The sequence below is a fragment of the Anabrus simplex genome, chromosome 6 (assembly GCF_040414725.1).
Source record: "Anabrus simplex isolate iqAnaSimp1 chromosome 6, ASM4041472v1, whole genome shotgun sequence".
Taxonomy (NCBI): Eukaryota; Metazoa; Arthropoda; class Insecta; order Orthoptera; family Tettigoniidae; genus Anabrus; species Anabrus simplex.
This window is the reverse complement of record NC_090270.1, coordinates 89,222,689-89,294,777: the sequence shown is the minus strand read 5'-3', so window position 1 is coordinate 89,294,777 and position 72,089 is coordinate 89,222,689. Positions and strand designations below refer to the sequence as shown.

At 40.3% G+C, this 72,089-nt stretch overlaps 1 protein-coding gene across 1 annotated transcript; it reads left to right on the top strand.

The window, feature by feature from the left end:
• Positions 1-20,150: 20,150 nt before the first annotated feature.
• On the top strand, positions 20,151-64,562 carry frc (fringe connection). Its single transcript, XM_067149031.2, has 4 exons — positions 20,151-20,460; positions 20,687-20,732; positions 38,239-38,329; positions 61,775-64,562. The coding sequence occupies exon 4, from the start codon at positions 61,776-61,778 to the stop codon at positions 62,754-62,756; it is 981 nt and encodes a 326-aa protein (XP_067005132.2). The 5' UTR covers positions 20,151-20,460; positions 20,687-20,732; positions 38,239-38,329; position 61,775; the 3' UTR covers positions 62,757-64,562.
• Positions 64,563-72,089: the final 7,527 nt, after the last annotated feature.

The following is a 72,089-nucleotide window of genomic DNA, read 5'->3' as shown; positions in this document are numbered from 1 at the left end:
AAAGAGCGATGCAGCGGCTCTCACCAGCGCCTTCGTTCAAATTCGAAAGAATCGTTGGTAGAAGCTAGTTACCGGCTGGTCTCTTACATTAGCGTGGCTCAGTATCCAACCGTCTTCTATCGGACTCCCTCACCATGCTATGCTATGAAATAAGCCCACAGTGTTGTGCATTATCAAAAGTATATACTTGAAGCGTATAACGATATGGTTCAGTACATGTCACACAAGAACATGCATAAAATCATAATGAAAATAAATCACTCAAAATTCGCATTCATGGCATTGAATATTATGGTTTACTCATTCTTCATTCCTTGAAGGTCTGCTGGCTGCGGTACAAATGTTTCATTTGAAATAATTTCAGAAAGAACGGATCTGTGTACTCTAAACACACACAAGTTCGGACGGTGGGAGGACTCTAAATTGTTCGTAAGTATTTCTGAAACACCGCTGTATACACGAAGTGAATATGTATCAGGATTAATGTCTTTGTTCTCCAATTTCCAATCGCTACGGTTCTACTGTGCCACCGGCCGCGCGCGTTTGGAAAGACCTTGCGCGCTACTTTCACTCTCACTTTCTTCAATACTCTTCGCACTCGAATAACTTTCACTGTTACTATCACAACCCTGAACTCGAATTCGTTTTCCAAAACATAATTATTGCCATAATCGCCGTCTATTATAAAACAATGTCTACAAGCGCCTTCGAACTCTCGTCATTATCGCGATGCCAGTTCTACTGCATGATGGATACTGAATGAAAATCCACAGCCTGTTTTCAATAATCTGATCGGGTTACGAATGGAATGAATGCAGCCCCCTCTAGCGACGATGATGAAGCCCCATCTAGCGGCGAGGATACGAAATGTACCTACCGGCTGCCGAAGCCTGTCGCACTCCTTTGGGGCAATGATAAATGACTGGCAGTTGAAATGTTAATGGAGAATGTTGCTGGAATGAAAGATGACAGGGAAAACATGAGTACCCGGAGAAAAACCTGTCCCGCCTCCGCTTTGTCCAGCACAAATCTCACATGGAGTAACCGGGATTTGAACCACGGTATTCAGCGGTGAGAGGCCGCCTGAGCCACGGAGGCTATGATGGATACTGAATACAGATGAAAATTAACTGTTGTTCAACAACCCAAGTGTCACACAGAAATACAAACAGCATTGTTTACCAACAGTACAGTTATGTCTCTAGTTTCTTAAAGTCTGTATTGTGGGAATTTATATTGAAAAGAGGATCTACCAGGTGTATGCATACGTTTTTGCCGGTTTTTGTGGTAAAGTAAACACGTAATTTTCGAGGGAAATTCATTTTTTGTTTATTCAAAATATTGGCCATCAGCTTCTACACACTTCGCCTATCTTTCAGGTAAGTTATGAATACCATGCCTGAAAGACGGCTTGTCTTTTGCGGCAAGCCATTTTCCAACCTCCTCAAAATTGCTGAAGTGCTGTTCTGCGAGCGCGTGTCCCATTGATGCGAAGAGGTGATAGATCGATCCAGGTCGTGGTAGTACGGCGGGTGCGGAAGGATGTCTCAACCAAGCGATTTCAAGGTATTTTTCACTGGTTTTGCTGTGTGATATGGCGCATTGTCGTGTAACAAAATCTCTTCACCATGTCTTCTGGCCCATTCCGATCGTCTTTCGATCAATGCCTGATTTAAATTAATCATTTGTTGGCGATAGCATTGTGCATTAACGGTTTCGTCGGGCTTCAAGAGTTCATAGAGTCTTCGCACTTTTATGGTCTACCAGAGCGCGCACTGTCTTTCACGCTGAAATCATCACGTTTATATTGTCGAAACCATGTCTCATATGGTCTTATCAATGGAGCGTGTTCACCATATGTATTCTACCAGCAAACGACGACTTTCCACAGCCTTTTCCTTTTGATTAAATAAGAAAAGCAATGCGTGCCGCAAATGTTCATTTTTCGGGCACACACGTCGACATGATCACAGACGCTAGTGTTTGGCGGACTCAACTTGTGTGTGTTGGTAGCTTAATAGCTTAATGTCAGACGAACTGACGTATGTGTCAAATTCGTACCCTGCGTACTGTTCGCTGGCGCCAATTCTTAGTAAAACCGGAAAAGACTTACGCATACACCTGGTAATATACGAAGATAAGCGAGACAATGCGTCATTGCGAGCTGAGCTCTTCATTTGATTCATGCGCCACGACCACAGCTCGTCAAATGATGTGAATGGGTTCATAGCCTGTACGGAGATTAATTTTCTTTCTTAGGCCATTCTAATGTTTTCTGGCTATGCTAGAACTCCATTCAGACATGATTCATCATCATCATCATCATCATCATCATCATCATCATCATCTGTTTACCCTCCAGGGTCGGCTTTTCCCTCGGACACAGCGAGGGATCTCACCTCTACCGACTCAAGGGCAGTGTCCTGGAGCTTCAGACTCTTGGTCGGGATACAACTGGGGAGAATGACCAGTACCTCGCCCAGGCGGTCTCACCTGCTATGCTGAACAGGGGCCTTGTGGAGGGATGGGAAGATTGGAAGGGATAGGCAAGGAAGAGGGAAGGAAGCGGCCGAGGCCTTATGTTAGGTACCATCCCGGCATTTGCCTGGAGGATAAGTGGGAAACCACGGAAAACCACTTCCAGGATGGCTGAGGTGGGAATCGAACCTACCTCTACTCAGTTGACCTCCCGAGGCTGAGTGGACCCCGTTCCAGCCCTCATACCACTTTTCAAATTTCGTGGCAAAGCCGGGAATCGAACCCGGGCCTCCGGGGGTGGCAGCTAATCACGCTAACCACTACACCACAGAGGCGGACGACATGATTCTTAAATAGGTATTTATCAAGTTTCAGTGCCTCTATAAAATTCCACTCTGTTTCCTTAGCTGGATTATCTGCGTAGGGGAGGGTGGAACAGGTGAGTCACACGGGGCAAGAGAGTCCACCCCATCAAATTTTGAGAACTGTAGGATTTTGGATCCTGTGCGAAGTTAGATGTTGTGAACTTGGTTTGTGAGAAGTGCAGGTTGAGTTACGAAACGCTCCGCCGCGAAACTTCGAAGTTAGTAGTGTTTCTTTATTTGAGTCGTTTTTCTCTAAAAAATACGATTTATGTATTACCAGTCAGGCATATTCATAAAAATGTGGAGCTAATTTTAAGATAACATTTCGTAAACGCATTATATTAGGACACTCAGGGTGGATTCGTACCAACAGGAGCCAATTTATTTGAAAGTGTAGTGCGGGACAAAAGAGTCCAGAGGAATGCTGAAGTAGACTCACTTGCCCCTCTGGCGTCTGAACTACCAAAACTTTAAAATGATGTAGGTTTACTGATGTCTGAATTACAATGTTCGGGAAATTTTATTCATTTCTTTGCCTATATAACTTTCTTTCTTTCTTTCTTAATCTGCTTACCCTCCAGGGTTGGTTTTTCCCTCGGACTCAGCGAGGAATCCCACCTCTACCGCCTCAAGGGCAATGTCGTAGAGAGTGAGACATTGCGTCGGGGATACAACTGGGGAGGATGACCAGTACCTCTCCCAGGTGGTCTCACCTGCTATGCTGAACAGGGGCCTTGGTGGAGGATGGGAAGGATAAGGAAGAGGGAAGGAAGCGGTCGTGGCCTGAAGTTAGGTAACTATCCCGACATTTGCCTGGAGGAGAAGTGGGAAAGCATGGAAAATCACTTTCAGGATGGCTGGGGTGGAATCGAACCCACCTCTACTCAGTTGACCTCCCGAGTCTGAGTGGATCCCGTTCTAGCCTTCGTACCAGTTTTCAAATTTCGTGGCAGAGCCGGGAATCGAACCCGGGCCTCCGGGGGTGACAGCTAATCCCACTAACCACTACACCACAGAGGCGGACCCTATATAACTTACATAATGAAATGAAATGGTGTATGGCTTTTCGTGCCGGGATGCGTCTTTTGGTTTGACTCCCGTAAGCGACCTGCGTATATGAGTATGAAATGATGATGAAGACCCAGTTTCCGTGCCGGGGGAATTAACCAATTGTAGTTAAAATTCCCTACCCTGTCGGGAATCGAGCCCGGGATCCCTCTGACCAAATGCCAGCACGCTAACCATTTAGCCATTGAGCTGGACATTTACATAATGAAGACAAACAAGGAAGTGGCATGGTGTGAAGATGATTTGGAAAATGCTTGGGAAGATATCAATGCTGGCAGTTCACTCATGATAAAATATGATATTTAATATATTATACCACTAAAAACATTACCTTTCAGAATTGATCGATGCACTCTCTGAGGTTAGCTGAAGCTTCCTCAGATCAACCCATAGCATAGTTTTTCTAAAGAAATCGGATAATTGCCCAACCTCTCCGCACAGCCCCAGCATTTGTCTGGTGTGAAAATGGAAAACCACGGGAAACCATCTTCAGCGCTGCCGACAGTGAAGCTCGAACCCATTATCTCCCGGCTACAAGCTCACACTTGCGCGACCACAAGAACAACGATTCATAACATAATTGGTTGGAAGAATTTATTTTTTAACACCGTGTATTTATGTCGTTATTTGCATTCTTATATTTTTTGTTTTGTGTAAGACCAAAATTAAGTGGACTATTCTTATCAGTAACCAATAATCAATAACTTGCCCCACTCGGGTGGACTCTTTTGCCCCACTAGTAGGGGCGAGTGAGTCCATGTGGTTAATGTTGTTGATTTTATTATTTCAAGCATGCATGTGTTTTATTTACTTCTTTTGAATGTTGTGTGTTATTAAGAAGCTCTAAAGTTATTTATTAATTTCAAATAATTATTCTGGTCATTATGACATATTTTGCCTTGAAGTGACTCACATGCCCCCCTCTTCTCTGTTGTCCTTCAATTCACTGGTTCTCCGGTTCGATTCTCGGTCGCATCGAGACGTAGAAATGCCTCTAACATTGAGTTACTCCCCCGACGTACGTCTTTCATTGTACTTGCATCGTATATCTGATCCTCCTTTTAATATTTCAACATTTAACTATCATATCTACGTCTTATTATGATATAACGTCAAATTATTTTACTTAAATCACTTCACGTCACTCCATTCTCAACTAACTTACATAAATACGTTTGCGAAACACTGCCGCAAAGACTGCTCAGGCATATTTCGCAAGGGCTGTTAAGGAACAAGCGTTGTCTGAGGGAGGAAAAGCAGGAAAGATGAAAAAAAAGAGCCTATTACCAGTAAGAGGAAACAAGACGCAACCGCCAGTCTAAGTAGCTCAGACGGTACAGGTCTAGTCTTCTGAGCCCAACACGGCAGGTTCGATCCTGGCTCAGTCCAGTGGTATTTAAAGGTGCTCAAATACGTCCGTCTAGTGTTGCTAGATTTACCGGCACATAAGAGAACTCCGTGGGACGAAAATCCGACACCTCTGCATCTCCGAAAAGCGTAAAAGTAGTTCGTGGGGAGAAAAATCAATAATATTGTTATAAGACTCAACCCTGATGAGGTACGTTGGGCCTCATAGAGGCCAAGAGAAGTATTGCGGTGATTTGAGGTGTGGATAACAGTGAGGAGGGAACGACCGCGGTCTATAAAAGAACAGTCCCAGAATTCGCCTTGGTAAGGAAAAGGCCCCACGGGCTCTAAACTATGGAGCTCTGCTACTTTAGCATGACCTATGCGAACGAACTTAAAGCACAAAGAATAGCGATCTTTGAAAATATTGCGAACATAGTAGCAGTAAGAATAGCAAGGTTTAAAAGCGTGTACATATCACCTTTTGATAATGCATACATCAACTATCGTACTAAACAACTTCTACGCAAGCGTGCGACCATCGCTTGTACGTGTGCTGCTATCTTAACATAACCTATGTGCACGAACTTAAAGCATAAAAAATAGTTATGAGTAAAAATTTTGTGAACATAGCAGAGTGTTTACTACGTAGGTGTAGACATTGAACTTTGCATGCTGAAGCAGCATACTACGTGACCGTGACGTCACGACCACGTGCTCTTGTTTGGTAAACATAGCCACGTGCTTTTTTGACAGCTGTCTTCTTGACGAACCCTAACCTCACTTTGAAGGACAATAGAGCGTCGCTAACCTCACTGCTGCCATCTTTACGGCAGTAAACCTCAAGGCTGCCACCTTATGCATGTTATAGCGCGGAATTTAAAATCCAACAGCAGAACGTCGCTAACTTCACTCTTGCCATCTTGATGGGCTTAAACCTTACTGTTGCTACCTTGGTTATACGCTTTTGTGTTAGTTTACTGTTAATCGCTAAGCTGTTCGCATCATCGAAGTAGAGAGTAACAAATGTCGAGTAGATTTAAAGAAGATTCTGTTAGCAGAAGATAAAAGTCCGTCATGGAAAAACCTATTTCTAGGTATATTTGCGAAGAGTGTGGAAAAGCATTTTCCCGAAGCTATCACAGGAGACGTCATGAGATATCATGTAGGACAATTTTTCATTGCAAACATTGTAGAAGAGAGTTCAAGAACGCATACAACGCTCAACGTCATGAAGCCGCGTGTAATGTAGCTTCATCGGGAACAAAATACAAAGAGCTCAACCATATTCCAGCGAACACTGATTTATGTTTAAAAAGTACACCTCTGCGAGAGATTTTTAATTCTCCCTTGTTGTCTAGGCCTGCTGCAAGTTCTGTTACTAAGCACAAACTTCAAGATAAAGAGAGGCAAGATCATGATTATGATAATAAGGATAATGATGTTGATCAAAACAGTAGTAAAGCGAAAGTAGAAGAAGAAGAAAATTCATTGCCATTACAGCTTGATGATTTTACTTCATTTCCTAACCCTACTACACGTTCTGTCGAAGTGCAAACATCTCAAGAAGAGATGCAAGGTAAAGAAGAAGGAAATTTCAACGCTTCATCGCTATCGAAACAAGTTAAGTTTGTACCTAGAAACGCTACTGCTGAAGCACGTATTACATCAAAACAAGTCCCTGCACATCAACTGTCTGCATATAGACTCAAAGTTCTCAACAAGCCTCTGTTACCCTATGTAGATATAAGCTACTGTAAAGACCCCAACGTACTCGTAAAACGTTTACAACTGCTAAGAGCCTATCATGATGCTGGTTACACACAGTACAAAGAAGATATTTTTGAAATAGAGTATTCTTTACGTCGTGTAGGTATTATTAAGTAAGCGCTTACCCTCGCCTAAGTCATCCATCTGTAGTATATAGTCGATCGAGTAGCTATATTCGTATAGATTATTTCCCAATATTCTCCCTTCCTTAGGGTGTTAACTCCGCCTCTAGTTGTAGAGCCGGTCTCAAGCCCGGATAAAGAGAGGAGAGGCACCCTAGCCCTTTAGCCCATTAGCCCTTTAGCCATTTAGCCCATTAGCCCTTTAGCCTATTAGCCCTACAAGGAATGTGCGGTAATCTAATCTTCTTAGAACAAAGGTATCCCCTGACATGTTCTAAACACATGTTGTATCGAGTACAGTGTTCTATTATAGTCTTGATCACTTATTTAGTGTTCTAAACACTTCAATCAATGTTCCGATCACATGATAAAGTTAACGGCATAGAGTGCAGTGTTCGATTCTAGTCTTGTTATGCTTCTTTAGTGATTTGCAAGTCTAAACATGCATAATGACGTCATCACCGCAGAACGTGCTTACTCTAGCTATCCCGATGCAGGTTTAAACTTGTTCGATAGAGCTATGCCTTGACATAAGAGGAGGCCTTAACAGCTTATGTATAGCCGCTATTGTTTAAAGATAGCTGCTGTTAAGAAAAAGCACGTAGAATTTTTCAAATTACCCGCCACCACATTTCAAAGGTATGAGGTTTAGTGCTGTAAAGATACCTGCACGATGCAAAGCTAGCTCTAGACCGTATCATAAGGAGCTGTGTATAGTCACCGTCTTGTCGCTGCTACCCTGCGCAAGCACCCCTAGGGCGTCTCATAAGAGTAGCAGCCATCTTGTGCAAGCGCTCTTAAGCTGCCTCATAAGAAGCTATGTATAGCCCCCATCTTGTAGAATTAGATAGCTGCCAATGCCAAAGGGCCTAAGTAGGGATCGAACCGTCGATCTCATCATTAGACTATGTTTTTCTTATGCTATCATGTTCCTGATACTGCAAACCTAGGTATCAGGTTTTGCTCTACGATGCACCGTTTTCGAGATATTTAACATTTTGCATTTAAGCCCCAAATTTAATGAATCGAACCTGCACGGCACGTTATACTCTCTACCATAGCTAAACCTGATCATGTTACGAAGACTTGCTTCAATACAAGCTAAAACAGAGCGAATGCCAAAGGGCCTAAGTAGGAACCGAACCGTTGATCTCATCATTAGACTATGTTTTTCTTGTTCCTCGTACTGCGAACCGAGGTACTGGGCAGAAATTTTTTTGTCCGTTTTGCTCTACGATGCACCGCTTTCGAGATATTTAACATTTTGCATTTAAGCCCCAAATTTAATGAATCGAACTAGCACGACGCGTTAGCCTCTAAGCTAGCTTTCTTCATAAGAGCATCAGCCATCTTACGCAAGCACCCTTAAGGCGTCTCATAAGGAGACGTGTATAGCCGCCATCTTGTGTCCGCCATCTTGCGCAAGCATCCTTAGGGCGTCTCTAGCCATCTTGTGCAAGGACCCTTAAGCCGCCACATAAGAGCAACCGCCATCTTGCGCAAGCATCCCTAGGGCATCTCATAAGGAGCCATGTATAACCGCCATCTTGCGCAAGCATCCCAAGGGAGTCTCATAAGAACCTATGTATAGCGGCCATCTTGCATAAGCACCTTTGAGGAGTCATGTATAGCCACCATCTTGTGCAATTAGCGTCGAGAGATGGCTGCTGTAGAATTTTTCTTTTTAAATTATCCGCCACCATATTTCAAAGGCATGTACCTAAAGAGTGTAGCACTGAGGTTTGCGATGTAAGATGGTGGATGACAGCTGACAAAAAAGCGCGTGAGTTTGTTTACTAAACAGGAGCACGTGGAATTTTTCAATTTGCCGCCACCACATTTCAAAGGTATCTAGCTAAAGATGGCAGCACGGTGCGCTCTTGATTAAAGATGGCGGATGACAGCTAACAGAACTTTTCAAATTGCCCGCTACTACATGTCATAAAGAGGGCAGCACGGTGTTCTGTGGATTAAAGATGGCGGATGACAGCTGATGAAATTTCCCGCATGATAGCAGCACAGTGCTCTATTGATTAAAGATGGCGGATGACAGCTGTCAAAAAGCACGTGGCTTTGTTTCCAAACAAGAGCACATAGAATTTTTCAAATTGCCGCCACCACATTTCCAAGGTATCTAGCTAAAGAGTGCAGCACTGTGCTCTGTTGATTAAAGATGGCGGATGACGGCTGTCAAAAAAGCGCGTGAGTTTGTTTCCAAACAAGAGCATGTAGAATTTTTCAAATTGCCTCCACCACATAGAGGGCAGCACGGTGCTCTCTTGATTAAAGATGGCTGCTGTCATGTGGAATTGCCTGCCACCACATTTCAAAGGTATCTAGCTAAAGAGGGCAGCACGGTGCTCTCTAGATTAAAGATGGCTGCTGTCAAAAAGCATTTTTCAAATTATCCGCCACCACATTTCAAAGGTAAGTAGCTAAAGAGGGCAGCACTGTGCTCTATAGATTAAAGATGGTGGATGACAGCTGTCGAAAAAGCACGTGGATTTGTTTATCTCGCGCTAGTGAGGTTAAGTTGGTAGCACTAAGGTTTAGGCCCGTTAAGATGGCAGCACTGCTGATGACAGGTGACGAATTTGCAGCTACTGCGATAAAGAGGGCAGCACAGTGCTCTGTGCTTTAAAGATGGCGGATGACAGCTGTCAAAAAAGCACGTGGATTTGTTTATCTCACGCTAGTTAGGTTAAGTTGGTACTACTGAGGTTTAGGCCCGTCAAGATGGCAGTACTGAGGTTAGCGATGCGTTGTTGTCTGTCAAAAACACGTGGCTGTCAAAAAACACGTGGATTTGTTTACAAATTCTAATCTCGCGCTAGTTAGGTTAAGTTGGCACTACTGAGGTTTAGGCCCGTCAAGATGGCAGCAGTGAGGTTAGCGATGCGTTGTTGTCGATGCTAGCTGTCAAAAAGCACGTGGCTTTGTTTACAAATTCAAATTTCCCGCGGGTGGTGGAGGAGACCTCTGGGAGGCCTCTGGCTGTGGTGGTGGTGGAGGAGGCATCTTGGAGGCCTCTGGCTGTGGTGGTGGTGGAGGAGGCATCTGGGAGGCCTCTGGCTGTGGTGGTGGTGGAGGTGGCCTCTGGGAGCCGGTGGGGGTGGTGGCCGCCGAACTGTCCAATTATACTAGTCTGAATTACTGAAAGTGGGGTTGAAGTATTTTTATTAGGATCCTGATATCTCAAAAACTGAAGATGTTACAGACGTGAAAATTGGTATTTGGAATCTCCTTTAAAAATAAAGAAATACGTGCTTTTTTATTTTAGGAAATCCACTTAAGGAGGGGGGAATTAAAAATTTGTTGAATTATTTGTATGGAGATACTATTATCTCAAAAGCGAAAGATGTTGCAGACGTGAAAATTGGTATTTGGAATCTGATTTAAAAGTAAAGAAACACGTATTCCTTTGATTTCGAAAAATCCAATGAAGGGTAGGGGGTGAAAAAATTGAAAAATTAATTGAATTAATTGTATGAGGATACTTACATCTAATAAAAACTAAAGTTGTTACAGACGTGAAAATTGGTATTTGGATCTCATTTAAAAACAAAGGAAAAAATGATTTTTTGGGGGAAGATCATCTTGGGGGCTGTGGGTGAAAAGGAGTTGAATTCCTTTTATGAGGGCACATATCTCAAAAACTGAAGATGTCACAGCCGTGATAAGTGGTATTTAGAAGATCCTTTACTAATAAAGAAACAAGTACTTTTTCCGGATAATTCACTTAAGTGGGGTGAGTGTGAAAGGAAGTGAAAAAAGTGAATTATTTTTATGGGGATACTTATATCTCAAAACTGAAGGTAACAGACGTGTGAACATTGGTATTTGGAATCTCCTTTAAACGTAAAGAAACACGCCTTTTTTGGAGGGGGGGGGGGGATCAACTTAACGGTGGTGGGGTGAAAAAGTAGTTGAGACCAATTGATTTTACTGTCCATAATGTACTTGATTCTGATCATAAACAAATAATTTTTAATCTTTCCTGGGTTCGTTTTCAAGAGCCATTTTTTTCCTTTGGAGAATTTAAAGTTAGATTACAGTAGATCCTCCTGGCTTATAAATAAAAATTTGAACACATTTTGAAATAAACGATAGGAATGATATTGACCGTGCAATTGTTCAGCTCTATACTAAGGTCAATAATGCACGGAAGTACGATATATCATTCGTATCGCCAGAAATCCCACGCAGCCTACGCGCGACAATTATGCTGGTCACATTTTCAGCAATGACAATGGCAGCAGATGTAATTTACCGCCAAGTAGTTGTCTTGCATATTGCTGCGGGGTCCACAGCATTAATAATAATAATAATAATAATAATAATAATAATAATAATAATAATAATAATAATAATAATAATAATAATAATAATAATAATAATAATAATAATAATAATAATAATAATAACCCAAACCCCATGGCTCAAAAGCCCTGAAGGGCCATGGTCTACCAAGCGAACGCTGCTCAGCCCGAAGGTCTGCATATTACGAGGTGCCGTGTGGTCAGCACGAGGAATCCTCTCGGCCGTTATTCTTGGCTTTCTAGACCGGGGCCGCCATCTCACGACAGATAACTCCTGAATTGTAATCACGTAGGCTGAGTGGACCTCGAACCAGCCCTCAGGTACAGGTAAAAATCCTTGTCCTGGCCGGGAATCGAACCCGGAGCCTCCAGGTAAGAGACAGGCACGCTAGCCGTACACCGCGGGGCCCGCAATAATAATAATAATAATAATAATAATAATAATAATAATAATAATAATAATAATAATAATAATAATAACCTAAATTCAACTAATATCACCCACCGGGCGAGTTGGCCGTGCGGTTAGGACGAACCCCACTGTCGGCAGCCCTGAAGATGGTTTTCCGTGGTTTCCCATTTTCACACCAGACAAATGCTGGGGCTGTACCTTAATTAAGGCCACTCCCGCTTCTTTCCCATTCCTACGCCTTTCCTGTCCCATCGTCGCCATAAGACCTATCTGTATCGGTGCGACGTAAAGCAACTAGAAAAAAGTATCACCCACCATAATAATAATAATAATAATAATAATAATAATAATAATAATAATAATAATAATAATAATAATAATAATAATAATGTTCTGGACCGTCGTCAAAATGTGCGGACCGCGCTGGAAACGAGTTTGGCCGGGTAATGACTATGAATGCTGTCCGGCCACTGGTTCAGTACCGCCAAGACACCCAAGACGACACCACGCCTGATCTCGTCAAGGATTTGATCCATATTAAAAATCAAGGTAGTTAGAGTAAGAGGTAGGGATCACGCGCAGGTCTCCCCACCATGCTTGGCCGTCGATGACGCCATCGTGAACCCTCAGCGCTCTGTCTTCTGAGGTAGGCTAATACACAGTTGTGAGCTATTCTGTTTTAGCCACAAGTTAGAGATAAGAAAACTTCATTGATATTTTAACATCACCTCAGAAAAGGCATTCCACTTCACTATTACAGTAGAGTAATAATAGGAGATCAAATATAGTGTGAATCAAGCAGCGTTTCTGAAGTATTTCCATCTGTATAACAGGTTGCAGCAATGCTAAGACTGTGATCGCAGTGGAATGGCCATTCCATATGTTCATGTTACCTATGATAACAATAAGAAGATGTACAATATTATAGGGAAGGATCCACCTTTCAATACTCCGTAGTAAAAAGTAGTTACAACCTGTTTAATGGGACCGGTTTCAACACATTTAGAGTGTCATCATCAGCCAATTAGCGAAGATCTTAAAATAAAATATATTTGTTTTCGGCGCAAGATAGTGATGTTCTGTTTACTCTCTTGACTGTGATTATTGTGTTTTGAACATTAACTGAATTGCCACGATGTGATACAATGTTAATATTTTGCCTACCGAGCTCGATAGCTGCAGTCGCTTAACTGCGGTCAGTATCCAGTATTCGGGAGATAGTAGGTTCGAACCCCACTGTCGGCAGCCCTGAAAATGGTTTTCCGTGGTTTCCCATTTTCACACCAGGCAAATGCTGGGGATGAACCTTAATTAAGGCCACGGCCGCTTCCTTCCCACTCCTAGCCCTTTCCTGTCCTGTCGTCGCCATAAGACCTATCTGTGTCGGTGCGACGTAAAGCAACTAGCAAAAAAAAATAAAAAAAAAATAAAAATATTTTGCCTGTGTTCAATATGTTAGTTATTTTAAGATCTTCGCTAATTGGCTGATGATGACACTCTAAATGTGTTGAAACCGGTCCCATTAAACAGGTTGTAACTACTTTTTACTACGGAGTATTGAAAGGTGGATCCTTCCCTATAATATTGTACATCTTCTTATTTTCTCTATTCAATACGGAACTATCATGAAGTTTTTAACTTTATATGATAACAATAACAAAGGGGCTCTAATTATTACAGACTCGGACATTAAAGCTTGATGACTGCAAGAAATATGTCCATTGCTGCAAGTAATATTGGGAAACTATATACACTGTCAACAGCACAAATAGCAAATGTTAGGAAACTGTCCACAACACAAACAGTACAGTAAAGGTTCTCCAAGTGCCAGGAACTGACAAATTCCACGTTAACGTTAAATTATATGAATTAATGAGCCTGTATATTAAGATTCTTAGCACTGGTTTCATATACAACATATTGAATTGCCTTTCATAAAAAATAACAGGTATGTTATACACAACGAATAATGCTGATTTTTTTTTTTAAATATCAAACACACTTATCTATAGCATCAGTGGAATTTCTTTGTTTTCTTCTTTTTTATCGGTATTGTATTAACTGAAACTCGGTCTCTTGAATGTCTTTCTTACTTTTGTTTAAAGCGTCCATTCGAATAAAAGAACGGCTTCTCACGAAACAACTTGTAACCTCATAAATTTCGGAGAATTTCTTCTTCAGGATATCCGTAAGGATTGTGATGATGTTAAAAACCTCTTTCAGTTCTTTCCCGTGGTAAAATTTGAACTCTCTTTCCATCTGCACTACTGTGGTGTACCATCTCTCTGTAGGCTGCATCAAACTCTCTAGACGTTTCTGAAATCTAATTTCCACCCCTTGTATGTTGACCTGTTTTTTATATCGAGGTTCCTCTCCTTTACCCTAAAAGCTATAGAGCCAGTGAAGACTTCAAGCAGCTCATCACGATCCTTGGTTTCGAGACTGTCCTCAAGCTGTTTCACTAGCTCTTCTTAAGTGCGGCCAGTATCCAGTAATCGGGAGATAATGGGTTCGAACCCCACCGTTGGCAGCCCTGAAGATGGTTTTCCGTGGTTTCCCATTTTTCACACCAGGCAAATGCTGGGGCTGTACCTTAATTAAGGCCACGGCCGCTTCCTTCCCATTCCTAGACCTTTCCTGTCCCATCGTCGCCATAAGACATATCTGTGTCGGTGCGACGTAAAGCAACTAGCAGAAAAAAACAAACAAACTAGCTCTTCAAGGGCTTTAACGAACCCTTGCTCATCCTCCAGTAAAGAACAGGATGTTGTGGGCTCAACGCTGGCCTTTTTTTTTTTTTGTTTAATACTTGTTCGTGGCGTCGACCTCTGTAGATCTTTTGCCACTACTCTCACCATATGATAGGAACCTGCGGGTAAGTGTAATTGCGGAAAGGTAGTGTGTTGAATGTGAGGAAAGGAAGGGTAAGGACGACACAAGCACCCAGTCCCCAGGCCAGGGATATTAATCATTTACAATTAAAAACCCCTGATCCGGCCGGGAATCGAACCCGGGGCCGCCGGGTGACAGGCGGACGCGTTGCCCCCCGATATCAGTGTTTTGATCGAGTTCATCAGTAGCATATAACTAATTTGCACGTAATGTTTCATAATCTTCCGGAGAAAGTTGGAATTTCTTATCGCCTCGGAAGCATTGAGGCTAAAAAGCAATGATTTCACCTTTTGCGTCACAGCTGTCGGAAGAGTATGTTCATAAAGTCTTCCGAACTAGTGTTGGCTACTGAATGGATGATTCGAAGCAGTGTATCGATTCATTGAAGTGTCCGAGTGAATCGATTCACAGGAACGGCGAGCTCACGGTACACGATTCAGCTTACTCCCAGCGGACAGTGCTGAGTGGCGCACTCACTGGACGTTGTCGGGGAGCCGAGCTTCCGCTGCAGCGGGACAGTGAATCATGGCACATCGAAAGAATCGTGAACGAACGCGGCTCAGTGAGACACAAGATACACACGGCTCCTTATCGGCTCACTGGACACGCGGAGAGCCGAGCTTCCGCTGCAGCGAGACATTCAGAGAGCCATGGCACACCGAAAGAATCGTGAACGAGCACGGCTCAGTGAGACACAAGATACAGACGGCTCCTTATCGGCTAAACTGGACACGCGGAGAGCCGAGCTTCCGCTGCAGCGAGACATACAGCGAGCCATGATTCACTGAAAGAATCGTAGGCTATAATGGACTCTCGAGCTCGGCTCATTTGAAAATAATACCCATTTGCATTCACTGTCCTCTTCTTTAAATAAATAATAGATGGATTTATTTGCAGTGTTAAAAAGGTAGTCAAAACATAATTCTGAAGTAGCTAGCAAGTAGGTAAGCTATTAGTTTATACTATTTATTAGTTTAATGAATCTTAGTATTATAACTTAGTTGACATTTGACAATTAAACTCAACACTAGACCGCCCTATGACTATGAATCATGCTCATGACCACTCAAAAGTACCTGTTTTATATTGGGAAGAACGGCTCAGTCTTCTCTCAGTTTTTTTGCTATTTTCTTTACGTCGCACCGACACAGATGTCTTATGGCGACGATGGGATAGGAAAGGCCTAGGAATGGGTAGGAAACCGCCGTGGCCTTATTAAAGTACAGCCCCAGCATTTGCCTGGTGTGAAAATGCGAAACCACGGAAAACCATCTTCAGGGCTGCCGACAGTGGGATTCGAACCCACTATCTCCCGATTACTGGATACTGACCGCATTTAAGTGACCGCAGCTATCGAGCTCGGTTTCTCTCAGCTCATATGGCACATCGTTGCACAAGACTTCAATCATATGTGGACAGACGCAATAACTTAACCAACAGTATGCTGAATCAGAAAACCAGTGGGCTACTGTACATCTTGGGTAGCCTATACAAAATATGACGATTTAAAAAAATCCTCAGCTGATAGAAAAATACATATTTTCAAAAATGACTGAGCGAGTTGTCGTGCGGTTAGTATCGCGTAGCTATGCGCTTGCATTCGGGGGATGGTAGGTTCGAATCCCACCGTCGGTCGGCAGCCGTTAAGATGGTTTTCCGTAGTTTCCCCATTTTCACACCAGGAAATGCTGGGACTGTACCTTAATTAAGGACATGGCTGCTACCTTCCTAATCCTAACCTTTCCCACCCTGCGTCGCCGGAAACCTTCGATGTATTAGAGTGACTAGCATTTTTTTCTAAGAAAGGAGTTCATAGTACGAAGACCAGATGGCAGCTGCGAGCACTGAATGCTGTTGCTGCTGTCTTACCAGCACATACTACACAGATGCAGTAGGAGCGGTGACTAATGTGCCGTGAATCGGTTCACTGTATCGATTCAGTAACGTGAACGGAATCAAATGAATCGATTCAGTAAAATGAATCGAATGTCCCATCACTATTCCGAACCCGTGAAGCTGAGAAAGATAGCTTTCGGTAATGTGTTGATTACTTCTGTCACCATTTATTTAGGCCAGTGGCTTTAGGGAATACATGAAAGTGTATGTTTCGTTCCTTCGCGTGCCTGCTATGTTTCTGCAGTCTGCACTCGCATGACAAACCATACTGAAAAGTATACACTAGTACTGATTTTTACGTGTTATCACACGGTCACATTCACTATGACACGGGCTTCGGTGACACGTCCTTTACTCATCTCCACGCTATTTTTTCGGCTGGGTGGCGCTCTTCTCTGCTGCAGCTCAGTCGGCCCAAGAACAATCAAACGGGCAGACGCCTAGTTGGCTGTCGCCTATTCCTCACCATGTACACCTGTCTCATCAAAGGCGTGGACACATCCTTCACGGACTGGTTCATTTGTAATGAAGTTGATGGACACGGCCACTCGATCTGGGAAGTTGCACGGCTACAGGACAGATCTTCTGGGCAGCCTTCGCCAGACGTCCTCGCCTTCTTCCGGGAACAGGCCCAAGTGGAGGACTTCATCACCGCTGGCGCCATCATCTCCGGTCGCCGGCACGAGGTGGTTCCGACTCCCGAGTATATCATCCGTGACCTGCGCTCCATTATGGACCCCCCTCCCACTGTTCCACCACGTTCCTCCCGCCCGACGAGATCCCCTCCTCCCCCAACCTCCATTACGTTTACCAGCACCACTCCCACCTTCACCACTTCTGCCTCCACGCCCATGACTGCATCGCCCGTCTTTACCACGACTAGCCACTCTTCTCCTATCATGTCTACTTCCCCCCTCTCCCTACCTGTCTGTCTCCCGAGTCCAGTTCTACCCCCTGTCACCGTTTCGGCTGCCACCTCTGCGGCTCCGCCTGCTCGCCAAGAATCCACACCCGACGCAGCTACGCTACATCTTCCACCGTCTCTGAGCTGCGTCATCCGTGGCATCGACCCGGCCATCCCAGAACAGGATATCCAGACCGAACTTCAACTGGCTGGTGTGGAGGCCCGTCGAGCGTTCCGGATCTTCAACGATCAAGGCCCAACCTTCATGGTCCGTCTTCAGCTCTCGTCTGCCGCCGCCGTTGACCGCCTGATCACCACTGGCGCCCGTCTTCGCGGAAGAACGTATCGAGTGGAACCTTCCCGCTCCCCACCCCGCCCTGTCCGTTCTTCTTCTCCAAACCCTTCTTCTCGCCCACCACCAGTCCCGCCGCCCACTCCCCCCACCGCCACCACTTAACGTCCCCGCTCCGCCGCCCATTCATTTTCTCCCGCCCCTCCCGATATTGGACCTTCTCCGTTTACTCGCTACTTCCGTCACCAACATGACCACAACCTTGTCCTACCTTCTCTCACAACATTACCCTCCTCCTGTCTCCAACTTTCTACCACACCCGCTCATTACTCCAGCTCAATATTTATAATGTAACTCTCTGTGCTATTCTTTATATTCCTGTCTCTTCATCCATTTGTTATCCTCTTCTGTGCCTATCTGTATAATGGTGTATCCTCATTCGTTCTTCTACTTTTCCCTTAAGTATGTATACACATACCACTAAATATATTGTTTTTTCTTTCATATATGTATTGTACACGGCCTAAGAGCTACTCTGTATAGCTGACGGCCCGCCTACCCATCGGGTAGGAATGAAATAACCTTGTGAAAAAAAAAAAGAAAAAAACGTGTTATCACATAAAATAAACACACACGGTTTCTTATACACCACAGATATGTTACTATCGTGTATTATTAGCACCTAACTTCTGCGTGCACAGCGATTCTTATTCGAACTACCTCTACCTCATTCAGGGCAGATTCATCGCAAGGGTCCTGCGTGGCGTCTCAGCTCTGCTTTGCTACTGCGCATCTTGATTAAAAATGCTTAGGCCTATAGGAAAAGATGGCCAAGATTTAGGGACCCAACTGACGGGCGGAATACCTGGAGCTAGCCCGGGAAGTACGAAAGCGACTGCTGAAAAGAAAGATTGAAAAATCGGAGGAACTTTGCCGTAATCTCTCAGAAAACGAGTCAGATGGCGAATTTTGGTGGATTCCTTCAGTAAAGGAGTCAGATCGCGAATTTCGGCGGATTATGTTTAAAACGTTAAGCATTCAGTTATGAATAAAATAATTAAAGGTGTGGATGTACAAGAGTTGAATTTTAAAGAGACGTTTCCGAATTAAATGACTGTAACATGGGAAGAAGAAGTTGAGAAGGAACAGATACCTAGCGTTCCTTTGATCTGCAGTAAGATTTTTGCTTTTACTGTAACATTCATTGTTTAAGCTTCAGTTATTTTGGAAACATTTGTTTAGATGCGGTAAATTTTATTGGTAGCAATTATTTTCAACGAAATTCCTTGCAAATCTTTAATTCTATGAGCTCATTAATCTTCGTACTACTACAACCACTCGGGAAAGGTGCGTATTCTCATCTTTTCATATTTCTTTAGAGCCTTTCTATTTTTAAAACCAGAGAAATAATATAAAATAGTCAGATGTCTCGTAACCAGTGGTTTCTGGTAACTTAAAAACATCATCATTCCTAGTAGAAATGTTACTTATAAATGTGACAACATTTCTCTGCAACTATTGTCAGTGGTTCCGATTTCATGTTCTGCTGTATACATAGGGTACCGGTACGCAATCCGATAATCTTGAGTGCTTACCTATAACAGCGCTCTTCGAATACGGTACCTTACATTGTATTGTTGTGATGCAGTTTTAAACGTTTCTGAGGCTTATCTCCTCCTGTTTCATATTACAGACAAATACAACTCTACAATCTCCGCTTCTTGTGGAGATTTATTACCGGTACTTCTATTAGCTTCGCTATTCTTTGGCGAATCGCAGATTTTCATTGGATGCTCTTGCGTTATTTTGTTTGTTTTCTTACCAATGTTGTTGACGCTCTAAGCGGCGATTAAAAGATCATACTCTTTGGTAGAGAGCAAGAGAGAGAGGACTTTGCGCTCTTCGAATACGGTACCTTACATTGTATTGTTGTGATGCAGTTTTAAACGTTTCTGAGGCTTATCTCCTCCTGTTTCATATTACAGACAAATACAACTCTACAATCTCCGCTTCTTGTGGAGATTTATTACCGGTACTTCTATTAGCTTCGCTATTCTTTGGCGAATCGCAGATTTTCATTGGATGCTCTTGCGTTATTTTGTTTGTTTTCTTACCAATGTTGTTGACGCTCTAAGCGGCGATTAAAAGATCATACTCTTTGGTAGAGAGCAAGAGAGAGAGGACTTTTTAATGATTTGGTGGTGGGCGTGATGTACACTGATGCTATCCATTGCGCTGATGTACACATACAGTACATATATAATAGCTCATCGGCTCACTTATGTTAACGATGTTGTAAACACTCGGTGTTGTACAATTTAAGAATATGTCTTATAAGCAGAGAAACTAGCATTACTTATCTTATCGACCTTGCGAATGACATAAACCTTGAGTAGTGACAACATAGTACAACTCATCAGTGCGTAAGCGGCTTGTGAGGTTAGGTACTGCTCGTTTTTACTTTGGCACTTTGAATGTTTATGGTATCTTCATTATTATCTTACTAAAGATATGCACGAATACATGTCTTGTGATATCCAGTGGGTACGTGCTTCGAAGTTCGTAGAGTTTCGATGAGTCTTGTAGTGAAGACAGGTAGGCTACTTACTTCATTATGATAGTGTGTGTTTTAGAATGAAGTTTGTTATGTTTAAATGTCATAAATATCATAAATCAAGTTATCAGATCTGATGTATTAGATAATTTACTTTATTATTGGCATATCGTCGTTTTTATCGCTTACATATGTGACTGAATACTTTTTATTGCTTTTCGGAGAACTGTTTCACATTCTATTCCTTGCTTTACTTATTTATTTCAGACATGAGGCAGAAGTTCACCTGAGCCATTCAGTGAGCGAGTATCAGGTATTTTCATATGATAGACCAATAGGGACTGTTTAATAAAGCTTATCACCTGACAACCAGCTTAGGTTTCAGGATTTGTAACCTAGACTTTGAATATTCTGATTGTAGGTCTGTGTTGTGTGGGTAGGCATATAGGTATATACTGTCGGTGATAGTATATCAATGTAAACAAACACAGGGTCACCTGCCTGCTGCAGGGTTACTTGTACTAGGAAGAGTACGCTCTTTGTCATACAGTGACTGTTGACTCTGTAACTATTATGGGTTGAATTGTTGGTAGGCCTATGTGGGAGGCATATAAATTATGCCTCTAGAACAAATTGCACGTGCAGTACCACGTAAAATGTTGCTTTTAGTTTGTACAAGACTTTCAAATTAGGCTATTCAATCAGATGATAAACTGTGCTATTTAAACCACCTTAAATGAAAATGCAATGCTAGTTATGGAATTAGGTTACTCTTTATTAGATAGTTGGCAGTTTTAGAAAGATGAAAATCGTGCAAAAATGATGTGAAACAATAGTTGAAGTGGGTGAAAGAAGAAATCCTTCATTAATGCTTGCCAGAGACCCACCAACCTACCCTTAGTAGTATTCTTACCTATAGGCTTATAGAAACATTAAAACCAACAGTATGTTAGTCTCTGAAATGCAGTCATTTCCTGTGTCCTATGGCTGCATGGCTGTTTTTGTTTTCCATCATGTTCTTGTAACTAGCCAATGTATGGTCTTCACACTAACCAGTGGTCTTGTCACTAGCTAATACTGTCATAGGGATTACTAGAGACCTCTGGGCTGCTTGTTGGCTCTAACCCCCTTTGCTTGCCCCCTGCCCAGTGGTTTTGTCACTAGCCAGATGTATCTCATGTTCTGTCATGTTCTTGTTACTAGCCAGTTCTAAGTTCATAAGTTTCCAGCCTTGTGTTGTGTGCCATGAAATCGTGAGAGTTGCTCCATGTTGTATTCTCCTTGCGAACTAGATAGGATAGTAAAGTTTTACCCGGAACAAGGGGACCCTGCGTCTGTTTACATTGACCTACCATCGCCGACAATGTCTTTATACCATCCTGCTGGTTCTATTCTGTTCTGAAATGTCTCAAACTCTTCTTTGGCTCCAGTTGAGAATGATTCACTGTCCTTGTTTTCTGGTGCAGTCAATAATGCAGTCAGTAATGTCAGACATGTTTTCTTTTCTTAATGGTTTCTTTGGGGAATGAAACGCCACCATGGCACTTTTGTCTATAAACGAAGCAAGTGTCTGCATGGTTTGGGTTGTGAAGTTGTTAGCTTGCATTTGGAGAATGGTGGGTTGAAACCCCACTATCGATAGCCAAGAATTTTTTTTTTTTTGTGGTTTCCTATTTTTACACCAGATTGTACCTGAATTAAAGCCTGAATCACTTCCTTCCCAGTCCTAGCATTTTCCCACCTCTTTATTACCAAGAAGCTGTCTGAATTGGTGCAGCATGAAACCACTAGCAAAACAAATTCTCTATAGGCCTATTCCAAATTAGTAAAAATGTTTGCTACCTGTGCTACTTGGTATGATTGTAGTAATAGTGTATATAACTAGATAAAATGGGCGTGCGGTTAGGGATGCGCAACTGTGAGCTTGCATCCGGGAGATAGTGGGTTCAAACCCTACTGTCGGCAGCCCTGAAGATGGTTTTCCGTGGTTTCCCATTTTCACACCAGGCTAATGCTGAGGCTGTACCTTAATTAAGGCTATGTACGCTTCCTTCCCATTTCTAGGCCTTTCCTGTCCCATCGTCGCCATAAGACCTATCTGTGTCGGTGCAACATAAAGCAAAATAGCAAAAAAATATAACTAGAAAATAGAAAGTTCACTCTAGTGAGTCATATTGGTCATTGTCAATGAAATGTTGTTAGTTCAGCCTTACTTGGTTTGCTTTCCTTTATCATACTTTGTGCCAAACAATTTTCAAGCAGAATTTCGAACTGTACATTTTTGTAGCTTTTAAGTTCCAGCATGATAAATTGCAAGTTTGACAGATTTTGGCTATCTCCCATAGGGATCTTGATCTGTAGAGGTATTGGTGTGGCATACATGGGGCTAATTAGGTCTTGCAATGTATCTGTTTACTATCTCTTCTCTTTCATTTTTCCTATCTAACCTTTCTTAATCAACTCTGTTCTCTTTCAAACTCATTGGTATTATCGTAGGTTATGATCTTCATTTCCATGTTGACGTTTAACTAATAAGATAGAGTTTGAGGGTTGTTCCACCATTCAGTACATTGTAAAATATATTCAGTGGTATTATGTTGAGAGGCCTAAAGTGTCTCCTTTTCCTGTCTTTCTTTGTCCTCTTTTTCTCTAGTCGATCATTACACACATTTAGCACTCTCCAAACTGACTCTCAACTTCTGAGCACGACAGGGGAGTGTCAGGCAACGGACTCTCGTATCTTTGCCCATACCTGTGCAGAATTGTTTCCCTCATGCTTCATTGTCAAGGCTATGGATCCGTCTATCTGCCCCAAGGCATATATTTACTTTTGTAGCAAAATATTATAAATCATGTAACATTTTTCATTCCAACCGAGTTAACAGTCGCTGCCATTGGAAGAATTGTGTTGCTCCCAGAATTCAGTACAGATAGGTGTGATTGGCAACTATGATGAATGAATTGGCCAAGGCTCTTAATCACTCTGTCATTGTGTGGCTCTTTGTTGTAAATTTCTGATAATTTAGACCAGTGAAATGTCACTATGAGCCAAGTCTGAATAGACCAGTGGATTGTCGCTAAGAAGGATCTCTTCAGCATTTGATAGCATGATTGACAGATGTGTAATCTGTTAACTATGCTGCTAGAGCAAAAGAGCATTAAGCTCCAGGTAATCTACAGCACTCTGCAGCAGAGTTGCTTTCAACTCGTTTGCGATGCATATAAGCAAGCTCTTCCTTGCTTGTCTCTCCGGCCTCTATAGGGTGAATATTCGGTTTTGCAGGATGCGCTGATGGCTGAAGTTTTGATTATTAGGATGCCAAAAACAGTGTAAACAAAATATGATGCCCCATAGCACCCAAGTAATGCATAAAAATGTTAAAAAACCAATTTGCTTTACGTCGCACTGACATAGATCGGTCTTGTGGCGATGAAATGCCGAGGAGTGGGAAGGAAGTGGCCGTGGCCTTAATTAAGGTGTGAAAATGGGAAACCATGGAAAACCATCTTCAGGGCTGCCGACAGTGAAGTTTGAACCCACAATCACCCGGATGCAAGCTCACAGCTGTGTACCCCTAAGAACACAACCAACTCGCCCGGTAGCAGTGCATCTCTAGGCATGGGTCCCTGCTTGAAAAACGATAACTTGATGTCTCTCATAACATACATAGCGTTGTTGGTGTTATTTGAATCACCATGTATATAGACATACGTTCTAATCTTCCCCTTCAATGATCCTCTCCTTCAGTCGCTCTTCCTGGCAGAGCTATGATATGGATGGTCGAGCAACATGAAACCACTCCTCTCTTCATTTTATTTCATTTCTAACTTAAATACTGCCTGGTTACTGGTGAGTAAACTCGTGTCCTCATCTCAAGGTGGTGCATCTCTTTTCAGGCACACCCCCAATGGAGGTGAGTTGCATGTGCCATTTCAACCATATACCAGCACTCCCACTATTCTTAAATTTCTGGCAGTACTGGGAATCGAATATGGGCCCACCAAGGACAGCAGCTAATAACACTTAACTGTTACACTATGGAGGCCGACTACTGGTAATTGAACTTGTATGACATTTAAAATTTGAGTTTTGTCATTGTCTTCTTAGTCTTCTTCTTTCTAGCATTTTCCCGCTGTTACAGGGTCCACCTTTTTTATCTTGGCTCGTCATTTTGCATGATCTTTGGGCATCATGTGGTTTTAAGTTAAAAGTCTTCATATGAGCATTTACTGTCATTCTAGCGCTGCTTTGGACGTCCACGCGGACGTTGCCCATTAATTTGAAAGGAGCGGGTGAAATTGGCAACTGTTCAGGTGCAGCATGCAAGACGAGACCACACCATTGGGAATGTTTTTCCCATGCCTTCTCAGTGATGCTCATTTGCTGACTAACAGTGTTGTTTTTGATATGATGCAGGAGTGTGATGCCCATCAACCAATATAATGGAGCATACACATTTCCATGTTGTGTGATTGGCACTTCGTAGCTTTGTCAACTGGCCAACGTTCAGTAGCGTATAAAGCAACAAGACATACTCTCATGCGGTATATTGTGGATTTCAGTGATATCCTTCTGTCACAGCATACACCTGTGACTTCCCTGTATCTCATTTATGTTTCCTTTATCCTACTTCGCACTTCACCACCTATTCCACCATCAGGCGAGATCCTAGATACCTGAAGCTTACAGTCTTTGTTAAGGTGTCATCATCAACTTAGATGAAGCCGTTGCTTGGGATGATTTCCAGGTCTTTGGTCTTCTTTTTGTTGAGTCTAAGACTGTATCGTGAGAGGCGGCTGTTCCTATCTTCAGCTTGACGCTGCAGTGCTCTTCTGGTGGTATCAGCAAGAAACAAGGAGGAGCATTATCTAACAAAGAAAAAATGAGGATATTTTTACGTTCTGTATGTGATCCTGGATTTCTGTCGGGCATGGCTGAAGATGTCAAAGTGAATCGAAGTATTTACAATGTTATGGATGCAGTAGTAATAAATGTGCATATCTGGGTCACATTCCCTAAAACTGTCCATGACCGGGCAAGTTGGCCGTGCGGTTAGGGTCGCACAGCTGTGAGCTTGCATTTGGGAGATAGTGGGTTCGAACCCCACTGTCGGCAGCCCTGAAGATGGTTTTCCGTGGTTTCCCATTTTCACACCAGGCAAATGCTGGGGCTGTTCCTCTCCCATTGTCACCATAAGACTTAGGGCTTATCTGTGTCGGTGCGACGTAAAGCAAAAAGAAAAAAAAAAGAAAAAAAAACTGTCCATGAACTTGAGACTGAAAAACTGAAAAGTAAGAATGATATGCTTTATCTGCCACGATAGGTGCTATTGATTGCACTCATCTTCCAGTAAAGAAAAGCCTAGTATATTAACAGGACAGGAGTTCCCTGTGATAATGTATAGGCAATATGTAATTCGAAAGAAGTATTCACAAGTGTTGACGCTACTTGGCCTCGAAGAGTACATGGTACCTGCATGTGGACAAATTCAGATGTTTGCAGGGTAATGTGTAGAAATTGTGCTAATGTGCTATTTCTTGTTGATACTAGATATGGAATAACCCTGTGGCTCACTGCACCCTGTTGAAATGTTCTTAACCAGAAGAATGATTTTACAATAAGTTCATAAATAAGGAACATATAACAAAAGAAGGGTGTTTTGGCCAGGAGAGAAAATGTTTTGCTAGGCTCCAAAGTAAAATAAGATCAGCAACAGATAAGATTTCTTTAGTTTTTATTTGCTGCTTCATTCTGTATAATGTGGCTAAACATCTTAACCCTCCATTAGTGACATGAATTTTACTTTCAACTTTAGTGACTTCGGTCCAGTAGACCGGCCTCAAATAATTCCATACTTTTCATTATTTTAGAGTATATTTTTAAATAAGGGTATAATACATAAGTACTTTATCATCTTAACCTTTATTTAAAATACACTTAAGTAATCTATAAGCAATAATAAGGAGAAATTATAACTGAGTTATGACAAGTGAAATTAGCGAAATATCCAATGATAAACTCTGTTGAAAAGAAAACAAACAATCATGATTGAGATCCAAAGTTGGTAAATTTGCATCAGTACACAATTAACCTTCAAGACAGTCATGGCATACAACATTTGCGTGTTCAAGGCACAGATACTTCTGACACTTCTTACAGAAGTACTTTGTCTTCTGGTTCTGCTTAGACGTGCAGACCCTGCACCTTCCCACTTCCTTTGATGGTTCTAATCTAGGTTGGACATCTTCCTTGTTGTTGTAAATTTCCGTTAGCCTCTCTCTGGTTATTCTGGGACTATCAGAAACAGAAACTCTTCGAATGGCATGGTTCTTCATTAGGTCAATGAAGAATTTATGCCAGACAAGTTTGGCAGATGGGCAGTTATGATGGAATAGGCCTTGATTGCTGCTGTAGAAACTCAGAGGGAATCTGATGTTCTTCCGAATGGTGCCTAACAAAGTTAGATTATATTGACCACGGAGTAAGTCACTAAGCTCAATGCTAGTGAACCAATTATCTGTAGTGACATTTCTACTAGTATGATATATTGGTTCACACAGCCTCTCAACAATTGCTAGGGGAGAGTTGCTGATTTGGAAAGGACCGTGAGGCTGCTTGCCTCATCATCATCTTGCAGTTTCCAGCTGTTGGCCGGGTCTGCTTGGAACATAAGCCTCTCCATCTCCTCTTGTCTTCCCACCACTTCTCCCTAGTCACTCTCGCCCAGTCCTCTCCTCTTCTCTGTACACTCTCTTCCACTCCTTTTATCCACCTGTCTCTTGGTCTTCCTCTTGGTCGTTTCCCTGTTATCTCCATTTCGTGCATCCTCCTCGTTATCTTTTCCTCGTGTCATTCTCTTCATGTGTCTATACCATCTAAGTATAGATGCCTCTATACTATTCTGTAGTGGCTCTTCTTTTACTATATCTCGAACCTTCTCATTTATCATCTTATCCCATCTTTTCACTCCTATCCTGCTTCTCAGAAATTTAATTTCACTTGCCTGTGTTCTGTTCATGGCTATCTGCCTCATTACCCAAGTCTCAGCTGCATACGTCAGAATAGGTATATAGTACATCCTGTACATCACCCGTTTGCTTCTCTGAGGGACGTCCTTGCTCCAAACCAGGCTTCTGACACTTTTCAGGAATGCTCCTGCTTGTCTTCCACGCTCGATTATTTAGTTATCTTTTCTTCCACTTTTCTCTATGATACTTCCTAAGTACTTGAAACTCTCTACCTTCTAAGCTGTTCCCCTCCAAGCATTATCCCTCTCATAGGTCTCTCCTCCTTTCTGTTGTCGCGGCCACCAAATTAGGCGGGTCAGAGAAATTACGCTGTTCCCAAGGTTATGTAGCAACTGGCGAAGAAATGTCTAACTGAACACATCATTTCGGAGTGCGAGGCAAGTTGTTCTCTCTCGAGCTCCTGATGTTACTTCATACAATGTTTCAAAACCAATTATACTACAAGCTTCAGAAAAGACTGCTGATTTCAGTGGTATAACTATTTTCCATATAAACCACTTCAAATAATTATTAATAATAAAATCTTGAACGAGTAAATTTAAATCCGTAGAATCATGTATTGAAAATTTCAGTAAGCGGCCAAGTTTTTATTTTTTCAGCCAATACAATTATGTCTGCGGGAAAAATGTAAAAAATTGCCTGACTTATATTTTTTATCTGAAACATATATCCGTGAGTCTTGTAATTTTCCTGGAAAATGGCCCGGAAAGCGATCATGTAAATGTCGCTGGCTGAGGCAGTTCGGGGCGCGCGCACCAGCACAGGCTGCAGGATGCCGTAAATACTTTCGGATTACATATTAATCCATATCAGTTTTATTACATTATAACTTTAAATATTTGAATACTGTATATTGTACTGAGTAATATGGAAAAAGAACTACTTTAAAGAATAGGTTAACATTAATTTACAATGAATTAAGAATCGGTTTCTAGCTTCAAGGCAGTCTAAGATTTCTTAGTCACTGTCATCACACATCTCACTGATGATGAATGGCTCCATTCTTTCGTCCCTTACTATTTCCTTGGCCCAATCGTCTGTTTGAAGGTTTTCCATGCGATTGAAGCACTTTTCCCAATCTGCAGCAGTCACACACCCGATGGCTTCTGACGTGAGTTTATCTACGTCCTTTATTTTGAATGTCTTGGTCCCTTCTGCCATTTCTCTCTTGACTTGAGCCCAAATCAATTCACATTCACTATCCATTTTAACTGCACTTACGGTGCAAGCTCAACAGCTGCATGACAGGGAATGACTCGGGTAAGGTGGCCTGAAGCGGATGGGCTTCAACTAGACAGCACTGCACGATCAGCGTTGCCAATCCGTGCTCGGAGGTAAGTGACTCTCGACCATCTGTCGCTTTGCCGTTCCCATATCTGACGACAGCGCAGTTTTCCTCACCCGCCTAATTTGGTGGCCGCGGCAATAGTTGTGATCACTATCTTGTTCTTTAGGCCTACGTAAACTTCTAAAATTTGATGTATAAAACATCTTGGCATCACAAAGAGCATATACTTTTAAGCCGTACTTGTTCGGCTTAGATGATATAAGTTGACGGAAACTACAACGTCCGTGTAATCCCAGCAACATTTTGTCGACGGTCTTGTGTTGAGACATACTGTAATGGGCTTTACAATTTACTACGAAGCTGTCAAGGATATCTTGAATGGGTGATCTTTTCTGGCGTGTGTTTCTGTCATAAAATCTTAGGTGCTGTAGGAGAAATCTGAATCTCTGCAGTGACATGACTAGGTGAAATATTTCTGGTGAACTACCATCAGTAGCAAAGAGTTCATCTGCATTCAGCCGATTAGATTTTTTCACACCACTCAATATTCAAATTCCAATCAGAGCTTCAATTTCATTACTATCAGTTTTTCTGATATAAGTTTCCCTTTCATACTGCCGCAGAGATTTTTGTGCTATGTGTTGATTAGTATACTGTACCAATAATTTCTATCATAGGACCATAAAAAAATTTCCTCCAGATTTCAGTCGGTTCTTTGATGCCCTTCACTGACACCCTAGGCCCTGGAAACTGTGTTACAATGCTTTTGGATCTTGTTCGTACAGCCTTCGTAGGACAATGTATCTTCCATTTGGTCATATCCTTTCCTACATAGAATTGAGAATCACTACCTACATAAAACTGTATTTCATCATTGGTATCTAATTCTTGATCACTGTTAGAATCTTCTTCTCTACTTCAACAGTGTCGCTTTCATACTCACAGACATCAGCATCTGAGAAGTCAGCTTTATCCTGTTGACTACCAGGGTTGACTAAAACAGCCTCAACAATCGACACTGTTTATGCTACTAGGCTCCGGAATAAAGATTTCAAAATTGGAGAAAGCTATTATAAAGAAGAAAAAGTAGTTCGGAAAGGTAAGGTGAATGTATCAGAGAAAGAGTGTAGCAAAGAGGAGAGGGGATGGCTTGAATTATACACGGCTTTGGAAATTAGTCTTCTGGTATGGGCTGGAACAAGTCTGTTACTTTGATTGATCTGTCTCAGTCTTATCCTTCGCTTTGATGAATTAAAGTGACTGAGGTATGTGCAATGCTATTAATGCCATTCCTTATGCAGCCAGTCTGTGTTATGAATGGTGCGAAAATATCATTCAGGATAAATTTCAGTGGGCATGGCAGACCGGTATGTAATAGCAACTTCTGGCTTATTCAAGAAATCAGTGTGAAACTACAGTACCTCATTCCTCATTTCCCTAGTTTACATCTTCAGAGACACCTATGCCATCTGTGGCAGTTGTTGGCAGAACCATTGAGGAGCTAACCAGCCTTCGAGCTGAATATTCAACATACATACATACATACATACATACATACATACATACATACATACATACATACATACATACATACTGGAATGTTGTAAATAACAACACTCTTTCGGATCCACCACTAGAGTAAATGTACTAGCATCCGCCACAGCATTCATTAAAGGAGAGAATTTAGCTAGAATGTTTTCTAACCTGTTATGTGCGTTATGGTTGGGTTTGTGTCTCCTTGTATTAGGTAAAACATTGTTTTCCCCATTCTTTACTTCTCTTTAGACCCATTTTATGTTTCAACCTAACTCTTTGTGTTGACATTTTTTGTTGTTAGGCTAGTTCTGATTCACTTACATCTGATCCAACTTTAATTTTGTTTTTCTTCTGGTAAATGCAATTTTTCTAGGACTATGGGATGTTCTTTTGAATTGTCTATAAAACTTGTTTCTGATTCAACCTCACGTACTTCTTCTGAACTGGTCATCATTATGTTTGAAAATTAATGGCAATCTTATCATATTCTTTATTTTTATTTATGTTACCCCTGTTACCTCTGCGAGCTGTGGGGTAGTGATAAGCAGAGTAAATTCCTGCTGTGTAGTGGAGAAAACACTCTGCCACATAGCTGCAGTCGCTTAAGTGCGGCCCGTATCCAGTATTCAGGAGATTGTGGGTTCGAACCCCACTGTCGGCAGCCTCGAAGATGGTTTTCCCGTGGTTTCCCATTTTCACACCAGGCAAATGCTGGAGTTCTACCTTAATTAAGGCCACAGACGCTTCTTTTCCACTCCTAGCTCTTTCCTATCCCATCGTCGCCATAAGATCTATCTGTGTCCGTGTGACGTAAAGCGACTTGTAAAAAAATTTAAAAAATAAAAATAAATATACAGTAGAGTCTCGATTATCCGACCTAAACGGGACCTGGACTACGTCGGATCACCGAAAATGTCGGATAATACAGAATAACTTTGAAAATGAACTGAAACAGGAAAGCTATACGCTAGTACTATAACGACATGTTTTACGGTACTCTATTTATTGAATTATAAATTCAATTGTACAGTACATGCAGTATTGAACGAAAACATTCCAGATGTCTTACGAAAAGAAACTTTTCTCCACAGATATTGAGCTGCCTAATGCCGTGCCGTTTTTTTCCACCGATCTAGCCACCCAGCACTGGCGGGAAAATTAGTGTCCCTTTCATTAAACTCCTTCTGGAAATACACAGCCTTTAACTGCAGAATGGGGCCAGATATTGGCAGGCCCTTTTCCCGGTGTTGAGATAACCAAAGAAATAGTGCTTCACTTACCTTTTTCGTACTCACATTGTTTCATTCTTTTTCTCTGCTCTGGTAGAGCACCACTTTTCAATTTCTTCCCTCTGTTTTTTCCAGTCTCCCACTGCAACACATCCAACACCATAATTTGAAGCCACATCTTGAAGAATTTCCCCTTTGTCCAGTCTCTTTAATGCACTCAACTTGTCTTCCATAAAAACAATCACTTTCTTCCATTTACTCGCTATACTCACAGAGGATATGAAAACTATAACATCCGCACCCAACCAATACTACAATGAACAATGACTGAAGACTCACTGCACCTGTCCTTGAGAAAAGAAAACCGTCCTACCGCCACTGGTCAGGCCAGTGTTTGTCCCATGGTCGCACCCTCCACACCAGGTGTGCCTGAATTCAGTCTCCACCAAAAGATCAAATTAAGTCTACCAGTGTCGGATAACACGGAATGTCGGATAAGCGAAGGTCGGATGAGCGAGACTCTACTGTATATATATATAAAAATAAATTATTGATGCAAAACTGAGATACTGTTTGTTTAACATAGTAGTGTTTTCCCTGGAGTGTTTTCTGCTGAGGTTTTGCTCAGATTTATTGATATTACCCATTGACACAGCAGTGATACCTTTAATCAGTTCTTCAAAAGGATTCACTGGGTGCAATCTAACTTGCTTTAGCACAGTAAACCCCAAAGATTATGATAAATAATACAAGGCTTATGTGCAGAGCCATGTTTATTTTCACAAAACAAAAAACATAAGAATAACAAGATGCAAATAAAATAAATAACAGTCCAAAGAACATGTATCAGTCTCAGATCGGGTCACCAACATGCCACCCACCTAATTTGAGGAACAAATTACGTAACCAGAATCAATAAAACTTCAAATAAATAACAAGGAAGGAGCATACACGAGCAAGAAAATGGTTCAGGATATTTGATAAGTTAAAGGAACAATTTTAAAGTTTTGTAATAGGGTGTTTGTACATGCCCTTTGGAGTGTGCACTGATACAACACGGACTTGCCCATCAGCCCCAGGATGAACCGCCTCAATTACCCCAGTCCGCCGCACAAGTGGGGGTAAATTGTCCTCCTTCACGATTACCAATGTACCAGGTTGTAGACTGGGTAGTCTTGTAGACCATTTACTGCGTTGCTGAAGTTGAGACAGATAGTCGCTAGACCATCTTTTCCACACCTGTTGTCTGCATCGCTGAATGAGTTCCATCTTGACAAACGTGATACTGGACCTGGAAGCAAATCTCGCTCTGGCATGTAAATAAGAGGTTCACCTACTAAGAAGTGGCCAGGTGTTAAGAAGGAAAATTCATCAGTGCTGTTAGGTAAAGGAGTGATGGGTCTGGAATTGAGGCAAGCTTCAATCTGTGTGAGGAGTGTGTACATTTCTTCAAATGTCAGAACTGTGTTCCCCACTACTCTCCTTAAATGGTACTTCACTGATTTTATCCCGGCTTCCCACAATCCACCAAAGTGTGGTGCTTGAGGGGGGTACAAAATACCACTCAATTCCTTCTTGAGAGGCAAAGGCCAGTACTTCACTTTGATGACTCCGTGACTTAAATAGAAGATGCAATTCCTTGAGTTCATTTTTTGCATCCACGAAGCAGGTGGCATTGTCACTGTAAATGTTACTACATCTACCTCTCCATGCTAAAAATCTTCATAGTGCAGCCATGAAAGCCTCTGTAGTAAGACTGCTCACCAACTCAAGGTGAATTGCTTTAATAGCCAAGCATACAAATAAGGCAATATAACATTTTATCCTCACCTTGCTGTGTACCGTGCCTTGCTTGATGTACAATGGTCCACCATAAAAAATGGCCTAATTGGTTCAACTCTTGCAGGAGGCAACTGACCCATGAGCTATTCTGTTGTAGTAGCCTTCAGTCTGAAACAACGAAGACATTTATGGATGTTCTTTCGGATGACAGATCGCCCGTTGGGTATCCAAAAGCGTTGTCTTAGAGATGCAAGGAGCAATTGAGGGCCGGCATGTAATAACCTTTGATGTTCGTACAATATCAACAGTTTTGTTACATGATGCTTTGGAGGCATTATCAGTGGATGTCTTTGATCATAGGGTGCTGATGAGTTCTCTAACCTACCGCCCACCCTGAGCACATTATTGGCATCTAGGAAAGGATGCAGAGATTTTAACTTGCTATCAATGGGAACTGACCGACCTGTTTCAGCGTTTTGATTTCTTTATGATAAGTACATAGCTGAACATTATGGACAATGACGTTCGTAGATTTATTAAGCTCTGTGGTTGTCAGACTTCCAGTCAGGCGTTGTCTCGTATCACTGCATTTGAGATTGTATATAAATCTTAGAACGTATGCCAAGGTTTGCAATAACTTTGACCATAAGGAGAAATAATTCAGAAGGTGTTCCCATGGCAAATGCACGGAAAGTAGACCGATACTAGCATGTTTTCTTTCTGGTACTTCCTTCGCTTCATTTTCTTGTAATTTTGGCCATGTGGTTTGAGGTTCCTTAAGCCATGAAGGTTACGCCCACAACAGCCGAGTTAGCTTCAAATTTTGAGGATCAACTCCTCTTGAAATGATATCGGCAGGGTTATCTTGAGTAGGAACATGTCTCCAATTCTTTGTATCAGACAGCTCTTGTATTTCCGAAACACAATTTGCCACATATGTCTTCCATGAGCTAGGTGGTCCAGCTATCCAAGCTAAGACTATATTAGAATCAGTCGAATAGAATTCACGTTCTGCTCTGTCTTTGATAGCAGTTCTCACTTTCTTCACTAGCCTAGCTAGGAGTAAGGCACCACACAGCTCAAGACGTGGCAAGGATACTTTTCTCAGTGGTGCTATTCGAGATTTTGCAGTTAACAATGAAACAATTGCGTTTCCTTTGGTGTGTACACATCACAAGTAAATGCAAGTACCATAGGCTTGCTCTGAAGCATCAGAAAATCCATGAAGCTCTGCACAGGTGCTATTACTACTTCCGAGAACACAACGAGGAATGTGTATATCATTAAGAGATGAAAGTGTTGTGTATATGCTGCCACTGTTCTTGGAGCTGACCACATAATGTTTCATCCCAATTTACTTGTAATTCCCACAAATGTTGAAGAATTATCTTGCATCTTACTATGACAGGACCTAGTAAGCCAAGTGGGTCATATATTGCGGCTACACTGGCCAGTATTTTCTGTTTTGTCCAAGTTGTTGGTTTTTTTTGTATGCTTAGAGGCGACAAATTGGATTTGATCACTCGATGGGTGCCATAACAAACCAAGGGTTTTTATGGGTTCTTCTTTACTGTCAAGACTCCATGGAAGTCTAGTTTCTTGAAATTCCTTAGGGATGGCTTCAATGATCTTGGGGTGGTTGGCACACCATTTTCTAAGTGTGAAACCCCTGCTGTGAAGCAATCTCACCAACTCCTTTTGCAGCTCAACTGCGTTTTGAATTGTGTCCACTCCGGTAAGTTGGTCGTCCACGTAAAAGTCTCTCTTCAGGACTTCTGCAGCCCGAGGATATACTTCTTGTTCGTCATGAGCCAGCTGCACAAGACACCTGGTTGCCAGAAAAGGTGCTGCTGCAGTACCGTATGTCACGGTGTTCAGTTTATACATTTTGATAGATTATTGATATGAGCTTCTCCAAATTATTCTTTGCAGATCTTGATCTTTTGGATGCACCTCTATTCCTCTGTACATTTTTTCAATGTCTGCAGTGAGAGCATATCTATGCATCCTAAATCTTAAAATAATGGAAAACAGATCTTCTTGTACTGTTGGGCCCACCATCAGAATATCATTTAATAAGAGGGAATTACTAGATTTAGCTGACGCATTGAATACTACACGAAGTTTTGTGGTGGTACTATCTTCCTTGATAACAGCATGATGTGGCATGTAGTACGATGATTGACTTGGCCAAATTTCTTCAATGGGTTCCATGTAACCTAATGCAGCATATTCATCCATGAACTCTACATAGGATTTCCTCATGGATGATTGGGGGTTCAGTCTCCTTTCCATATTTTTGAAACAACGCATGGCATTGTTGAAGAAATCTCTAAGTTGCTCTGGCTGGGTTCAAAAAGGCGATTTCACCGTATGTCTTCCCGTTTCGTCTCGTCGTGTGTTACATAAAATGTTCTACACAAAGTTTCTCCTCCTGAGAGAGTGGAGGACCTTGAAACTCTTCTTGTTGCCAGAAACGTTCCACCTTAGTATGAAGAGAGTCATGAGTTGCTATACAACTTACGGCAGCAGACTTTTTCTGACTCATGTTTGTAATAGGTATGCAACCTGCCAGCACCCAACCAAATACAGTATTCTGGATGGTAGGATGTCCTTCTTGGGTGAATTGGCCTGGACGCAAAACTTCAAGAAATAAGCTCGCTCCTAGCAGTAGGTCAATTTCTCCTCGTTTGTTGAATCTTGGATCTGCCAAGCTAATGTCAGAAGGTAAATGCCAATCTGTACAGTTGATGTGAGAAGAAGGAAGCTGTCCAGTAATTGTAGGCAAAACTGAACAAACAATATGAAGGCTGTAATCATACATCCTAGATGAAGTGTGAATTTGGCAAATGTGTGATGACTCTATAGCTCTGGAGTTGCTAATTCTTTGAATAGGAACGTGGAGTTGACTGAGAGCTAATCCTAATTTATCAGCAAGCTTTTTCGACATGAAGTTCATCTGTGAGCCACTATCCAGAAGAGTGCGACAGTCATGAGTGCGACCTTGGCTGTCAGTAACCCTAATGATTGCAGTTGATAGCAACACTTCACAGGTGTGGTATTTTCCCTTTAAAGAACAATATGATTGTTGTTGGGAAATGTTACCGGTATCCTTGTGTAGTAATGTATGATGCTTTTTGTTGCACAGTTTGCAGTTTCAAGAGGAACAGTGGCTGGTTTGATGACCACTCTTCAAGCAATTGTAACAAAGCTTATGCCGTTTTACATACTCTAATTTGTCATTAATTCCCATATCCCTAAATTTTAAGCACGGAATAAGACATGAGGAGCATCACAGAGGTTACACGTTCATGATTCTGGTTCCTTGGGATTGTCTTTCATTCATTAGTTTATTACTGTTGACTAGCTCTAAAGTTTGACAACTACTTTCAAGGAATGATATTAGTTCTTTCAACCTAGGATATGGTTGGCCTGAGGTTTTGACCTCCCATTGTTTTCTAAGACTAACACTGATTCGTTCTAAAATGTAATGCGACATTATAATTTCATGTAAAGGGGTTTGAACCTTCATTACTTCAATGGCACTTAAATTACTGCACATTTGGTTTATTAATGCCCTCAGCTCCTTTGGATGATCACTCTTGGCAGAGGGCAACGATAACAACTGTCTAACATGCATATCCAGAATCAACCTAGGATTGTTGTATTGGTTACAGATCAATTCCCATGCTAATTTGAAGTTATTCTGTGTAACTGATAAATTCTCTATCAACTTATGTGGCTCATCTGATAAGCACGACAGTAAATAGTGGTACCTCTGAATATCTGTCAGGGCATCGTTATCAATTACTAAACTTTTAAACATATCATGAAAATGCATGAACTCTTGACAGTGGCCCTTAAAATTTAGGAAGTGAAATGGCAGGCAATTTCAGATCACTATTATTGTTATGGCTTATGTTACTACTTTCACTAATAAATGACAGCGGTTTAACCTCTAATAATGTTTCCATCTTTGACTGCAACTGGAAATAGAATTCTTCAAATCCCTCCCGATCTAAATCATGAGGTTCATTGGGGTCATTAACTAATTATGTCTGAATCTTGTTGTATTCCTCTATACTAGTCTGTAAGTGTTTCTGTCTTACTTTTATATTGTTAAGATTACAAATGTAGCTATTCTAGTTACGCGGGCCTTGTTGGTAGCTTGTCTTTTTATAAGAGCTCTCTTCTGAGCTGCTTCCATTGTAGAAAGGAAGGAGTAATGAGAAACAAGGAATAAACCAGATTAACTTAGGTATTTAGTGCTAGTACAACAGCTTTGGATGTCCGACACAGATGGCTCTGCGTAGGCTCGTTCAAACGTTTTCTCGTATAGTTCTATAGTACTCTTTGGGTAATGGGTCCAATCAGAGGTCGTTGATTGTATCCAGAGAACTCTATTGATATATATTGAGATAAATGATTGTATCACAGGCTGACGTCACACAATGATTCAGTCTCTCGAAGATGCATTGCACACACGCATCACAAAATAGTGGTTTATCAATAAGCAGTCACAAATATTGATGCTTACAGTCTATAGCAAATAACACTATCCACATACCGTAAAAAATTATGTCCGAACCCCAAGTTCTAACCAAATTCCGAAACAATCCGGCCTTTCGAGGACCAAAAAATGTTTTGTGCAGAGCCGTGTTTATTTTCACAAAAAAAAGAAAAAAACATAAGAATAACAAGTTGCAAATAAAATAAATAACAATCCAAAGAACATGTATCAGTCTCAGATCGTGTCACCAACATCTTATGTAAAAAAGCTGTAAGAAATTCCAGTATTGTTCTTGTTGTTTGTTTTCCTCAAGTCAGAATAAATTTACATTTTTATCTGGAGATCTTGAAAATTACTTGCCAGGGGCAGCTGTAACTTGTTAGACTTAATTTTGATATCTCTTTTATCTGTATTGGTAATTATTTAAGACTTTTTTTGTTCACAGATTGTTGCATCTCATGGAGATCTACAGTGATGCTGAGGGATAGGGATTGTGAATTCTACAACTACTCCTTGATGTTCTAACGTCCAGGAGTGTAAGTTGACTTCACATTTTTTGCATGCTGTCTTATTCTTGTGGCAAATTCATATTGAGCTATTGAAAAAAATAATTTCACTGCAAACCTTAAGCAGCATTTGTGGTGAAATAGTTTGGAGATGGTAAATACCAAACAAGCACAGTTTTTCATTTGTTCCAAGGAAGAAGGTAGAATTTTTATGTAAGAATTGGGTAGTTTGCACCATGTCTTGGGAAGTAAGAAATCTCTTTCTTCAATTTGTAATGGAGAATAAGTCTGATTAAAACTTCAGTCCATCTCACGCAACATTAGTACCATGGTTACCGCTTGCATCCGCAATATCTACACGGTATGACTGTCCTAAGTTTATTTCTCACAGATGACTCGCCGATGCTGCCAACCGCTGTATTTAGGAACTAGTCCATCTCGCGAACAGCATGCAAAGGGGGTCTGGAGGGCATGGATAAGACCATTGGTCTGGATTGGTTATGGTACTGACCCCTGGACCACAATTACATTTGTTTTCACATGTTAGGGCAGTTAGCCCTGGACCACAATTACCTTTCTTTTCACATGTTACAGTAATTGGCCCTGGACCACAATTACCTTCATTTTCAGATATTAGGATACATAGCCCTGGACCACAATTACGTTTCTTTTCACATGTTACGGTACTTAGCCCTGGACCACAATCACCTTTCTCTTCACATTCATACACCACGGCATTCTACGTCGGTTACTGGTCAGGAAGTGATACGATTGATAGCAGCAAAGCCTACTACGTCTTTCTTCGTACATAGTGCCTCCACATCTAGGCAGCAGTGCATCTGTCTATTGTTGATACAGAAAACATATCTAATTCTACTGACATGGCATCGAGCGATGGATGCAATATAAATGTTACAAAACAGCTACTCGGTACCAGGGTTCGGCAGGAGAAGGCATCATTTCGTTGGATACCTCACCGAATTCCTGTTGAAAACAACTTTTTCCTTGGATATGAGGGTGCATGACTTCTTCAAGGCTGCCAGTGTACTGTACCCTCCACTACATTAAGGTTAGTTCCATTTACAAACATTCTTCTTGTCTATTACACATTGTTTAATATTCTCATATTCATATTTAAGCATAACTAGCGCAATCTATGCTTTCTAGTGTTTAGAATCGTAATTACTGCATCGAAACGTCTCAACTATGTCATCACGTTCTTATATAATCGTGGCTGAAATGTCACTACCATACTTCAACATAGCCAGATATTGTTACTCTCATTTGTTTCATATGGTTATTCTTTGACATTGCCTCACTCTTAGGTCTTTTCTTTGCGTAAGTTGGTCATAACTTCTGTCTGTATTGAATTATGGGAACGACATTTCATTGGACTAGTCTTAAACCAAAGGCAGTGTCCATTCGCCCACCTTCAGCCATGATTACTATAATACAAACTTGCGTAAGTAAGACTGAAGTTTTACCTAAGTCTGTCATAATCTTGAAGTGGAATGATTACAGTACTGTATACAGACATGTTACATTATTCATATTGTAATTAGTAATTAACCATTCTATAGTATGGGTAAAAGCGTTATCTGTTTGTTATTTTGCATCTCGAACTGAGTAAAACTCTGCTGTGATGCTCCATACATAGAAAAACTGAAATTTGTTTATACTTCTTTAACAGAGTAACCCTTCAAACATAACATGAACCTTTCAACGTTCATAGATAACAGACACTCTGGCACTGCTGGAGGTCTCAAGTGGGAAAACTGACTAGAGTTCTGAGCTGTATTTTTGTAGGTAAAGGGTCGATGAGATGATAACTTATCATGAAGAAGTTGAACGTGCTCTGTTGGAGAGTTTATTCCTTTTTTCTTTTGAATTCTTCATAGTGAACCCTGTGGTCCATACTGAAGGATACCTACCTTTCTTACCTATCAGCAAAAGTTCATGAGATCTGTCTCTTGGGTTGTATCGGGTTCTTCGTCACTTGCTGAGGTAAAGGTAGGGTTCAGTAATTCTAATCTATCTACTCAAATGAAAGGTTTGTTTAAAAAATGTTCCTATTTATTCAAGTAATTCATGAAGTATTTCTGATTTATCAACGGTATCATTTAACTCAATCGTGCCACTGGACGCCACAATTATTTTACATAGAGGGTCAGAACACTGGTGTGAGCCTTTGACGTAACTGCCTGATGGGCATCCTTACTAGAAACCATTGTCTCAATTATTAACTAAAGAAAGGAAAGTCTGGAAATCCTTAAATTCGACTTCCATGTGAGACTACATGTACCATCATAGTGATTCTTTATGGTCCAGACCTTGTAACACGAACTCTGGACTCTGGCAGTCCAATCGGTGTGTGCCACACAGTGGTTACACGGCATGGACCCTTAATTGAATCGATGTGACCTGCGACTATGTCATGGACCGACATCTAAACTTCTAAGTTACTTTAAACCTTTGTTGCCTGACGGTACTTTAAAGTACCATCTCATATTTCATGGCTTTGGAATTATTCAGTAAATCCTACCCTTGTATTTTCCTCATGGTACTTCCAAGTAACTAATTCTTGAAACACAGATATCATTTTTGAGGTTGGTATTGAAGAAAAACGCGGGAGATCGTTTTATTCTTAGGAGTGTAGTCATAGTGTTACCACTGCAAACAAATTACATTTTGATTGATTATTTCTTAGCTCCTATTGTTACATTCGACCTGCAAGTGATCTTAGTACATGTACGTATGCTTCTGTAATGCAAAAAATACTCAAATTGATGAAATTTGCAATTGGTGTGGATATATAGCTAGTAAATGGCGAGGTACTTAGAAGTACCGTCAGGCCATATGGAGGGTCTCTTGTTAGTCATATCCAAAACCTAAATAATGCTTTCCTTCGATGGACATCAGTGTTTTTCTATGGAAAGACAGTAACGGTGTGTGCTTAGCATCTAATTTCCATGGAACAGAAGCCACAACTGTTTCTAGGAAACAGAAGGATGGAAGTAATGTTACTGTTGATTGCCCGGTTGTTGTGCAAGACTACAATGCACACATGGGTGGAGTGGACCATGCTGACAGACTTCGAGGCGTATATGGTTTAGACCGTCGATCCAAAAATGATGGCATAGATTAATTTGGGGAATGATTGAGATAGCATTTGTCAATGCCTATATCATATACTGTAATCTGCATGAAAAAGTCCCTCTGATGGCATTCCGGCAGAATGTGGCACTAGGACTGATGAACCAGAAAGAAATTCCTCTTCCAGGAAAACTTTCACGTGATATGAGGTCACCAAAGTCACCAGAGCAAACTTATCTATCAAAAAGGAGGAAAACAGAATATTCTGTGCCCAGTGATGTCAGACTAAGTAATCGTGGAAATCATTTTGTTGTTTTTGTAAAAAACCGTGGTCGTTCGAGAAAGAGGGTGCAGTCAAGACCGCATTCAAAGTTTACTACATTTAGTGTTTTTCTTTGCTGCAATGAAAAAAAAAGAACTGCTTTGCAGAGTACTGTAATGTGTCAGCTGTATAGGATGTATGCAAGATGTTCTACATATGAATAATAATATTAGGAAACTTCACTCTTATTACACATATTTGCATTAAATTTTGCTTTTACATTTTTGTAATAGTTTTAGGTATGAAAAACATGTTCTACTAATATTTTGAGACAATAAATGTGATATAATTCCAAAATGTGAACAGTCTTATCTACCCAAATATGAAGCCTCCTATATGCCTGATGGTACTTAAAAGTACCAGGCCCAAAAACATACCAAAAATTAAAATTATGATTTGAAAGTATTAGCATTTACTATTTGAACATATTCCATTAGAACAAGGTGAAAAAATCAAGTATACTTATTATTTTTCACTATTCAGGCAACAAAGGGTTAAAGTCATTGTGGATGATGACCACAAGGAAAATGATGCTACAGTGGCATATGGCCCTAATTTAAGTCACTGAGGTTGATGACCCCCTGACCATCCAAGTTTCTAAGCTGAAGGCTAAACACTTAAGTTACATCGGTTGATGACCAAAGTTTCCACTTTACTATCCCCAGCACATTCACTGCTCAATCAATCAAAGTTAAATAATACAACAATAGCAATGCTCACAATATTTTGTGGCAGTAAAATCCATTTCCTTCGGATATGTCCCCTTAATCGTTACGTTAACATTTACACATTTCCCAGAAAACAAACTAAGATTTCCAGAATGCATCTCCAAGTTATTCGCTTGATTTAGAGTTATTTCAAAATACGGTTTTCACTGAATTTAATAATTAAATAAATTTAAATGATTTAATGAAATCTTAAAGAACAACAAATTTTATTTCCATGGACGAATGGTTTCCTCACGAGTTACTACACAATTTTTGATGTATTCGTTTAATCATGTTGATGTTATCTGTTGATTCCTGTATCTGGAAAAGAACTATTACATCATTCATGTCCAGTGTATATCTTGTTTCATGACTTCACACTTTAAATGTAATCTAACTCTAGCCATTATTAACACTTGGATAACGCTAATAATTATGTACAAACCAAAAGCAACTCGCCGTATAATTACGATGTCATATCTCGTCATAACATTTTACAAAGTTTGTGCACCCCTCACAGACAAAACAATCATCACTACCACCGCTCAATATTTTGGACAACCTTGAATTTGGCTAATCTTGCTCATTATACTCTAAGTTTGTGGTCTCAAATGCACATTACATTCTCAATTAAACAAATTCACAGTATCCAACTGCTCGCACGTTATTCCCGGATGGAAATTTAAACTAGATTCCGTAATTATTTATCTCCATCACCACGAATGAAATCTCAATCCTACACATAAACCCCTACATGTTCCGTTATACGAACTGTTTCCCCTCGATCAGCTGCCGGTCCCGACAAAACGACCCTACTCTGTCTGTCAGTCTCGATATGAAACATCTGTTCGTTCTACCTGACTAGCCTCTCAGAATGCAACCTTTAAACTCTGCCGACCTAATTAAACAAATACAATATTCTGACCAACCAAATATGCACATAGATTTACTTTTACAAGTCCCACAATAATTGTACACATCGCAAATTAATACCGGCGCGGATTCTTGTATTCTTCTTTCCATTCCCAACATTATAAAATCTTCCTCGGGCTTCCACAAGTCCCGGCTTCTTTGACAGGTCTCCAACACCTGATTCACAAATCTCATCTCGACTCACACGACAAAACTAACCTCTGTTTCCCCAAACTCAACGACTATCACTGACAAAAGAACTGGAATAAAAATCCTTACTAGAATCCACGATGTCTAATAACGCACAGTGCTTTAATAATGAATAACTTCGCATAAAATGATATCGTATTTAGTAACTGAATTTTCACGAAAATGACTATAAAATTCTACTAAATCTTTTTTTATTATCAGTCAGACACAGTTTAAATGGGCCTAGAAAAACGTTTCACTCCGTGACAAATTCATCACTCTATACTCTCACCCGACAGCGCGCTTCCGCTCGATTGAAAATGGGCAACCATGGATTTCTTATATTATTTACGTCAAAAATTCAGACAGAAAAATTTTACGTCGAATGAACATCTTAATTTGACATCACAAAATATAGGCAATAAACACACGGAAATGACGATCTACATTGGACATGATATCACTTCGAAACCCTATTTAATAACTTTTTTTTACAACATCATACGGCACTCGCAAGACTTCAAAATTTTATCCAAGTGAAAAATAAAAACAAATGACCCTTTTTCGTCGCATTCTGACATTTACAAAAACCACATAGGGGCGATCAACTGCGTCGTATATACCCCCTTCAATTACATATAATTTAGGCATCATGAAACAAGATATAATAGGTGGTAAGATGGTAAGTCACATACCTTAAGTCACGCCAGCGTTCATCATAGCGCTCACCTGTGACCCTGGCATTTTTATTTAGCCATTTTTACATTTCTGGCTGTACAGATCATTTTATTCTTCTGGTTGCCTGGAAATAAAGCATAAAAAAAAAAAAGAAAATGCCCTTCACTTGTTCTTGTTGAGCGCACACGATGGACTGTAATTATTTCCGCACACAAATTACTTTATCAAATACAAATTTATTCGGTACCTTGACCGTCCTTTTTGGTACAATTATTTCCACTCAAGAAAAACTATCTCCACATGGAGTCAAGATCCCAGCCACAACGGCTAAAATCTATTGTTTGGACTTAGTCTACTTTCGTCATTCGATTTTACAGAGCATCTCAACCCTCTGTCTTCAGCCTCGTGATACAAAATGCAGGGGCTCATCATGGCGTCACTTCTTATTTATAGAAACTACCCCCTCTCTCCGGGCATCTCCCTTTGCCGCCAAGAAAATTTCCATAACTTTTCTGACTTAACTAAACTGTAATTACAAGAGTTTTGAAGGTGACTACATACTTGCTACATTTCTGGCGGTAGTGTTCATGGACATTTAAAATTTATACATATTCAATTAGCTGGATAAATGACCTCATTTGATAGGCACTATATTTTTGTCGACTTGGCTTGGGCACGCCATACACACAAGCTCTTCTGAAATAGCCCACAAAAATGACTTAGATTCTTCCGCCGTCGACACGTGCAAATGACTTCACGTATCCCAGAGCGTGGGACGGAAAGTAGCCATCCCCTCGCCACGTGTCAACTCCGTGCTATCAAGAATCGAACTTCTTGTTCCAATTGACAATTTAATACATAATATTCTTAGGGCACAAAGGTCATGGGTTCAATAGGAATGACTGAAAAGCAGGACCATTACATCATCATGCAAAAAGCATTACTGGCACCAAGCAATGGTCAAATTGGTCTCCTTTAATAAACTTTTCCCTAAGGCAATACTTTGTATTTTGGGTAACATCTGCACAAGTGCATGGATTTCCATCACAAACCAGTTATTTTCATTTTTTGTATGTGATGGTCCTGTTTTTCTAGCTCAGAAGCACAGTCCCTGAGATACAGCTACATGTGCTTTTCGTGATGTAGAAGCTTCATTACGACTGTTAAGAGCACAGCTTACACACAGTATTCAGTTTGAATACGTAATAAAATAAAAATTTATATCTTGAGAAGTAATAGAGATAATCATTGGTGATTTGGTTCTACAAGTAAAAAAACCTCAAAATTATATTCTAAACACCTAATGCACCTCATTATGTACACCATTAGTAATGCGACAGAGGTCGAATCTGTATTTCACTTCCCCTGCCACAGCTGCACGCTCGGTGTTGTGGCCAGACATCGACAGCAATCTGCCAGTTTTCCAAAGATGCCTATGCCATTTTTGTATTGATATGTATAAGAGAACGTCATCACTTAGTCGCAGTTAATACTCCAGCTGAAAATGACAAGCGTATCATATCGTCGTTGCCGGGACAAAACCTCCTATGTGATAATATTTTTGGAGATATACTGACCCGCAGCACATACTTGAGCGAGAATGCCTTGACAATATTCAACAGTATTGCACCTTACATGACAGAACCTTGATGTAGATGTTGATTCCCATATGGAACCTAAAATATTTGTCCTGAATGAGTAAATTTATAATACCAATATAATGGTCCGTTATTGGACATTATAAATTTCCCAGCTAACTCATTCTTCGTTGCCTGCGTTTCGCCCTCGTGTGCTAAGTTAGGCTCATCAGTTGGGACTTAGCACACCACCCAAGACGCAAGGCTAGTGCATACCGTGGAGGCTGACTGCTGAGGTTATTTCATTCCTGTCCTTTGACAGTAGCTCTTTGGCCTTTGATTGTTGATTTGTTGATACTTTGGCTTTAAACGTGGTTGTATGTGTTGTACAAACGTCGTTATTTATTGTTGACTTGGCGCAGAGATCGCCGGACCACCAAGGGGAACCAGCCCACGGAGAGGACCCGCACCACACCCCCCCATAGTCTTACCCCGCTAGACCCCGTTTATTGAATTCTTTCTTTGTACATTTATATTTACATATATTTACATTTGGTAATTGTTTCGTTGAGCTGCTTCTTTGGTTAGAGTCTTTAAGTCCTTCTTGCTGATCGTATACACTACATATGTATCAATTTACAATAATTACATATCAAGCACAAGTTATATATTTTACACAATTTTTATAGGTAAATTTGTTGTTTCATGGTGCCTCTTGCTTGGCTATAGTTTTTAGGTCCATTTTGTTTTGTATTGTAACATATGTGTTAGGTAATACGATCTATTTTGTATTTCACTGGTTACATTATTTACTATTTATTTATACAGTGGTTTATACTACTTAGTACGTCTCTTGCGGGGTATGGTCTGTCTTGGTGTTATTTGTTTGTTTATAAACATCTGTAGTAGTACTACTAGTCACATGTTTGTTTGGAATGTCATTCATAGTCGTAGTAGTCACTGTGTTAGTGGGTCAGTCAGTGTTGTCAACAATGTGGTAGTAGTAACTATGTGTTCATTGGTTTTTGGTCTCGTCTTGTGGCGGTTTATATTTTGAATTTTTATCTTTGCATAAGATGGGAATAAAATATTTTATAAATTAATAGTAATAATAATAATAACAGTAATTTGATAATGATAATTATGTTAACCAAATGTTTATGTTGTCCGTTTAGATATTATTTTGCTGTCCAGGGAAGTAGTGATAATTTTGATTAATAGCCATAATATGATAATAATAATATTTTGAAAAGCAATAATAATAGTAATAATCTTTTAGTAATAATATTGGTGATTGTGATATTATTCATTTTCACGTATACAATTTGAACACTCATACGGTAAATTCACTGAAATTTTTCACTATCTTTGGGATTACTAGAGATTTCACTTCACTTCACTTTCACTTGTTATCTGTGACAGCACTTTTGGTGCCTGAGTCGGCCGGTACACTATTCTGGTGATGTGTCACCGTGGTCAGGAGCATCCTTTCAATTATGATATGCGATTGTTGAGACTTTGTGGCGGTGACAGTGGGAAGGTGGTGGAAGTTAGGTGATGGAGGGTGGGAAAATATGGGAATTTTCTGGAGTGCGGTTGTCGTTTAGAATTGCGGTGGCTAGAGGTGACAGTGGTAGGGCTTCTTTAATTATAGGGTTGTTATGGAGTGTGCCTCTTGTCAAATATTGGAGGCGTAGTTTATGTAGGTATGATGTTATTTTTGGGAAGGTATAGTAGGGGGTGAAATTGGCAGAGGGTGTGTCTGTAGGTAGGTGGTGAGCTATACGTATGGCGTGTCGGTCAAGTCGGTTAAGTTTAATGTATTCAGTTGGGTGGGCAGTAATCGATGTCAGGGAGGCGTAGGTTATTAATGGTCGGATGAAAGTCTTATAAACATTAATTATCTGGGTGGGTTTAAGTCCCCATGTGAAACCTGTTAGGGACCTGAGTGCTCGAAAACGGCTTATAGCTTTCCTGTGGATGTCATCTTGGTGATGGTTCCATTGCAGGTTATTTTGAAATTTAATTCCTAGGTACGTTAGTCTGTTAGTTTCAACAAAGGGTGTATTGTACATTGTTATGTGGACTTTGTGGCGTGCAGGGCAGAGACGGGATTTATTTCGGAAAACTATGAATTGGGTTTTGGTGGGGTTGATGGAGATGTGCCAGTGGTTTAGCCAGGTTTCGAGGGTGTTTAAGTATTTCTGTAGCCTGTTGTTGAGGGATGTGAAGGTAGGGCTGAAGGCTAGGATGGCAAGGTCATCAGCATATTGGTAGAGTCGTAATGGTGGTGATGGGTGCGGTATGTCGTATGTGTATAGTATATAAAGGAAAGGAGAGAGTGGGGAGCCTTGAGCAAGACCTGAGGTTATGGGGAAGGTATACGAGTGGGTTCCGTTTATGTTAATTACGGCTTTCCTAGTTTTGAGATAATTAAATATTAGTCTTATGATGGTGGTGGGGAGAGGGAGGTGGCTAATTTTGAATATAAGTCCTTCGTGCCAGACAGAGTCGAAGGCTTTGTTAACATCAAGGCATATTAGGGCGGCTGGTTTACTGGTTTTTATATAGGTGTTTACGGAGGATGCGATGTGGAAGAGGTGGTCTTGGGTGGAAAAATGTGGTCGGAAGCCGGCTTGGGAGGTTGGAAGGAGGTTGAGAGAATGTAGGTATCTCGACATTCTTTTATATAATATTCCTTCAAATATTTTACTGAGTACTGTGAGGAGTGATATTGGTCTATAGGAGTGAATGTCAGACGGAAGCTTATTAGGTTTCGGGAATAATAATATGATAGATTTACCCCAGTGTTCAGGAAAAACACCGGTATATAACATAGTGTTATAGATTGAGCAGAGTATGTTAATTAGGATGAGTGGGGCTTCTTTTATGTGGCGATAGGAGATGTTATCTGGGCCGGGAGCGGTGTTACGTTTGTAACGTAGAAAGTTTTGTATTTCTTGAGGTGTGATTGGAGCGTTAAGTGGATGGTTATAGTCTACTTCTCGAAAGTGATTGAAGGAGGGTTTGAGATGAGTGAGATCTGGGTTATTATGCTGTATTATTGTAGGTTCTTCTGGATGTCTGTATTGTGGTATTTGTGGGGGAGAGAAGACTTGAGAATAGTGGTCGGCAAAAACGTCTGCTTTTTCCTTATCTGTAGTAGGAGGGTTAGGAGCGACGTGTATAGGATAGGTGGGTCGTGATTTATGTGTTTTAGTTAGTCTTCGAAATGTAGTCCAGAATTTGTTAGAGTCGTGCATATCAGATAATTCTGAACATGCAGTAGTCCATAGTTTTTGTTTTATTGCTTTGATGTACGAACGTGCATGTCTTAGTGTTCTTCTGTGTTCTCGTAAAGTCGTATTGTCGCGAGTACGTAAGTAGGAGTTGTACAGTTCGTGGGCTAGTTTTAGTAATGATAGTGCTTTGGGGGGGATTGGGGGTTTGGTAGGATGTTAGGAATGTCTCGGAATGTGTCTTTGGTCAGCTGTTATTATTACTTGCTCTACTAGACTGATTAGTGCGTGTAGGTTCGGGATTGAGGTAGGTGGGGGGGGGAGTGCTGGAGCAGTTCTGTTATTGTTTGGCGGTATTGTTGCCAGTCGGTTTGAAAATAACGTCTGGTGGGAGGAGGGCGGGAATATTGGTTACGTACACGAGGGCAACGCAGGCAACGAAGAATGAGTTAGCTGTGAAATTTATAATGTCCAATAACGGACCATTATATTGGTATTATAAATTTACTCATTCAGGACAAATATTTTAGGTTCCGTATGGGAATCAATATCTACATCATTTGATGGCCAGGCAGGCATCTATTTTTGGAAATGAGACATAGCTCTCATAGTGCATTGGCACTGCTGGTGGCTTCAAATAGCCTATGCAGTGGCCTCCACGGTATGCACTAGCCTTGCGTCTTGGGTGGTGTGCTAAGTCCCAACTGACAAGCCTAACTTAGCACAGGAGGGCGAAACGCAGGCAACGAAGAATGAGTTAGCTGGGAAATTTATAATGTCCAATAACGGACCATTATATTGGTAATATGACAGAACCTTACCGGCCAAAGTTCTAAGCTAAAATATTTCACATAGGAGGTTTTGTCCCTGCAGCAACGATATACTGTAGCTAGTGGGACGCGTGCTGTGCTGTGCTGCGCAGCGGTCTGAGCTAACCTTCATAGAATAGAGACGGATGGAACACTTATCTCGCAAAGTTTGCACGTTAAATGCAGTTTATGCATTTAAATGTAGCATTCAAGCAGCTATCACAAATGTTACATCTGCATTGCTACAAAACACATGGGGAAAGATGGAAAATAGTTTTGTCATTTGTTGCGCCATTATGGTGCGCATGTTGAGGTGTGTTAGATATGTAAGAAAAACATTGAGTTTCTCTCCTTGTAGAAACAAAACACCAATAATTATCTCTATTACTTCTCAAGATATTAATTTTTATGTTATTATACATTCAAGCCAGACATCCTTTATACTTTAATTTAATTATTCAAACCAAGGGTATCACAGGCAAAGTTACAAACTATACCGCAATCATAATATATAAAACAAAATAAATATGTAGGCACATTAAAATTGGTAAGCTACATAGCAGCATAGTGAAAATCAAATATATATTGCCAGTTTAATCTGGATAATAGCCTCTGTAGCTCAGGCGGCAGTGTGCTGGCCTCTCACCGCCGAGTTCCATGATTCAAATCCCGGTCACTCCATGTGAGATTTTTGCTGGACAAAGCGGAGGTGGGACAAGTTTTTCTCAGGGTACTCCTGTTTTCTGTCATCTTTCATTCCAGCAACACTCTCCAATATCATTTCATTTCATCTGTCACTCATTAATCATTGCCCCAGAGAAGAGCGACAGGCTTCAGCAGCTGGCACGATTCCTGTCCTCGCTGCTAGATGGGGGCTCCATTCATTCCATTCGTGACCCTGTCAGATGACTGGAAACAGGCTGTGGATAATCAGGAATCTATATCTGCTAACTTACTCATTGTTGAAATGCTGTGTGAAAGTAGCTGTGTGTGTTTAATCAAATGTGGGAGGAGGATGAATTTTTGTCTCGACACTAATCCTGAAGCCAGAAAAAAGGCCTTAGTAGGCTACAGTAGATTCCTGATTATCCAGATCATACTGGCAGGATATATTTGATTTCCACTATGCTGCTATGTAGCTTACCAATTTTAATGTGCCTACATATTTATGTATTATAGAAAGACATTACTCACTTACATAATCATAATAAATTTACTTTTATTCATAATACAGTAGTGTATGTACCAGGTGTACACATAAGATTTTGCTGGTTTTTGTGGTAAAGTAAACACGTAATTTTCAAGGGAAATTCATTTTTTGTTTATTCAAAATATTGGCCATCAGCTTCTACACACTTCGCCTATCTTTCAGGTAAGTTATGAATACCATGCCTGAAAGACGGCTTGTCTTTTGCGGCAAGCCATTTTCCAACTTCCTCGAAATTGCTGAAGTGCTGCTCTGCGAGCACGTGCCCCATTGATGCGAAGAGGTGATAGTCTGATTGCACCAGGTCAGGGAGTATGGCGGATGCGGAAGGATGTCACATCCAAGCGTATTCAAGGTGGCTTTCACTGGTCTTGCTGTGTGAGACGGCGCATTGTCACGTAACAAAATCACTTTGCCATGTCTTCTGGCCCATTCTGGTCATCTTTTGATCAATGAGTGATTTAAATTAATCATTTGTTGGCGATAGCATTGTGCATTAATGGTTTTGCCGAGCTTCAAGAGTTCATAGTACACAATACCACTCTGGTCCTACCAGACACAAAATGCATGGTCTTCTTGCCAAAGCGATTGTCAAAACCATGTCTCACATCGATGGAGCGTGTTCACCATATGTTTCTACCAGCAAACAATGACTTTCCACAGCCTATTTCTTTTGATTAAATAAGAAAAGCAATGTGTGCCGCAAATGTTAATGTCAGACGAACAAACTGACTTAAGCCTATGTGTCAAATTCATACGCTGCATACTGTTCGCTGGCGCCATCTCTTAGTGAAACCTGAAAAGACTTATGCATACACCTGGTATATAGATTTAACACTAGAACGGCGGAGAATCTAACATTCCTAGAACAGCGGTAAGGGGTCATTTTGACCCATCATGGGAAATGCTTGGAAATGTTCAAAATGGAACACAATAAGGCATGTATATTCTTCTTCTCGGTTTCCACAACATTATTTTACACATAAAGACCTAACACTAGTATATGGACCTTATATGTTACTGATGGACACATGATTAATCACGAACAACTGCACCATGTTCCTGTTTTTCTAAGGAGTTTTCACAAAATTATCAAATTGAACACCTTTTCTTAGTCAGTCATCCACATTGCAACAATAATACACTTTCAGAAATTCTTTAGGAAAATTAAAAACATCCTAAACACATTTTGCACACACAACTTCTACTTTTCGTGCACATTTTCCACACACTGTTTTGAGGCACTTGCTGCAGGCATCGCTAGACTTGTTGCCTTTACAGACCAACTTGGCACTTCTTCCGCTTTTTAGATGGACACGCTCCCACAGCCTCCTCCTCTTGTTGTTGTTGTTGCCCTTGCTCATCCCGCCTTGTTAGTTCACTTGCCAGCTGGAGGATGAACTTCTTCCTACACGTTACTTGCTTGTAAATGACCCAAGCACTGATAGCTGTTAGGTCTAGGATGTTGTAAAGGGCATGCATTGGCCACCTCCTGCATGCAGCCTTGGTGGTATATTTATGGGACATTTGGTTGACCACATCTAACCCGTGTTTCGTGCCATTGTAGAAAGTTGCAGTTTCTGGCTTCTTCTTTCGCTCTGTGATCATTGTTACTTGAGCGTGCCGTATGCTAAGAAGAAGGACGTTCTTGTTTTCCTTCTCTTGGAACACTGTCAAGGTGCAATGTGTGTTCTCAGTCTGTTGCAAGATGGTTGTAGAGTACAATAATTCTTCTTCACCTCTGTAGGGATTTCCCGATGAATGGGGTTGATTGTTCCCACCAACAAAGTCTTTTTCTCTTGGAGCTACTTAGCAAGTTGGAGTGATGTGAAGAAGCTGTCTGTCATCACGTTTCTCCCTTGGTTTAGAAATGGCTGCATGAGGCGAAGTACCATGTACTATCCCATTGTCTGCTTATCCGGACGCGCATCGTCTTTACCAAGGTATGGAAAGGCATTGCAGATACATTTTGAGTTCACATCTGCAGCAGTCTAGAATTTGAGTCCATACTTGTCGGGCTTGTTTGTCATAAATTGGGTAAATCTGCACATGGTTTTGCTGGGAAGTAATTGTTCATGCACTGTAATATTTTTACTTGGGTGGAAACAATGAAGGTAATTTTCCACGAATTTGTCCCAGATTTCAGAGACAAGAGTGAACCTGTTAGTTGCCAGGCGCTCAGCTTGGGTTGATTTCTCGTCGAAATGGAGGAATCTGAGAAGCTCTCGAAATCTATCTCTTGACACTGTGTCCTTCATGAATTGCTGTCCACAAGAACACGACCATAGTTTATCCACAGGAACACCTTTCGAACACAGGACACCGCGGGTATACATGATGGCAATTATAGCCCCCAACTCCTCGAGCGACACGGTCCAGTCCACGTTCTGGAGTTCTTTCTGAGTGTTTGATTTATGTATCATTTATTTCATTAGATGAAACAAAGATTCGTCAAAGGGGAGACGAAAGGCACTAGTGACAGAGTCGTCAACTCGGTGGTAAGAATATGTTGTGGGACATCCCGACTCCTTCAGCACGTTCACTGTGGCCGGCCTTCCAGATGAAGAGTTCAGTCCAAGTCCTTCCACTCAGTTCCGTCTCAGGCGACCATCTTCACTGATGAAACAACTGAGACATGTCTGTAAGAGGAACACTTTCTAAATGATGAGATGAATACTCATCTGACAGTAAGAGCTCAACAATACTAATAATAATGGCTGGGTACACACTGTTGTCTGACAATGCAAACTGCTGTAATAAGGAATATTGTACAAGTGTCAAAATGACCCCTCCTGCTGTCCAGGGTATGCTACATCAAAAATCTATGAAACTGTAAATATTTTGCTGGGTGCAATACAGCACCATGAACGGGATGAAAAACGATGAAAAGTCAAGATATTTGAAGAGAAATGATACAATAGTGCACACGTTAATAAAGAAAAATTGAAGGTGGGTGTCATTTTGACCCCTTCCGCTGTTCTAGTGTTAAAAACATTGTTACACTATCGTACAGTGTATAATTGACTTTCAATAATGTTTGTACTGTGCAATTAAGAAAAAAATCCAAATGTTCTCAGTAGAACATGTCCTACTGTTTCTTGATAACTTTGTTATTGTTGCTTGAATCTCATATTAATAATGGTATTACTTTTACATCCCACTAACTACTTTTATAGTTTTTGGAGACACCGTGTGAGCCACACCCCTCACGCACTGAGTGCTACTCACCGTGTATAATATAACATCGTGAGCAAAAAACTGAGGTCCGGATCGCGACTGGGAAAAACCACAAGCCTTGAACTGGAGATGAGCTTCTTGGCCGGAAAATACCAAGAGACTAATTTTCAAATCAAAAATATAATGAAATCCAGCAAATAACAAGGAGAAATTTATTGAATTAATACATTAGGAGAAAATAGATGGATTTAAAAACAGGGAAAGGTAATTGATATGAAAACATACGTAATCGCCCTTTTACAGAGCTGTAGCAACAGTGTCACTGCGATGGCATAACACCATACAGAATCACATTATATTACAGGAAAGATCACAATATGAAGATAAAGTTGGAATTCAAGAGGACAAATTGGGGCAAATATTCGTTTATAGGAACGGGAGTTAGGGATTGGAATAACTTACCAGGGGAGATGTTCAATAAATTTCCATTTTCTTTTCAATCATTTAAGAAAAGGCTAGGAAAACAACAGATAGGGAATCTGCCACCTGGGCGACTGCCCTAAATGCAGATCAGTAGTGATTGATTGAACATGAGGTCATCCTTCCTTATCCACTCTTTCCCGTAATGTTTGAGCAACAATGTGTGCAGGTCGTTGAGCTTTTCTTTTTTAAGAGGAACCCCTTCCTCCACTGGTAGTGGCACAATAGCAGAAAAGGGTTTCCCATGGTTCAATATGCTTTTTGCTTCCACCACAATCGCTGTTATAGTTTACTTCACTTCTTATCACACAGTTGCCTGATTTTGTTCATGTAAGTATGATCCTCTTACAGGGTTCTGCTACATAATGAGCTTTGCTGCATAACACACGCTGGACATAACGACTTTTGCAATAGTTTCATTATTTGTCACCTTTAAACTATGGATTAAATGGCCTTTGCTCACGTATTACGTTGCTGGATTATGTATTTTGATGAGCTGCATACAATGGCGGTGATAACTCATTTTGAGAAAAAATGCACATAACAGGTTTTGCAACTGGACGACTCGTATGGAAGCTAATAGGAATGGGAAGCATGTACTGAAATTTACAAATAGAAGAGTAGGGTCATCTGATCCATAATAGACTATATCATAACTGACTTTTAATTCAGGAAATCTGTTACGAATATGTGAGTTTTCTGGGTATTTTTCAATGATATGGACCACTATCTGATCTGTAGTGAGCTAGGTATCTGTACACATAGGATGGGGAATGTGAAGTCTGTCTGCAAATGAATAAGGGTAGAAAATCTCTAGGTGGGGGAAATTAGACAGAAGTACATGGATATGATAATTGAAAAGTTCCAGACAATGGACAGTAAGCAGGTTGAGGATATAGCCTAGAAAGAGAATGGGTGGCATACAGGTATGCTGTAGCAGAAACAACAAGGGAATGCATAGGAACAGCTGTGTGTATAGATGAGAGTAAAGCAAACATCTTGGTGGAATGATGAAGTGAGAGCAGCTTGTAAATGTAAAAAGAAAGCATTTCAGAAATTGCTTCAAACCAGGGCTGATGCGAGACAGGGAATTGTATGTAGATGAAAGAAACAGAGTGAAGCAAATAATATTGTTGAATCCAAGAAGAAGTCGTGGGAAGATTTTGGTAATAAGCTGGAAAGGCTAGGTCATGCAGCATGGAAACCTTTGTGGACAGTTATAAAGAATCTTAGAAAGGGTGGGAAAATGGATATGAATAGTGTTTTGGGTAACAGGTGAACTCATAATAGGAGGAGGACAATAACGTTGGTGAAATTACGCTTGAGGAAGTGGAAAGGATGGTTAATAAACTCCATTGTCAAAGGCAGCAGGAATAGATGAAATTAGACCTGAAATAATGAAATATAGTGGGAAGGCAGGGATAAAATGGCTTTATAGAGTAATAGTAGCATGGAATGTTAGTAAGATACCTACTGATTGGATGAAAGCAGTAATTGCACCTTTCTATAAGCAAGGGAAGAGGAAGGTTTGCAGCAACTATTGAGGTATCTCATTGATCAGTATACCAGGCAAGGTGTTCACTGGGATTTCGGAAGTGAGTTTGCGATCAGTGGTTGAGAGTAAGTTGGATGAAAACCAGTGTGATTTCTGACAATAGAGCAGCTGTCAAGGATCAGATTTTGGGTATGCGCCAGGTAAGTTAAAATTGCTATGAGAGGAATAGACAATTATGTTTATGTTTTGTAGATCTATACAAGGCATATGACAGAGTACCGAGAGAAAAGATCGCCAGCCATACTCGGGGCTATGGATTTAAGGGGTAGGTTATTAAAGTCAATCAATTGGGTTTCAGTGAATGGTAGAATGAGTTATACTATGATCTTATGACTTTATACTGAAAATGGGATTATGACAGCATGAACAGAATTTCACGCTCTTCAAAACTGTTTTACTAACATGTGTAGTGTATGAATATGCCCTATTTAAATATTAGGGTTTTAATGCTTCTATATCCTTTTTTTTTTTTTTAATTTTCTTTACTTCACACCAACACAGGTAGGTCTTATGGCGATGGGATAGGAAAGGGCTAGGAGTGGGAAGACCTAGGATGATCTCTAGGCTGAATCCTTACCATTTCCCAAATCGGACTATTCCTCACTCCAGGACAAGTCATCACTGAAATATTTGAATGCTTCTTTGACATGGATTAATATTCTACGAGCAGAAAACTAGGTCAGTTGTTGAAGTTCACTCCACAGAACAGCTGTAATGTGTAGAAACAAATTTCCACTTGTTTCCTCATAACAGCAAACTAAATGCAGCCCGATTTTATGAACGGTTGTAAACAATAATGTACGAATATCATCATTATCAGTCGGTTTACTCATTGCTAAGCGTCATGACCTCATTTCTTCATTTCATTAGTAACTGCATCCTTAACGAGATTTTTCTATTCTGAGCGGTCTTCAGCTCTTCTTAAGATATTGTGAAGAGGTAGACCGGTGATCTTCTTTGCTTGGTCTAACCACCTACTTGTTGTTCTGCCTCTTGGTCCGCTGCCTTCAGTTTTGCCTTGCAGAATGGTCTTTTTTTTAATTGTCTCCTTCTCTCCTCAAAATGTGTCCCAGGAATATACTTTTTTAAATTACTTTATGTGCCTGTACAGTATTTTTCTCTAAATACATTTTCAGGTTATTTGATCCAAATAAAAGACCTTATGGTATCACACTCAACAATTATGCAAGTTAAGTGTATTACCAAACTGCAGAAATTTGCTCTCATAAGGGACATGCAGTACCATATGGTACCAGGCTATTATTGACAACCCATTGAGCCAATTTACATTAAGGTAGCTTTTATTGGCTTCCCAACAATGAATATTGTTCATTTGATAAAATTAACCTCTTAAGAGAAAAAATCTTCGTCCTTTCCGGGTTATAAAGACATGGAAAATTCTAAATTCCCATGAAGGGAATTAGATATTTTTCACCAATAGAGCATTATAAAGACATGTAAAAGAAAAAATGCGGTCCGGATAACATGGAAGGCCATATAATCAAAGTCCATTACTCTTACTGTACGCAAAAGGATATAGGGCTGTATGAACTGTTTGAGAGTATATCGATTGGCATGACTTCTGGAGAAAAGGGTTCTGTTATCTGAATACCAGTGTGCTTTAGCGCCAACCAGTCTACCACCACCATCTGGTATGCATGGAGAGTGCCATCCCAGGTGCTTCTTTCTGAAAGCAACTCAGTAATTAATTGTAAAAATATTTGAAAATATACACCTTCCATGTTTTAGCCTGCATCTGTGGAAATCATTGCATTTATTGCAAATTTACCATCCCATTACATTTTCAAAGGATGGAAAATATATTCACAAAACAAAATACAAGGAAACAGTACCTGAGGTACTTTTTCTTAGTGTCTGTGATTGTTGTGAATGGTAAGCCTCTCCTACAGATTCAGCAGTCAAACTGTATATGTTGGTCTATATTACAGTCTATACAGTGTCGGTAGATGCAGAGTGGGTCTCGGCCCATAAGTGGCCACGGTTGGTCCATGATCCAACAGCTCTGCACTGTGACCGGCCAACCGAGCAGGGGAGGGGTGGCCATGGCTCTACCGTGGCTCTATGTCTCTGCATTTGGGAGGCGGAACAGGGCTGGACCTTACAGCTGGCCCCAACCGTTGGCTGTCCTGAGAATGGTTTTCTGTGGTTTTCCATTCTCCTGCACTAAGGCGAATGCCGAGACAGTTCCTAGTATAGGCCTCGGCCGCCAACCCCCTCAGCTTCTCCGAGCATCTCCTTCATCGCAACAAATCTCCGGGCCTGAGAGATGGTGTCACCATCTAAGAGGCCTGTCTTCCCCTTCAGGGGAGGAATGAAAACATTTTAGTAGTAGTCTATAAAGTCAGCGAGTGTTAGTTAAGCAAGCTGTTTGGAGATTTGGAAGGTGTACTATGGCACACAGCTTTTTTTTGTTCAGTCAGGTGGTGGTGGTGGTGGCATTTCTCGTTTTAAGGGAAAGTACAACTAGGGAACAATAATCTCTTAACAATTAACAAGATCCAGCACATGGAATATGAAGGTATCAGGAAAAGAAAGGGAATGGCCATGGAAGGCATGAAAATGAAAGATACATTACGTCTTGTAAATCTAATACCATGAGGTTCAGCAGAGAACAGGAGTTGACCTAGATAGCTCGGATAGGAAAGATCAAGGTGAGAAGACTGGCACAAGTCCGTAGATGCCAAAACACAGCAAGGGGTTCCGTGGTCACCAAGTCATGCTTCCAACTCATGTCTTTTATGAGAGGCTGGTATCTACCACCCCTGCCCACAGGGACAGTGGGTTGTTTTCAACCATGAAGACCTGCTTGTGGATTTCTAATGGAAACAACGTCCTTTTCATCCTGCATCTTCATCTTCTTTCTGAAATTTTATGCCGGGAACCTCACTTTACCAGTTGCCAAAGCTCGGTGATTCCTTGAACCTACTCATTTGTAAAATGGGTAAGAAAGATGCATGTAGTAATGTGTTAAATAAGTTTCTTTATGGTAGAGTACATAGGACTAACTGTTTAGTGCTGCTTTGATTCCACAGTGCTTTAATATTATACCAAGAAGGCCACAATATCTTTGAGTATGGTCAAGTGTGCAAGTCCATCATGCAAAAGCTGAATTGTATCCATCACAGTTGAGCTAGGCTGACAACAGGACACTTCGATTCAAATGCCACTGCCTGTCTACTAACTGTATCTGATGTGTTTCCAAATTGCGCTTTGATTGATAGTATGCACTGCTGATTTGTTTATGATCTATGATAAATTTCATTTCATATCACCTATCCTAACATTTCCAGCTTTTAAAAAGTACTGCCACATCAAGACAGTCATTATTAAACATGCTATTAAGGTTCTTTTACATGCTGGTAAATTACCTGTTCTGGTTTGAAAGAGAGAATCCAGTAGATTCTGACAGTATGTGCAATACCTTGCTTAAATTATTTGTGAATTACTGTGTAACTTTTTGCTCTTATAAGACAGTTTTCATAGAAGATCCATACTTGTCAGTGTATTTTTTTGGACAATTCTTGCTTCGAACAATCACTCCCTCTCTAAGAAAGATTGTTCAGTGTGGACAGTATATATATATTTACCTAAGCTATCAGGCATATGGACAATATGCAAGAGTAATTTTTCTGTCACCTCCTGCTTGTGACAAATATTTTAAAAATCAACATAATGAAATTCATTTTAGTAAGTCTTTATTTAATTATTTATCACTGCAGTTGCAGAAATTAAGTTTAAACGATCCATCTACTTGTCCCAGTGTTCCAATTTAACTTCTTTTCTTCGTTTGCCTTCTGTAGGAAATGTTGTGCAGGCGCCCTTGCCTGGCATTGGCAGCCTTGCTAAGGAGGCTTAATAGACTGGGAAGTCTACAGAGGTAGGGTGGTCAGTTCCTTTCCTGATATCAAGTGTTCATGTAAGTGGGTGATTGCAGCATGTTTATGTGTGTGTGTGTGTGTTTCATGTAGTGCATCGGCTTGTGCTTGTAGTGGGCCATGTGCTATTGAAGAATGTGGTGGGTTCACCTATTACTGGTATAATATCCTAAACACACAGGTGAATATCAGGCTTCATTTACCTCATTGCATCTATATGAAAGACTTCCATCAATGCACTGCGGAGAAATTTGTAATGAGACTGGTCCTTTGGTGCACAAATTATTATGCACGACTGCCTCTACTGTCTGGTGGTACATTTCACTTGTGAATATTTTACCCATTCATGGGTATTAAACTAGAAAAGCTGCTATAGCCCTGATAGAACTGTTAAAATAGAAAATTAAAGAGATCAGGTAAAACATGATAAGAACTAGGTAATTTTTTGCATCTTGGAGGGTATGATAAACACTGCACACAGTGTATGTTATTTATATATCAGTTGGAATAATTACAGAGAAATGAAAGAAAAATATTTCCTGAATAATTGCATCACTTTTCTTTACGGTGCTATTGATAGTTAATTTGTATTTGATGCATGGAAGCTCACACACCATTGTTTCGTTCTGAGCCTCAAATCTTTTACCACCTTTGCCATTCCTTTTGCTTCCAGTTTGGCCAATCAAAACATTGAAAAATATTAACAGAAATACTCAAAATTGCTATTATAGAAAAGGAAATTAATACTCTCTTAAGCAGTCCGATATCATGCAGAAATGCAATAGTACAGTAATGTTTACATTTTTCATTTCATTTGTTACATTGAATTCAGCTTTTGCTACAAATGTATTGCTCTGAAATTATTCCATCTTAGTTGATATTAGATTTTCTTGAACAGAATGCAGTATTTAAATTTTCATTGGAATTTCAGGTTTTTAAAACTTGCTTCTTTCTGTACAGCTTTTTTTTATTGTCTAAAATAATATAATACAGTATTGCATATTGATTGGTTATGAAGTTTGTAGGAAATCTTCCTAAAGCTGTAACATTTAATAAAGTGGAGAAATATTACAGAATTACAACATTCAGTTTCTAATAATTCGGACTGATTACTGTGAATTCAAATTCCGTTACAATCTTAATAGATCAAGATTTTGATATTGAAAGTGATGAAATTGTGAAAATTGTGAGAATTGTGAAAAGGATGGTAATAATAACACCAACCCATTGGAAATAAAGGAGTATCTTTAAATGTATGCTTGCTGTATAATGTCCCATTGGCAAGAGTATCTTAAACTGTATGTGTACTGTATAATGTATATAGTTTAGTTTCTGCATGTTTTTAGGAAATGTGTTCTTGATGGGTGATGTTTGAGAAACTTATGTAATTAGCATGTTCTGAAAATACTTTCTAAAACTTTCTAAGAAATTGATGTAGGCTATATACTGTAAAATAAGGTTATTATTCTTTTTTTTTTCCTCTGCTTTTGTGAGAATGTATTCCTGTTACTGAAATTATTTAGCAAGCTTGGTAGAAAACTACTTCCCAAATCCTTTAATTGATGAATTAAATATCTCATGTCATTGATTCTTTTCAGATGTTCTTGTTTAATCATATATCATTGTCTGTTTAGCATGGGGGTTGTGAGTGAGGAGAATTTGGAGCAGTCATCCATTCTCTTTCGACGCCTGGGATCTGCTGTGTTCTATGGAGCTGCTTCATTTCTCATCACAGTAGTGAACAAGACTGTTCTCACCAGCTATGGTTTTCCATCATACCAGGTGTTAGCCCTGGGTCAAATGGCGGCCACCATAGTTACGTTATACATCGGAAAGCACCTTGGTATTGTCAATTTCCCTTCTTTGGACAGGGGAGTGTTCCGTAAGATCTGGCCTCTTCCACTCATTTACATTGGTAATGTTGTGTTTGGTCTTGGAGGCACCAAAGAACTCAGTTTACCCATGCTCACAGTGTTACGGAGGTTTTCAATATTAATGACTATGGTAGGCGAATATTGTGTTTTATCAATACGACCAAGTTTTGCTGTACAGGCGTCGGTGTATACAATGATACTAGGTGCTTTCATCGCGGCAAGTAACGACTTAGCATTTAGTGTCAAAGGATATACTCTAGTTCTCCTTAATGATTTCTTTACTGCTACAAATGGAGTGATCATGAAACAGAAGTTAGAGACAGCTGAGTTAGGTAAATATGGACTAATGTTCTACAACTCTCTCTTCATGTTTCCACCTGCTGTGATAATAGCGTGGGTCTTAGGAGATCTAGATGCAGCATATGAGTATAAATTGTGGGGTGATATATTTTTTTTAATGCAATTTGTGATATCCTGTTTTATGGGCTTTATCTTGACATACAGTGTAATGTTATGTACGCTACACAATTCAGCTCTTACAACAACAGTTATTGGTTGTCTTAAGAATGTGTGTGTTACATATCTTGGAATGTTGATTGGAGGCGACTACATTTTTTCTGTAGTGAATTTTGTAGGCATTAACGTGAGTGTCATTGGAAGTCTTATCTACACATGGGTAACGTTCCGTCCTGCTGATACCAAAGCAGCTGCTACCAAAGTTTCAACTACAACTACTGTGTGACGTATCAGAAATTGCAGATCTAGTATTTGCAAGTTAAGTTAACAGCTACTCTAAAATATGATTCAGTCAAATGAAAACTGGTTCTCCTGTACAAAATTTGATAGATGTAATATTTCACTTACAAATTCATTAAAGTTGCTGGATACATCTAGGTCTAAATGCAACCACCTGGTTGCTAGTCAAGTGCTCTACCAAATGCTAGTAGAAGATAAAGACTGATTGGACAATAATTCCTGGTGGATTGACTTCAGTCGTACAGCTCTTGGACATAGTTCTAAACTAGTCTTTCAAAGACAACTTTAGGAAACTGAACACATGATGGAAAGCAGATTATGATTATTAGATGATCTTAACTGGAAGGAAATGATGACAATAAAAATTATATATGGCTAGATAGTTACAGTATGAGGACATGGTGTGAACAGACATAATAAATTAAGAACTTTCTAAAGACAAGAACTTCTAACACTCTGGAAGGTGCAAGGATTAATTGGATGGGTGATGAATTTAAAAAGAAATGTAAAATGCACGTCAGGTAGAGGTAAAACATAAAATTAGTCACATCAATGAAACTAAAATGAAGAACAGAAAATGTGTGAAACTATATAAAATTAACACGAAATGTCAAGCATGAGGAAGTGAAAGATATATTGGATGATCTACACTGTAACCTTATGTTGAGAAACCTAAAAAGGAGGACTTAGATATTTAGGTCATCAAGCAACCATCTTCTGGCAAGACGGGCTGAGTGGATAAGACGGTACAGTGCTGCCCTTCTGAGTCTAAGTTGGCAGGTTCAATCCTGGCTCAGTCTGGTACATTTGATGGTGTTCAAATATGCCAGCCTCATATTGGTAGGTTTACTAGCACATAGAATAACTCTTGCGAGAAAAAATTCTGGTACCTTGGTGTCTCTGAAAACTATAAAAGTAGTTAGCGGGACATAAAAACAGATAATAATATTATATATAAAATTCTCATAATGATACTGATGTCTTCCATTCAGTCATGTCCAACCTTCGGCAATTCTGTGATTCAGAGCTCTTCAAGTTGTTTTGTTTCTATCCAGTGTATCCTCTTTTGGCTAGGTTGTCTTGTTCTGCTGATCATTCCAAGCAGGATTGCTTTTTCCAAGGAACCTGATTTCATAACATGGCTAAAGTATGCTAGTCTGAGCTTCACAATCTTGCCAACCAGTGACGTGTGTCTTGACGTGCTCTAAAACTGCCTTATTAGTGACTTTTTCAGTCCATGGTATTCGCAAGAGCCTTTGCCAACACCAGAGCTCAGATGCATCGATCTTTTTCTTGTCTGCTTGTTTCAGCGTCCAGCTCCCATGTCCATGCATGAATAATGGGAAGATGATCACATGGACTTATCTGTATTTGGTAGATAATGCAATATTTCTGCTCTTCCAGATTGGAGACTTAGTCATCATAGTGATTCAACCAAGGACAATTCCTCTGTCAATTGCAGAACTGCAGTTTGTACTTTGATTTTGGGTTCCTAGAAAAATGAAGTCCTTCACAATCTCTTATTTCTTTTTCATTCAGCTTTATACAAGCTGTATCACTTTCATCCATAGTCATAAGTTTGGTCTTTTTTAGTATTGAGGTAGAGGCCCATATTTTTATTTTCATCTTTAGATCTTCTTCTGTTTCTGTCAGCAGGGTTGTATCATCAGTGTATCTCGAATTATTTATGGTTCTTCTTCCAGTCTTCACACTAATGTTAGTTCCTATAAATTTAGCTTCCGCATAATTATTTCTGCATACAAATTGAAAAAGCAATGGAGAAAGAATGCAGCCTTTATTATTATTATTATTATTATTATTATTATTATTATTATTATTATTATTATTATTATTATTATTATTATTATTATTGGCTATTTATAGCAGAGTGCAGCCTTTGTAAGGCAGACCCTCTGATGAGGGTGGGCGGCATCTGCCATGTGTAGGTAACTGCGTGTTATTGTGGTGGAGGATAGTGTTATGTGTGGTGTGTGAGTTGCAGGGATGTTGGGGACAGCACAAACATCCACTCCCTGGACCATTGGAATTAACCAATGAAGGTTAAAATCCCTAACCCGGCCAGGAATCGAACCCGGGACCCTCTCAACCGAAGACCAGTATGCTGACCATTCAGCCAACAAGTCGGACTCTTAGGCAATGAGATAAAGATTGATCTTTTCCATCTCCTTAGCCATGTAATAGCTTGCCATATCTTCTGGCACAAAGCAGTGATGGCTGCTAGAAGGTCAGGCATTAACAGTTTTGCTGGGATGCAGTCAAAACCAGAAGCTTTAATATTTGGTAACTGTCTCAGTGCCCATTCTACTTCTTCCTGGAGGATAGTTTGTTCTAGTTCAGATGCTTCAACACTGAATGGTGGATCAGTATTATCTTGAGAATACAGCTGTTCATTGTAATCACACCATCTTCGTATGTAGGGAAAATTAATTAAAATATTAATTGCTCAAGTAAGAAAACTGACAAGAACATTATATACTTATAGGAAACTGACGGGGAACAGCAACTTGCCTTGGAAGCACACGTGTCTACAATGTATATTTTATATACTTAATAGCTAGAATATTCAAAATTTTTGGCTGAAGCCTTCTTCAATGGAATAAAAAATAAGATCTTGTACAATAAAGGTCTCATTATATCCTCAACTTACATGTATGGTAATATCATGCACTATCTTTCTCTTGAGGATGGAATAAGCTTGTATACGACAAAGATGTTATTCTATCCTGTACTGATGAAGGTTATAGTTAAGAATTTGGACTTTTGTATTTCTTTTTTTGTGTACTCTATCCAGATATGCTTAAATAGGAAGTCGCTGATCTTCATCTTGTTTCCTCTTCATAGCAATTAAAGTATTAATTGTGAGATAGCACATTAAATTTATTATTTAAACTCAGGAATGGAATTACCTTTGTGTAGACTTCAAGTGCTCTTCCTTGCCAAAATGATTTCAAGTTATTGAGTGTTAATGAGTAGACAATATGATTGGGAAATTCTGATAAATAAGTACATTTTGTCCTGAATTTGCATTGAAATTTGCTCCGCTACAGTATGTTGTTGGCACCCCCAATTGAGTAGTTGAACTAGTTTTCCCATCCATGTTATCTATGTTATTATGGTTTTGTAGTGATGTATACATTGTGCCACTTTAAAAAAGGAGGAAAAGAACTTTTTTTGAAAGTTTTTTTCTGTAGGGTACCATTTGGAGTTGTGTATCATATGAAATGAAGACTGCATTGAAGTTTAATTTTGAAATATACCTTTGCAATTAATCAGATTATGTAATTAGCCAGTTTTCATTTGAATGATCTTTCTACAGTATTATATATAAAGACTTACATAAAGTAGCAACTCATCCAAATGAGAGTTACATGTGACAATTTTAAATAGGACATAGATTCTAAAATGTGAAGCTTCATTGATAGAAGTAGAAAAAGACAAAGTATTTATATATTGTTAAATAGGTATGAGTTGAAAATGTTGGGCATATTTTGGGTTTGAATCAATTTCTCTTGGTTTCCATGCTCATGTGCCATGTAGTTTTGTTTGTAGATGAATTGCTACTTTCGGTCTTACTACTTTCATAAAATTTCACCAGAAATGTGATAATAAAAATTGAAGTGCTATAGCTCAAGCAGAATTCCAAGCTGGATCCTCCTTTAAACACAACAAAGCTCTACTGCTATGCTGCTAGCAATGTGAGTCTCGGCAAAAGCTGTACCCAAAGAGCTGCTGATGGAAGTTTGTCGCATATAGCGATGTTTATTTCTTTTTCTTTTTCTTTCTTTTTTCTTAATTTGTTTACCCTCCTCAGACTTGGTGAGAGATCCCACCTCTGCCGCCTCAAGGGCAATGTCCTGGAGTGTGAGACTTTCGGTCGAGTTTTTACAACTGGGGAGGAGGACCAGTACCTCGCCTAGGTGGCCTCACCTGCTATGCTGAACAAGGGCCTTGTTGGGGTGGTAGGAAGATTGGAAGGGATAAACAAGGAAGAGGGATTGAAGCGGCCGTGGCCTTAATTTGGGTACCATCGGAAATGGGAAATCACGGAAAACCACTTTGAGGATGGCTGGGATGGGAATCAAACCACCTCTACTCAGTTGACCTCCCGAGGCTGAGTTTACTCCGTTCCAGCCCTCGTACAACTTTTTCAAATTTCGTGACTGAGTCACATTAACCACTTAACCACAGAGGCAGACTACTTTGTTTTTTTTTTTTTTTTTTTTTTTTTTAAAGCCAAAATAACTTGCAAGGAAACTGTATTTGTTGGACTAGACTATTTACAATATGAATATCATTCACTATGTTTTATCTTACTCTGACATAAAATTTTGAAGTTTAATTAGATTTGAGTATCAGCTGTTCTATACGTCCACCAATCTGTCTGCTTTGTATTTATTCATGGCTGCATATGTTTTCTGATAGTTATTTTCATGGTTATGGTATTTTGATTACATAAATTGGCAGAGCTGTATTTCAGAACTAAGTGGATAAAATAATATTTGTGTAGGTACTTAAAAAAATGCTAATTTGTTGCTGCAGTTTTGAATGAAACATGGTGTATCAAAGTCATCGATTGCAATGAAACTTGGTAGGCAGATCAAGTAAGACATCAGAAAATTGCTGCATGTCTGCCATTGGTACGTAAGCTGCACACAGCACGACATAATGAGTGAGTCTGAGTAACAGTCCAGCAGTTTCCTCATTCATGGTAACTAAAGATTTGGCCTATACCATATTAATGGCATGCATGTTTATGTATAGATGACAAAGATAACGTTCTACATAACATTTTATCTTCCATTATACATGATACAGAAGTAACTTCAACAATTATGCCAAGGGTGAGGTTACATACGTGTAAATCAGTCTAGTCTCCACAAGACACAAAATACTTCATGAATCCTTCAAAAATTAGCCGGCACCTCTTGGGGCGCAAACAACCAAGTGTTGAGATCTACTGCTCTAGCCCTTTGCTATTCAGTTGCCGAATACTGCGCTTCAACTTGGCTGAACAGTGCTCATACTGCGAAGATAGATGCTCAACTAAATCAAACAATGCGCATTATAACTGGTTGCATTCGCTCTACAAACGTGGCCTGGCTGCCTACACTCAGCAATATTCCACCGCCTTGCTTAAGAAGGTCTGAAGCTCTTCTAAAATTGTGGAAGAAGATCAACCAGGACTCCAACCTCCCCGTTCATCAAGATATTAATCAATTTGCCCCTCCACGACTTAAGTCTAGATCTCCATCCTGGCGTGCTGCACTTACACTGGAAGAATCTGGGTTCTCCATCACGAACGCCTGGTTACATCAGTGGCAACAGTCTTCTGTTCCCAATCAACATCTTGTGACCCTACCTCATGTTCAACCTCCCGGATTCCATCTACCCAGACGTCAATGGAGGACTATAAACAGGATTAGAGTCAATCAAGGAAGATGCGGCTATACTCTTTATAAATGGGGCTGGCAGAAGTCTCCTGGGTGTGATTGTGGAGCTACCTCACAGACCATCTACCATGTAATTGTCGAGTGTCCACAGAGAGCATTTCAAGGTCCTTTGGAGGACATTCATAACGCAACTGAGGAGGCCTTAAAATGGATCAATGGACTTGATTTGGAACTATAGGCTTCTGTTTGTATACATTGTGTACTTATTTGCATACTTATTTATATAATCTTTCTGTGTACATCATACGATAAATAAATAAATAATAATTAATATCGGTCCATTTAAAACTAAAATACCACACACTTTACAGCACAGCAGTTGAAATAATGTAAAATTATGAAGAGCAATGACTTAAACAAGGCAGAATTATTCTCCCAACCAGCAACCCGAATGTAATGTTTCTGTGGACTCAGCTCCTTCATCCCCGGTTGTATTGGCTTGAGCCTGTTTCACCAAGTTGATGGATATTTCATTTTGTTCTTACACGGGACTGAGCTTGTTTCTCCACTGACCACCTATGTGCACACATACTTCATGACAGTCCCCAACATATGGCAGCAGTGATAGAATAGACTGCGTCTATTTTTTTCCCTTTACCCTTTAATTAAATTTCTTCATGTCTCCTTGAAATCCTTCTAGTTTAAACCAAACAGTTCTCTTGTTAGAGCAGTCGGCAGCCCCGAAGATGGTTTTCTGTGGTTCCCATTTTCACACCAGGCAAATGCTGACTTGGGGTGTACCTTAATTAAGGCCATGGCTGCTTCCCACTCCTAGCCTTTCCTATACCATCAACGCCGTAAGACCTATTCTGTGTCGGTGCAACGTAAGGGGGGGGGGGGGGGAAGAGACCTGTCTGAATCAATGCAACATGAAACAAGATAACCGACCTGTGGAAATGGTCCCTTGAGACTTAAGTGTAACTTCTAAATTTAGTTTCTCGCTCTGTTATTGGGCGTTTCACAAGAATATTTTTGGCTCCCTAGGTTTTCCCATTTGAGAACACAGCAAATAGTACTTATTTCTGCATATGAAGTTCATAGAATTGACAACAGGTGAAGGACAGTTTTCTATAATATTCACTCCTGTGTCTTGTCTTCCCGAGCATCCATCTTAACTGAAGTAACATGTGACATCTGGGTGTGTTTAGTTTGTAGAACACAAGATTGTTGCATGTATTAAGTGGAGGAGCTTAGTTTTTAATTCTGTGATTTGGCACATTACTGTATGTTTAATTTTTTTTTATAACTCTAAACGTATTTCTAAAAAGTTCTTCCAATTCTCTGGTGTTTATCATCATCATTATCATCATCATCATCATCATCATCATCAGAGTTCACAAATCATCAGAACAGGCTTGATTTTTAAGACTCTATGCATGTGAGATATGTAGCCAGCTCACATATACCCGAACTACAGTGAGAGGGTTGTTCCATGTCTCCTACTCGGCTCCTTGCTAATATCTTCTTTAATGAAATGCAGAAACCTGTCCAGCTCCTTGGCTGAATGGTGAGCATACTGGCCTTTGATTATAGGGCCATGGGTTTGATTCCTGGCCAGCAGGAGATTTTAATTCCTGTAGCTTGGGGACTAGATGTTCATGATAGTCTTAATACACATTTACAACGCATCACACTACCGACCACCACCGAAACACACAATAGTGAATACTGTACGTCCCCTCACATAGGGTTGGTATCAGAAAGGACATCTGGCTGTAAAACAAGCCTTAATCCACATTGGTGCCAACTCCTAATAACTGGGATAAAGGCCTGGAAAGAGGAAGAAAATGAAATGCGGAACCCTGTGGAAAGACAGAATGAGTTAGCTACACAGTTCGAGGCATGTAGCTGTTAGCTTGTATTCGGGAGATAGTGAGTTTGAACCACACTGTCGGCAGCTCTGAAGATTTCTTTCTGTGGTTTCTTATTTCCATATCAGGCAAATGCTGGAGCTGTACATTAGTTGAAGTTATGTTCACTTCCTTTCGAGACTTAGCTCTGTCCTATTCCATGACAGCCATGAGACGTGTCTGACTGAGAAAGTTGGACATGCGGTTGGGATCGCTCAGGTGCCGCTTCCTTCCCACTCCTAGCCTTTCCAGAAAAACAAAAAAAAACAAAACCTGTCTTAATTGATGCAACATGAAGCAAGATAACAGTCCTGTGGAAATGTTCTCTTGAGACTTAAAAGTAACTTCTAAATTTAGGGTCTATTATTGGGCATTTCACAAGAATATTGTTGGCTCCCTTGAATTTCCTATTCTTGAGGACATCATTGTTTTGCTCACCACAGGAGAATTTCCTCTTCCTCATCCATGTCCAACCGTGTGAGTGGCTGTGGCGTTTGGGTCATATAGCTGTCAGCTTGCATTCTGGAGATAGTGGGTTCAAACCCCACTGTCGGCAGTCGTGAAGATCGTTTTACAGGTTTTCAAATTTTCACACCAGGCAAGACTGTACCTTAATTTAGCCTGCGGCTGCTTCCTTTCCACTCCTGGCCCTTTCCTATTTCATCATCGCCATAAGACCTATCTGTGACGGTGCGACATAAAGCACATTGCATCTCTATCCTTTTCTAAAAGGAATTTGCAGTTGGCGAGACTCATTGAATGCAAAGTGACTTCACAGTGGGAGAAACTGCAAACCCTCTCAACGTTGTTGCAGGGGTAGTACACAGCCTTGCACTTTGCAGGCATCGAGTCTTAAAAACCAAGCCTTTAACTTGCACCATGAGTAGCAAATGAAGAACAAGACACTTCACTGATCATGAAATCAAGAATGAATTCCTGTAGTATGCTAAACCATGAACTGTTGATGAAATGTACATTCTCGAAGAATATCTGTAGACAAATATGATAGTTCTGAATTTTTTATGACACTGAAGGAGTTCATTCTTGATTTATATGGTGTGAACTTTTATGACGAGTGCAAGTTAAAAGTCTGCTTTGATCGTTTTGTGAACTCAGACGATATCTACTTTTTTAAATGCAACTCCCAACTCCTGTATAGTATCTTTCAGTTCAGAAGCAGATATCTTCCACACCACTCAAAGAGAAACTTCCCCCCATTCTCCAGTGAATAAGACTTTCTATTAGCAGCTAATAGTGGACTTGTGAACTAGATGTTATATCAAGCTATCAGTGATGAATGAAAATCCACGACCTGTTTCCAGTCATTCAACCGGGTCAGGAATGGAATGAATGAAGCCCTCCCTCTAGCGGTGAGAATAGGAATTGTGCCTGCTACCAAAGCCTGTCGCACTCCTGTGGAGCAATGATTAATGAAATGAAATGATGTTGGAGAGTTTGCTGGAATGAAATATGACAGCATACCTGCCAACTTTACAAAACCAAAAATCAGGAGATTTTTATACAAAAAAAAGGAAAAATCAGGTGATACAACTGGTCAAAACTGCTTATTTTACATGTCTTGCGCAATACAGGAGTACAATGGTATATATATTATAACACTTATTGTCTCAAAATCCGACTGTTGCTGTACGAGGCTACAAGGCTGAAAATTACAGATCTCTATTCCCTCACAGGAAGAATGTGAGCGAGATTATCGGTTGCTGATAAGCCTTCCAAAAATAGTATGAAATGATCCACACGTGTGGATTACTTAGCAAATGTAGAGATTATATTGCATCGCGCGCCCGCACGATTATGCGAAGCACAACTCTATTTTTATCAAGTAATAAATTAAAATTTGCCAGAATTATCTCCAAAAGGCTCCTAAAAACTGTAGAAAAGTCACTAGTCTTTGAAATTCTGTCACTAAATTACCAAAAAGACTCCAAATCTAGCGACTAGTCTTGAGAATCGACTAGGCTGATGTGATTACATAAA

Excerpts from the sequence above, each read along its gene's own strand:
- frc (XM_067149031.2), top strand. The coding sequence starts at position 61,776 with ATGGGGGTTGTGAGTGAGGAGAATTTGGAGCAGTCATCCATTCTCTTT.